Genomic DNA, 72,089 nt, shown 5'->3' with positions numbered 1-72,089 from the left:
TGTCAAAATTCTGGCGCCCTGCCATCCCAGGGCCACCTGGTGATCACATGAGCTCTCAAGGACAAGACAAGAAGAACATGTTTCCTGGCCACCCAGCCCCAGGACAAAAATAAAGACGTTTGATGATGGTCATGCTGGGACCAGAAGCTGTGGTGCCATGTGGAAGTAGGCTGCTCACCCCAGCTTCTCTAGTATTAAACAGCCAACAGCATAAACCCCACCTGTGGCTAATTAGAACTTCAGCAGTTGCATGCAGGCATGAGGTATTCATCTACTAATCTCTCCTTTAGAAAATGCTAACCAAATGTACTGTTTTTAATGTCTTGGTGCCTCTTTGAAGAAAAATAACAGCAAAAATGTAAGAAGGAAAGAAGAAGAAAAAGAAAGAAGGAAGAAAGGACACAACAGATCTATTGTATTACCAAAGAAACACAAAACTTGTCCGTTTATCCATTGCTGCATCTGTGTGGGTGTTTATGAGTATGTGTGTTTGAGGAAAGTGAAATTCCTGTGTGACTCTGTGTTCCTAGATACTACCTAGTATTAAATAAATTCAAGAAAATATTTTTGCTTCCACAATACCCTATTTGCCTCTCTACTCTCCTATAGTTTTACATGTGTTGGCATCGTTTTTCCTTACAGTTGTCAATGTCATATTGCAATAAGAGGAGATAGTAAGACAAAAGCGGGATATTTGGAAGTAGCATGTGGAATGCTAGCTCTTCTCTCACCAACAAGATAACCTCAGTTACATTAATTTCCCTAAGCATTGGAGAATAGAAAGATTATAGAAAAATAAACAAAACTAAAAAATTTTTTTTTAATTGACAAACCCTTAGTAATACTACCAAAGGAAAAGAAAGACAGGACTCAAATAAAATCAGAAATAAAAGAGACATTACAACAGATGCCTCAGAAACAAAAACGTGCATAAAGGACTATGATGAACAATTACATGTTAGCAAATTGGACAACCTAGAAAGAATTGATACACTTTTTGAAACAAACAACCTGCTAAGACTGAGTCAAAAAGAATTTAAAAAAAAAAAACCTGAACAGACCAATAAAAGAGAAATTGAAGTAGTAATAAAAAACCTTGTTACAAAGAAAGCCCAGGATTTGATGGCTTGCTGCTGAGTTCTACCAAACATTCAAAGAAAAATTAATATTAATATTTCTGAAACTTCTCCATGAAATAGAAATAGAGGGAATGCTTCCAAACTCATGTTATGAGGCTGACATCACCCTGATACAAAAGCCACACAAAGATGCCAGAATAAAAGAAAACTACAGGCTAATATCTCTAATGAACATAAATGAAAAAATGCTTAATAAAATGCTTGCAAAGTAAATTCAACAACACATGGTATAGATTATACACTATGACCAAGTGAGATTTATTCGTGGGATTCAAGATTGGCTTGACATACCCAATCAATCAGTATGATACACCGCATTCAAAGAATGAAATATAAGGATCACATGACCATAATACATGCAAAATAAAATTATTTGACAAAGTTCAACACCACTGATAATAAAAACATAGAAGAAAACTTTCTCCACACAATAAGGGCCATTTATGAAAGTCCCACAACTAACATTATAATCAATAGGGAACAACTGAAAGCTTTTTACTCTAAGATCTGGTACAAGACATGAATAGCCACTCTTGCTACTTCTTTTCAACATAGCACTGAAAGTAGTAGCCAGATAAATTAGGCAAGAAAAGAAATAAAAGTCATATTAAAAAAGCAAAATTATCTGTTTACAGTTGATACAATCTTATATGTAAAATACCCTAAAGGCACTACAAAAAACTTACAACTAATAAACAAATTCAGTAAAGTTGCAGGATAAAAAAAAAATCAACATACAAAAGTCAGTTGAATTTTGTGCACTAACAATAAACTACAATCAATCCTCAATATTGTCAATAGGTTACCGGAAACTGCAACTTTAAGCAAAATGATTCATGGTTAATCACATTTGTGGTTACCAGTGTTATACTTAATTGATGTTGAAGGAATCAGTGTTATTTAAGAACCTACTGTATATATTTTTGCTTAAAGTTATAGTTTCCAAAAACCTATCAACGGTGTTAAGTGGTCAGGATTTATTGTATCTGAAGAAATCAAGAAAAGAATTCCATTTATAATAGTATCAACAAGAATAAAATATTTAGGTATAAATTTAATCAAGGGGGCAAAAATCTCAACCCTGAAAACTATCAAGCATTGATGAAAACAATTGAAGAAGACACAAATAAGTGGAGAGATATTCATAGTTATGGATTGGAAAAATTAATATGATCAAAATGTCCATACTACCCATAATGTACAGATTCAACACAATCCCTATCAAAATTCCAATGGCATTGTTTACAAAAATAGAAAAAGCAATTCTACGATTTTTATGGAAACACAGAAGACCTCAAATAGCTGAAACAATGTTGAGAAAGAACAAAGTTGGTGACATTTTACTTCCTGATTTTGAATTATAAAACTGTAATCATCCTCTCCACATATGTAAAACCATGGTAGTGTTGTCTTCTTTGTCACAAACATCAAACATAAGTTAGGAAACTAAAGCAGATGGGAAAAAATGTAGTTATTCCTATTTTTTACTCTTTTTGTTGTTTTCCTTTCTTTTTTAGGGTTCTGAAATGATTTCATTTATAAATGCATCTCCATTTACAAAGCTTCCATTAGCTAAGAGCGAATACCTCTCAGTATTCTTCATCTGAAATGTCTTTATTTCTCCTATTTAACTGAAGAATATCTTTGCCAAATATAGAATTCTGTCCTGACCGTCTTTAATTTCAGCACTTGAAAAATAGTGTGCCTTTTCCTTCCAGCCTCCATAGTTCCTGATAAGAAATCTGCTGCCATTCACACTGATTTCTCCCTATAGGTAATATGTCATTTCTCTCTCACCTAATTCAATATCTTTTTATCCATCTCTGTTTTCAGGAGTTTGAAAATAATTTGTCTTGGTGTGTATTTCTCTTTGAGGTTCACTCAGCATCTTGCTTGCATTTATGAGTTTGCATCTTTAGTCAAATTTAAGGAAATTTTCAGCCATTATTTCTTCAAATATATTTTCAACCTTGCCATTTCTCCTGATCTCTGATAACATGAATATTATCTCTTCTGTTTACTTTTTAATTTTTTTCTTAGTTTATATTCCTTTTGTTGATTAGATTGGGTGATTTCTCTTGTTCTATCTTCAAGTTTGCCAATTCTTTTCTTGAACCATTCTGCTGGTTAGCCCACACACTGAAATATTTTTTACTATTATTATTGCATTTTTACTTTTAAATTTTTCTTTTTTTATATCTACTATTTCCTTTTTGAGATTTTCTAATTTTAAGTTTCTTCCAGACATGTTCATAATTACTCTTTGAAACAATTTTATTATGGTGGCTTTAAAATATTCACCAGACAATCCTAATTTCCCTGCCATCTCTATGTTGACATTTATTATTTTTCCTGTTTCATTAGATTTAAAATATTCTAGGTCCTGGTGTGATGAATTTTGTAAAATTGTTATCAAAATCTAGACATTTTGGATATATATAATGAGACTCTGGGTCTTGTTTAAAATTTTTCTTTTAGCTGGCTTACTCTGAGACCACTCTGGCCCAGAAGTAGGGAAAGGAACAATGGGATCATTATTGCCACTTGAGAGCCACATTCTGCCCCCATCAACACCCGAGGGGTGATGGGCTCATCATTACTACTGGGTTCAGATGGAAGTCATGGCTCCTCAGTGTACATTTGCTGATGCCTCCATGGCTACGAAGGCTAGGACTGCCCTGTTACTGCTTCACAACTGGCTTTGCTTATGTGAGTGGGAAGGGTATGACCTCATTAAGCTGGTGACTCACCACTAGGCTTCCGATGACACCAGCCCAATAGTTGGGGAGGGGGACCTCACTGCCGATGACTGGGCATGGAAATCTTCACTGACGCCATGATGAAGGAGGAGGACTTAGTTACATACTGGTGGCTGAAAATCCCCACTCCCTATTTGGCTTTTTCTGACACTATCCTGGAGACAGTGACTGGGGCTCACAGTTAGACCCTGGTGAATACAGAAGCCTAGGCTCCCCACTCAGCTTTTGCTGGTATGGCTGTATGTGTGGTCACAGCATTTCTGGTGTTTGCTAAAGTAGAACACTTATTGTTTAAAAGTTTTCCATGTTGCCATGTTGTCCTTGTTTTTTCCTTTGGCTTGAGGATGAGTTTTTGTTGCAGCATTTTCTATCTGTGCTTTGTGTTTCTAGCCTGCCGGCTTTTTCAACTCTAAATGTAGGACATATGAGACAAAAACAAAATAAAATAAATTAAAAAAAAAAACAGGGACCTCGCAACTGTGTCGTTTCTTGGGTCCTGAGGTCTCTATCTGGTATCCATTCTTTTCTCCACATTTCAGTTTTCTTATGTTTGTTTTACGTACAATGTCCACAGAGTTTAGTTCTACCAAGCAGGGGGAATAGGGAAAATAAATATGTCTATGCTCATCTTCAGAGAAGCCGAATCCTCTTTTATGTTTTTGCCCAAAAATGAAACAAATATAGTTTCAAAAAATAGAAAATGACAAATTATCCCTATTAGTTATTTAATGACATCCTATTATTAAATTTACTAGCAGGAGAAAAATATTTAATTGCTACAATTGGTTATTAAATCCGGAGGTTTTATGAAGTAACATACCTTAGAGACAAATTGGATAATGCTGCCAAAATTTCATGAGAAAATGTTATTTTGTTAATATATTGTTGTAAAATATTAAAAATTGTTAATGGAAAGGCACAGTAATATCCCATAGTTCTTAATAGTACACAATCACAGTGTATACCAAGTGTGTTTTTAAATGATTCAAAAACCTTTGTGTACTTCCCTTGGAAAACTAAACAAACATATAACCTGTCTGAGATCAAGAGAAAGCAATGATACACCACAGAAATCCACACAATTGTATAAGTCGGGATCAATGCTGATTGACTGGGGTTCCTTGTTTGTCTTTATTCATTTGTTTGTTCATCACTGAAAGAAATTTAAAATATTTTGCACAAAGAGACCAAAGGTAAATGTTCATAAAATACAATGATTAGCCACACTTCTACTTACCAACCATTGTATGCCCAAGTAAACTTGTTATGATGAAAACGTTATTGAAAACATAACTAATAATTCTGATACATATCATTGCTGCTTGATGTTCATCTAAGTGAGGAATAAATTTTAAAATATTTTAAAATAGGAAAATGCAATATTAACTCTTGCTGGATGTGATATATGGGCAAGTCTTTCCATTTGCTTTTGTTCTCCATTGTCTTATTAAAAAAAACTATAAATTTTTCTTTACACATGACTCCTATGACCTGCCATTGGGTGTAAAATAGCATAGGAGTTCAAGAAAGCAATATAGCAGTGTATTCCTCCTTGCACAGAAAATTGGTTTTCTAGGAATGGAGTCTAAGAAAATATTCAGAAGTACATGATGGGATTTATATACATTGAACTATTCATTAAGGTGTTGATCTATGCAACAGCAGAATAAATCGAAACTCTCTTTTTAGGTAGGGTTGCAGCCTCTAGAATAGGGAACAAAATAGTAGGTGCCATGTATGCCCCATTCTGACAGTGAGTTTGTTCAGCTCTCGGTCAGGCAAACTGACTCTTAATTTGGGCTAGTTCTTTTGTAAATATGCTACCTCAAAAAAGGTCTCCTCTTCCTTCAAACACCTAAGATGCATGTGACTGTTTGTTTATTGTTTGTGTTCATCTCAGACCATGAGCTCTGCAGCAGCAGTATACTTGGTTAAACGTTGTGTATTTATTGTCTGCAATTTTCACTACTTTACATGATTCGTATATTTTACCATTTTTACTGTTAAAGTAACTACACTTATAACTGGCTCATAAGATGTACAGCTGGGTCCAGCTAATTTCAAAATATATGGTGTGAAATACAGATCTGTTTTATCTCCTTTCCAAATAGCTACACAATTTGGGACATCAATTTCTCCATTATCTTTTTCTTAGTGTTTTTCTAGCTTTCTTTTTAACCTAGGGCTCATCCTTCCAGCTGTACCCAGCCTGAATGAGGACATCGTGTCATTTATTCCAATAGTTTTCTAGGCTCTACCTCCAACAGCATTATAAAAGGAGAACGTATCTCCAGAGAAGGAGGGCATCATTTCCTCCTGTCAATGCTGACTGCCAGGCTGTGTCTGTAGACCTGAATATGTGGAGGTATGGCCAGATATATTTTTTCTTTTACTTTTTATTACAGAAGATAATTTTCCTCTTTCTGCTGAATCTTTTAATCAATCTGCTGTAGGTTTCTATGCTCCAATAGCAATAAGTGTGTAGTTAAAACAGAACATGTTAGTTGACATTATTGAGTGGTTATTGTATGACACAAAGTCTGAAGTACTTTTTATGAAGATTAAATAGTACAAAAACCATAGATGACAGTTACTGTTTCCATTTTACAGATGAGAAAACTGTGGTATAAGTAAGATAAGCAATACATCCAAGGTCACACAGCCAAACTAGTACTAGGATAGGTCCAATCCCAGTATCCACAACACTAACCACTACCATCTTGTACCTCTCATGAATAATAAGACGTATCAGATCTTTCTGCCGCGGGATTGAGGCAAGTGCCTATGACTCAACGGGGGAAGTCACAGAGAATAAGATCAAACTGGGTGGTAGGGAATGCACAAAATGCAAACATTCAGCTTTAGGAGGCAATATCCATTTGTCCCCAGCATCCAGCCCAAGCCCTGAAGTGGAAGTGCACCCAGGAAGCAGTTGTCAAATAATGAGTTCAGCCTAGTCCCATCAGGCAGAGTTCGGTTTCATCCCTCCAGTCTAGTTTCTTGATGCTTCTGCTGCTGTGTACTCCCCAGGCTGCATGGGAAATTCTGTGTCCAGGTCCCAGAGGTCTGTGAATTAGTCCTGCACCTGCATGAACAATCTATATTTTCCTTATCCGTGTCATATTTGGCAGCACACATAGGAACAGGCCTTCAGATAGCAGCTCATAGCATTGTCATGTCAGACTGAAGATGCTTCTGGGGTCTTTTCTCTGAACACAACTCCTTTTGAGCAGCAACGACAAAAGCTCCATACCCTAAATCATAAAGGAAGCTCCAGGGAGTAGGAACAAAAATAATGCTTTAATACAAGCATCCTTTGCAAGAGCTTGCAGCTTGGGTATTCTCAGAACAGCAGGGGAAAGAATATATGAATATAAAGGAGTGCTACTGCAGCCTTCAGAAAGTGTAGCTCTAAGAGTTAATGAGCTGGTGTCTGACTGCCAGGGGCCCAGTGTGCTAATTACCCACAGAGCCCACCCCTACCCAAAGTCCTCATGAAGTCACTGATGCTACTGTTCAAGACAGGTGCCCAGCTTCACAGTCACCTTCTCAGTGTTGTCAGCCTTGTTCATGAAAAAAATCTCCCTACTTCCAAAACCAGGACAGCTTGAAAGTCCCCTTTGTTCCTACGGGCTGCCTTTCTGGGACAAAGTAGCTGGCTGGCCCTTTGGTATTCTCGATGGTGGCCCAGGCTTTCAAGCTTTTGCACGCCTAGGGAGAAATGTGGTGCGCTGCTGGGTGCTGGAGCAAATCACCTCATGAATATCTTTATACCAGGGCTTGTTTATGCCTGTTAGGTTCCTGCAGCTCAGCAGGATCTCTACTGCTCCTAGAAGTGGTGGATTAAAAATTCTGCTGAGTGAAAACACAGGCTGCAACTCCAGGTCCCAAGATACTCTCCAATGATATGATTCTTCTCCCTCTCATCAAATTGAATTGGCAAATGGAGGCCAAGTACAGAATAACAGAGAATGGGGACAGGTCTTCCAATGGATCTATTTTCCCTAAGTGTTTAATCAACTCAGGCTTCCCAATCTGGGTCAGTGCAAATCTATTGTAGGGCTGTAATCAAACTTGCATATTTCATCATAGGCTATAATCAAAAGTGGGTATTTCAGCTTCCTTTTGAACAAAGCTATAGTGATTTTGCCTCTTCATGAGATAGGGAGGGGATATGTTATTGCCCAAGTCTAGCCCATTCATTCACAAATGCATTCAATCAAAAAAAACGTATTGAGCGACTACTGTGTTCCAGACACTATTGCAGGATTTAGGGATATATCACTGAACCAGACAATCAAAGCAGTGCCCGACCTCCTGGAAATTGTACTCTGACAGTGGGAGGCAAGGGGGAGATGGACAATGAGTAAGATACATAATATTTAAAAGTCAATTATATGGTATAGTTAAAAAAATAAAAAATAGTAACTGTGGTGTTTTTGAAAAGACAGTAAGGGGCTCACACTTGTCACTTGTAATCCCAGCACTTTGGGAAGCCAAGGTGGGCAGATTTCTTGAGGCCAGGAGCTTGAGACCTGCCTGGCCAACATGGCAAAACTCCATTGTATTATTCCATTCTCATGCTGCTAATAGACACACCTAAGAGTGGGTAATTTATAAAAGAAAGAGGTTTAATTGACTCACAGTTCAGCATGGCTGGAGAGGCCTCAGGAAACTTACAATCATGGCAGAAGGGAAAATACATTTAACATTTCACCATTAAGTATAACGTTAGCTTTAGATTTGTGGTAGATGTCTTTTATCAGGTGGAGGAAATTCCTAGTCGACTGAAAGGTTTTATCATGAATAGTAGTAGAATTATTTTCACACCATATTCTGTACTTATTAAAATGATAATATTTTGACTTTCTCAAATGAAGTAGCAAATTACAATTATTGATTTTTGAATGTTTTACCTTCTTGCATTTGTGGAATAAACTCAACTTATCTGTTTGCTAATATTTAGTTAAGGATTTTTTATATATGTTTTCAGTAGATGTTGGTCATTAAATGTCTTCTCTTGAAAAGTCATTTTCAAAATGCTTGTGTCAGATTTACACTGGCTTCATAAAATGAACTGGAGTGAGATTTCTCTTCCGCTTTATTTCCTGAAAGACACTGTGTAAGACTGGAATTATTTCTACTTTAAATTGTTTCTTAATTTTTATGAGTACATAGTAGGTGTATATATTTATGGGGTTCCTGAAATATTTTGATACAGGCATATAATGCATAAATCACACCAGGGTAAATGAGGTATCCGTTCCCTCAAAAATTATTATTTATTTATGTTACAAACACTCCAAATATACTCTTTCAGTTACTTTTAAATGTACAATAAATTATCGTTGACTGATTTAATCAGATTATTAGATTTTTCTCTTATCGATTTAAGTTTTTATATATTCTGATTATTAATTCCTTGCCAGACGGATAGTTTCCAAATTCTTTCTCCCATTTTGTGGGTTGTCTCTTCACTTTTTTGATAGTTTCCTTTACAGTGCAGAAACTTTTTAACTTGATGTGATCCCCTTTGTCCATTTTTGCTTTGGTGGTGCTTGAGGGGTATTACTCAAGAAATTTTTACCCAGAACAATGTCCTGGAGAGATTCTCCAATGTTTTCAGTAGTCTTATAGTCTTAGAGTTAAGTCTTTAATTCATTTTGATTTGATTTTTGTACGTGGCAAGAGAAATGAGTCTAGTTTCGTTGTTCTGCATATGGATATCCAGTTTTCCTAACACCATTTATTAAAGAGAACTTCCTTTCCCCAAATTATGTTCTTGAAATCTTTGTCAAAAACGAGTTCACTGTGGATGTATGAATTTACTTCTGGATTCTCCATTCAGTTCCATTGGTCTATATGTCTATTTTATGCAGTATTATGCTGTTTTGATTACACATAACTCTGTAGCATAATTTGAAGTCAAGGATTGTGATTTCTCTAGTTTTTTTTTTTTTTTTCTTTTTGTTTGGGATAGGTTTGGCTTTTATGGGTCTTTTTTTTGTGGTTCCATGTAAAATTTTGAATTTTTTCTTATTCTTATGAAGAATTTCATTGATGTTTTGATAGACGTTGTGTTGAATCTGTAGAATGCATTGAATAGTATAGACATTTTAACAATTTTGTTTCTTTCGATCAAAGAGCATGAAATTCTATCCATTTTGTTGTATCCTGTTCAATTTCTTGCATCAATATTTTATACTTTTCATCATAGAGATCTTTCACTTCTAAGTTTATTCCTAGGTATCTTATTTTATTTGTAGCTTCTATAAATGAGATTACTTTCTTGATTTCTTTTTCAGATTGTTTGCTGTTGGCATCTAGAAATGCTGCTGATGTTTGTATATTCATTATCCTGCAACTTTACTGAATTTATCGATTTTAACAGTTTTTTGGTGGAGTCTTTATGGTTTTTTTTCAAATGTAAGATCATAACATTTCAACTTACATTTGAAAAAAAATAAAATAGAGACTCCACCAAAAAGAGAATTTGACTTCTTCTTTTTCAATGTGAATACCATTTATTTCTTTCTCTTCTCTGATTGCTTTATCTAGGACTTCCAGTACTACATTGAATAACAGTGGTGAAAGTGGGCATTCTTTTTCAATGTGGATACCATTTATTTCTTTCTCTTCTCTGATTGCTTTAGCTAGGACTTCCAGTACTACACCGAATAACAGTGGTGAAAGTGGGCATCCTTGTCCTGTTGCAGAGCTTAGAGAAAATGATTTTAGGTCCTCCTCTTTCATTATGATACCAGCTGTGGTTTGTCATATATGGCTTTTATTGTGCTGAGGTATGCTCCTTCTATGCCCAGTTTTTTGAGGATTTTTATCATGAAGGGATGTTAAGTTTATCAAGTGCTTTTTCAGCATCAATTGAAATGATCATATGTTTTTATTCCTTTATTCTGTTTATATGATGTATCACATTGATTGATATGCATATGTTAAACCAACCCTGCATCCCTGGGATAAATCCCACTTGGTCATGGTGCATAATCTTCTTAATGTGTTGTTGAATTCAATGTTTTAGTATTTTGTTTAGGATTTTTGCGTCAGTGTTCATCAGGGCTATTGAGCTGTAGTTTTCTATTTTTATTGTGACCTTCTCTGGTTTTAGTATCAGGGTAATACTAGCCTTGACCGGGAGTGGTGGCTCACACCTATAATCCCAGCACTTTGGGGGGACGAGGCGGGTGGATCACCCGAGGTCAGGAGTTCGAGACCAGCCTGACCAACATGGAGAAACTCCATCTCTACTAAAAATACAAAATTAGCCAGGTGTGGTGGTACATGCCTGTAATCCCAGCCACTCAGGTGGCTGAGTCAGGAGAATGGCTTGAACCCAGGAGGCAGAGGTTGTGGTGAGCCGAGATCGTGCCATTACACTCCAGCCTGTGCAACAAGAGTGAAACGCTGTCTCAAAAAAAAAAAAGGAAAAAAAAATCTAGCCTTCTAGAATGAGTTTAGAAGTACTGTCTCCAATTCTATTTTTCATACTAGTTTGAGTAGGATTGGTATTAGTCCTTCTTCATGTCTTTGGAAAAATTCAAAAATGAAGTCATTGGTTTCCAGGCTTTTCATTCCTAGAAAACTCTTGATTTTTTAACGTTTTACCTTCTTTATTACTCTTTATTACAGCTTTATTACAGCTTTGTTAATCTCATTAATTGTTATTTGTCTGTTCAAGTTCTGGATTTCTTCACATATTAATCTTGGTAGGTTGTATGTGTCTAGGAATGTATCCATTTCTTCTAGATTTTACAATTTTTTTTTTTTTTTAGACGGAGTCTCGCTCTGACACCAGGCTGGAGTGTAGTGGGTGATCTCGGCTCACTGAAACCTCCACCTCCCGGGTTCAAATGATTCTCCTGCCTCAGCCTCCCCAGTAACTGTAGATTTTACAATTTATTGGCATATAGTTGCCAATACTAGCTTCCAAGGGATGCTTTGAATTTTTGCAATATCAGTTGTAGTGTCACCTTTTACATCTCTGATTTTATTTATTTTGGTCTTCTCTCTGAGTTTCTTGGTCTGGCTAAAAGTTTGTTAATTTTGTTTATCTTTCAAAAAATATTTTTCATTTTGTTGATATTTTGTATATTTTTAGTTTCAATTTCATTTATTTATGTTCTGATTATTATTATTTCTTTTCTTCTAATTTTAGGTTTGGTTTGCTCTTGGTTTTCCTTTTTTTTTTTTTTCTTTTTTTTATTATACTTGAAGTTCTGGGGTACATGTGCAGAACATGCAGGTTTGTTACATAGGTATACACATGCCATGGTGGTTTGCTGCACCCATTAACCCGTCATCTACATTGGGTATTTCTCCTAATGCTATCCCTCCCCTAGCCCCCCCACCCCCCAACAGGCCCCAGTGTGTGATGTTCTGCTCCCTGTGTCCATGTGTTCTCATTGTTCAGCTCCCACTTATGAGTGAGAACATGCGATGTTTGGTTTTCTGTTCTTCTGTTAGTTTGCTGAGAATGATGGTTTCCAGCTTCATCCAAGTCCCTACAAAGGACATCAACTCATCCTTTTTTTATGGCTGCATAGTGTTGCATGATGTATATGTGCCACATTTTCTTTATCCTGTCTATCACTGATGTGCATTTGGGTTGGTTCCAAGTCTTTGCTATTATGAACAGTGCTGCAATAAACATACATGTGCATGTATCTTCATAGTAGAATGACTTATAATTCTTTTGGGTATATACCCAGTAATGGGATTCCTGGGTCAAATGGTATTTCTGGTTCTAGATCCTTGAGGAATTGCGACACTGTCTTCCATAATGGTTGAACTAATTTACACTCCCATCAACAGTGTAAGAGCATCCCTATTTCTCCACACCTTCTCCAGCATCTGTTGTTTCCTGACTTTTTAATGATCACCATTCTAACTGGCATGAGATGGTATCTCATTGTGGTTTTGATTTGCTTTTCTCTAATGACCAGCAATGACGAGCTTTTTTCTGCATGTTTGTTGGCCTCATAAATGTCTTCTTTTGAGAAGTGTCTGTTCGTATCCTTTGCTTGCTTTTTAATGGGGTTGTTTGTTTTTTTCTCGTAAATTTGTTTAAGTTCTTTGTAGATTTTGGATATTAGCCCTTTGTCAGATGGATAGATTGCAAAAATTTTCTCCCATTCTGTAGGTTGCCTGTTGACTCTGATGATACTTTCTTTTGCTGTGCAGAAGCTCCTTAGTTTAATTAGATCCCATTTGTCAATTTTGGCTTTTGTTGCCCTTGTTTTTGGTGTTTTAATCATGAAGTCTTTGCCTAACCTTATGTCCTGAGTGGTATTGCCTAGGTTTTCTTCTAGAGTTTTTTTTTTTTTTTTATGATTTTAGGTCTTACGTTTAAGTCTTTAATCCACCTTGAGTTAATTTTTGTATAAGGTGTAAGGAGGGGGTCCAGTTTCAGTTTTCTGCACATGGCTAGCCAGTTTTCCCAACATCATTCATTCTGTATGTACTTTAATGTTGATATCCTTCTGTAGATTTGAAATGTTCTCTATTATTATCTTTTTGAATAGACTTTCTACCCCCATCTCTCTTTCTGTACCTTCTCTTCAAAGCCAATTTTAGATTTTTCCTTTTGAGGCTATTTTCTAGATTTTGGAGGTGTGCTTTATTCTTTTTTATTATTTTATTTTCTGTTGTCTTCTGTTGAAAGACTCTGATGCATTCTTTACTATATCAAATCAATTTTTTAGCTCTAGAATTTTTTAAACTGATTTTTAAAAACTATTTCTGTTTGTTAAATTTATCTGATAGGATTCTGAATTCCTTCTCTGTGTCACCTTGAGTTTTGTTGAGCTTCCTCAAAGCAGCTATTTTAAACTCTGTCTGAAAGATAACGTGTCTCCATCACTCTGGGACTGGTCATTGCTGCCTTATTTAGTTTGTTTAGTGAGTTATGTTTTCTTAGATGGTCTTGATGCTTGTGGATGTTTGTTGATGTCTGCACATTGAAAAGTTAGGTATTTATTTTAGTCTTTGCAGTCTGGGTTTGTTTGTACCCATCTTTCTTGGAAAGACTTCCAAAGTACTCAAGGGGAATTTAATGTTTTGATCTAAATATTTGGTCACTGCAGCTGTATCTGCATTAGGGGACACCCCAAGCCCAGTAATGCTATGACTCTTGTAGACTTGTAGATATACTTCCTTGGTGGTCTTGGGTAAGACCCAGGAGAATTCCCTGGATTACCAGGAAAACTCTTGTTCTGTTCTCTTACATTCTCCCAAGAAAACATAGTCTCTCTCTGTCCATGCTGAGCTGCCTGGAGCTTGGGGAGGTGTGACATAGCACCCCTGTAACCACCAACACTGGGACTACATTGGGCCACATCTGAAGCCAACATAGCAGTAGGTTTTGCCTAAGGCCTGCAGTGAGTACGGTCTTGGTACTGTCAATTTTCACTCAAGGCCCAAGGGCTCTTCAGTTAGGAGGTGCCAAATTCAGTTTGCCTTATGTCCTTCCCTTCAGGATGGCGAGTTCCTGTCCCATTCCAGGGTTGGTCCAGAAATGTCATCTAGGAGCCCAGGTCTAGAGTCAGGAACCTTAGGAATTCACTTGGTGCTTTACTTTACTGTGGCTGAGCTGGCACCCAAGCTGCAAGACAAAATTCTCCCCCCTCTTTCATCTCCTCTTCTCATGCAGAAGATGTCTCTCCCCATGGCCACTCCCACTACAGGCCTATAGTAAGTGCCGTCTGGTTACTGCCAATGTTCACCCAAGGACCGAGAGTTCTTCATTCAGCTTATTGTGAAAGCTACCAGGCTTGGATTTCTTCCTTCAGGGCAGTGGGGTTCCTTCTGGCCCACGGTTGTTCCAGAAATCTCATCCAGAAGCCAAGACTTGGAATTCGGGACCCCAGGAGCCCACTTAGTACTCTCTCCACAATGGCCCAACCGCACACTATCTACAAGACAAAGTCCTCTTTGCTTTCCTCTCCTTTCCTAGAGCAGAAGTCTCTCCCCATAGTCACCACAGCAGGGGATGTTCTGAGTCACACGTGGAGCAAGCATGTCTCTGAGTCTCACTTAAGGCCCATGGTGAATACTGCCTTGGTATTGCTGCTAATTATTCAGGGTCCAAGGGCTCTTTAGTAAGCAGGTGATGGATTCTGCCAGGACTGGGTCCTTCCCTTCCAGGTAGCAGATTCCCTTCTGGCCCAGGCTGTGTCTATAAATGTTAGCCAGGGGCCAAGGCCTGGAATAGGATCCTCAGGACTCTGCCTGGTGCCTTATTCTACTGTTACTGAGCTGGGTATCCATGTTGCAAGACAAAGTCCTCTTTACCTCCCCTTCTCCTCTCCTCAAGTGAAAGGAAGGAATCTCTCTTAGATCTGTAGGCGGCACTTACTCGGGTTGGGGAGGGATGATGCAGGCACTCCTTTTGCCAGCCCAGTTGGTGTCTCAACAGGTCATGTGCTCCTCAAGTACACTGGCTCTGAGCCCTGCACAGCAGTAAGACTTATCCAGGAATTGTAGGTTTTGTGGCCTAGACTGCCTTTCAAGTTTATTTAAGACCCCAGAGTGCTTTAGCCCATGGGGGTGGGGCTAGCTGGAACTCAGGTTCTGGTCACTGGCATTGACAATTCCCCTCTGGCCAGAACTTGTCTAAACGCTCCCTCTGTGAGCACTGGTCGAATTCTGACCTATGTTGCTTTCCACTGTGATAGAGCAGCACTGAGTTCCAATGCAAAGTCCCACACTCACAGCACTCTCCGTCTCCCAAGTTCACAGACTTTCTTTGCACCACAAGGCTGCAGTCGAGGAAATGTGTGAAGGGTGGTGTTGGCAATTCAGGACTGTCTTTCCTGTCTTCTTCAGAGCTTCTTCTTTCCTTGCTATGATGTTAAAACCAGGTACTGTAATAGCTCACCTGCTTCTTGGTTTTTATGAAGTTGCTTTATTGAGTGGACAGTTGTTCGATTTGCTATTCCTGGGGTATGGTGGGGGGTAGAAATTGCTGGAGGGTTCTATTCAGCCATCTTGCTCTGCCTCCCTCTACTTTAAATTACTGGTAGAATCTATCATAATGGAGAGTTCTGCTTTTTCCTAATACATGTTTGATAGTTTAATAGTTAAGGAAACATTTGGATTTTATTTCTTCACGTGCCAGTTTTGGTAAATTGTTTTTTTTAATTTATTAAATCATTTGGCATAGGTTGTTAAATTTATTAATATAAAGTTATTTGTGATGCAATATAATTTTTTTAAGTTTCTATAGACTATGTTATAATATTTTCTTGTTTGCTCCAAATACTTGGTATATTGTGTTTTCTCTTGTTTTTCTTCATAATTTTTGTTTGATGAGTTTTCATGAAACAAACTTCTGGGTATGATCTAAATATAGATCAAATTTAGATCTAAATTTAGATCTAAAAATTAACAAATTTGATCTATTTTTATTCCTGTACTGTTTTCACTTTTGTTGATCTTTGTTCCCATATTTATTTTCCTCCTTCCACTGCTTTTCAGTTTGAGTTGCTCTTATTCTTCCACCATTTTTAGATGAAAACATGTCATTAATTTGAAAACTATTTTTTTCTAATGTAAACATGTAAGTCTATAAATTCCCACGTGAGCACTTCTTAAGCTTCATCCCACAAATGTTGATATGTTGTATAAGAACTGTACTCAAAGCAAGTGGTCTCAAATTCTCCACCTATTATGTGTTTATGGCAATGTCTCCAAATGAAATGCAGCCCCCTTCTGGAAGGAGATCTGTCTTCTTCATTACCCTTCTCATCACCTAAGAATTTATGGCTGCTTTTAACTCATCAGAGGACTCAATGGTCCAAAAGAGGTGTGAGTCAAATAGATTGAGGTGGGCAGGTGCTTGGTCCTGGGAATCGGGGCACGATGGGGATTTGCATGGGAAATCTGCAGAGTGGTTGGAGCCAGGGGACCATGATATGTATCCGAGGGGTAATATTGTGGCAAAAATGGGAGAAGCAAAATCTCATATCAGGTCCAAGTCATGAGCACATATGCAGGAAAATAAGATGAAATGAGAAAATGGATACACCTAGAAAGAGAAAAAGAGTTTTAGAAGAAAAAGTGGAGAGAGGGCAAGGATTTTCAGCAGACAGGATCAAAAACGTCAAATTTCCCTTTTTTGGATGCCAGATGTATGCATGCAGATGAGTATATATGGTTTAAATGGAAAGCGTGCCCAGCTCCTGAGATATTCTCCCCATCTTCATATTCCTTGCCTCCTTTCATCATAAGTTCCTGGTTACATGCCTAAAAGGTTTGAAATTTTTTAAGATTTTAAATAAACTAGTAAGCACTTAATTGAAAAGTCATTTACCCCAAAATATTATTACATTTATATTTATTAAAAACAAAATATTGTACTTTATTGTCACTTCAAATTCCAACATAGACCATAGGATTACAAAATTATTCTATTACATATCTTTGTAAGTTGTTTAGCATAAATTCTAGTGTTTTTGTGCTCTAAACAAGGAGACTGAGGTCCACGTAGATCAAATAGTTTCTCTAAAGTTCTAATTGCTGTGACTCTCCTGCGGTTAGGGAGAGTTTTCTACTTTGGACTGTATCTAGCAATACTCTCAGTGATGTAACTTAGTGTAATATTTTTTTAAGAATAAACTTCAATAATACAACTTCTTTGATACGAGAAACATTTAAATGCTTCTTATCAATCCATGAATCAAAGCTCTTATGACATTTTGAGGTTATCTCTGTTAACATGTACCCAGTACTCCCGGAGTATTATAGATGCTTAGTAAATTTTTTTTTCAAAAAAAAGCATCAATTCTTCCATGCTCAGATATCAATATGTTATAAATATTAGAAATAGAAAAGATTTCATCCATATTTATACAATTAGAGAATGCATGCTTGTTTGTTTCTAAGTGACTTTATATGTCAAAAAAAAAAAAAACCCTGTGATGAAACAAGGAGGTAGAGGTGACAAAAATGGGTTTCTCTTCTGTAATTATTTTGAGTTTTATTCAGCTAATTCAAAGGCTAGTTCATTCTAGAAAAATAAAATTGATACAAACTCATCAGAGTCTACTTGTGCCAATTTTTTTTTAACTACCACGTAGGCTTGTTGGTAAAAAATAGAATTGACTAAACTTGAAAAGCCATTGATGAAAACAGGCACTTAAATTCCCCGTGATGACATGTTTTTTTTTCTCTTTAAAAAACTTGGTTTTCACTACATAAAATAAATGGTCATACCACAAAGCAAACGCAGCTATCACAAACCTACGTCAATGACATTGACTCTATTTCCTTGCACATTTTTCCCATTTTCACAGCTGTGAAATCCGGAGGCCCCTTATAGTGCATGCCAATTTACAATTATGTTCCACAGTCATTGATTTGGCCTTACTAATTTATAAAATTGTAGCATTTCTAAAGAAATACTACAATGGCATGTTGTAGTATGGCTAATTTTTTATACCCAGTGCCTAGTATAGTGTGTGGCAGATTGTAGTGGGTCGGTGAATGTGAAAGAGAGTTTCAATATTGTTAAGTGCATATTCACCGCTAAATTTGGGTGTCTTATAAGTTTTAATTGCTCAAAGAAACTATGGTCCATGGGAAAGGGAAGGAGTGGAGCTGAGTTAATGAATGATTCAAACTAGTTTTCCAAGGGGCCCTGCAAGGGAAAGAAAGTTGACTAACATATGTGCTGGGTAGCCATGCCCAGAGAGAGCAAACCCTTTCATGGGTGAAACACTCTTCAGGTTTCAGGTCATTTTAGGGACTTGCTGGTGAATGGCTAGCCACAAAGGTAACATTTATCAAGTTACTCAGGTTAAGTTCATCATTAAATTTCCTATTTTCTTTCTCCCGGAATCTCGTGGGTTTTGTTTAATGTTGGAGACAGATGGTGCTGAGGCATTTCAGGTGTTAGTTGATGACATTTTGGTTTTCCTAGGTTTTTTCCAAGTAGATTAAATCCAACAGTACATCACGTGTTTCCCAGCATCATAGTCTTGCTGGCTCCCTGATGCCTGAACCAAATATTTGATCCTTCAACCATACTCACGCTTCCTGCTCTGCCCACAAGTTCTCCCTTCAAACACTAGGCACCATCTGTTAAATTGATGTGAGGAGGAACTGAGAAACAGTTATATGAATGCTGCCACTGATCAGTTATCAAGTGATATCTAATTAGCTCATCTCTGATTATCATATAATTAAAGATATCTATCATATCCCTAGCTCAACCCCAGCACCGAATAGTTCTCTTTGTCACAAGTCAGGAAGGACAATACATCATCCCCGCGCTGCCTGAGAAGCAAGTCAGCCTCACAGCTCAGCAGGTTTTGCTTCAGTTCTTCCTCACTGGTGACCGATTGTCTGAAGCATCCCCTCTCTAAAGCATTGCATGAAATCTTTTCTCACATTTGCTCTGAAGCGGGAAGGGAAATGAGTAAGGACCGTGTCTTCTTTGTTGCTTTTCTATCATCCTGGCTTCAGCTTTTTGTATCTTGTTGAATAGAAAGATGATGTGAAGCCAGCTGTTCCCCTCTCCTTGGCTCCTGGGAGAGGGTCTCAAACTCTTTCTCTGTGAAAGCAGGGTGTCAAGAGGACAATGGAGGGTAACGATGGGAAAGAGAGGCTCACTCTTCCTTTCTTCTTCGCATTCTTCTCAAAACTAAGAGAGGTGTTGGGGAGAGAGAGACCTGCAAGTAAGCTCACAAGAAATGACTGCAGTGATGATAGGAATAGCTAACTGCTGTTGAGCAACACTTTTGGCAAGCAGTGGCTATTTTAAACGTAATACACAACACTGTATGATATTATACATAACGTGCATCTTTTATATGGTAATATGACAATTATTTTAAAAATGAAGAAACTGAGGCTGGGAGAAGTCACATGCCTTGACCAATCTGTAACTAATATGCAGGGAAGCAACTAGCGGACCCTGGTCTCCGCCTCCAGAAGCTCAACTGTGCCCCTAACAATCTGTAATAGTAGTTTGCCAACGAATATATTACATATCTTTCTGAACCTCAGTGTTCCCATCTGCAAAACAAGGATGGAAATCCTCACTTCAAAGGGTTTTTGTGAGAATTATATCAGTAAATGTATCTAAAAATCCTGATTTTAATACATGACCCATGGATGTTCAGTTCCTTTTTTAATTTAACCTGAATTTCTGTAGCTATCATAGTCTGATTTATGTAGCATATCTTCAAATGCCAACAACATGTCAGACACCAAGACTGCCATGATAAATAAGATATCCAGGAGTCTTTCCTCAATAGCCCCTGGTCCAATGACGGAGTCAAATATATATATAAAATGAACATGGTACAGAAAGGTAGATATTATCAAGTACCTCTGAAATGTCTGGGAAACCTTAGAAAATCATGTAACAATTGATATTGGTTTTGAAGGGTGAATAAGAGTTAATGAGGGAAACACAGGTGAGTAGAAGGACATTTCTATGTAAAATGTGTCAAAGCATGAAGATATGAAACTACATATTTAATTTTTACCGATTTTTAATAATTTAATGGGTTTCTGCAGCCATCACCACTGGGCATTTTTAGAACATTTCCAATAGTATCCAAAATTGCCTCGTACTGTCAGCTCCCACCTACATTACCAAATCACTGATCTGCTTTCTGTTTTTAGAGTTGCTTTTTTAGAAATTTCATATAATGAAATCACATATTATGTAGTCTTTTAAATCTGACTTCATTCACTTAGTATAATATTTTGAGGTCAATTTATGTTGCAGTACACATGAGTAGTTCATTTATTTTTATTCCTGGACAGTATTCTGTATTTCATGTACACACAGGTCACATGTGTTCATCCATTCATCAGTTGATGGACAATTGCATTATTTCTAGTTTGGAGTTAGGAAGAATAATGCTGCTATGTCATTCTGTGCACCTGTATTTATTTCTCTTAGGCAGATACTTCGGACTGTAATTACTGAGTCATATATTATGTGTTTAACTTTTTAAGAAATATTAATATATAAATAATTTGTCAAAGTTGCTGGACTCTTTTACCTTCTGTCTAGCATTTTTTAGTATTCTACTGTTCTATACTCACTTCAACTCTTAGTATCCACAGTTTTTTAGTACAGCATTCTAGTAGGTCTCTCATGAAGACCATTGTGATTTTCATTAGCACTCCTTTAATGACAGTGCAGTTAAATGCATTTTCATGTGCTTATTAATCATGGGTATATATTTATATATACATGTTTATATACATAAGTATATATTAAATATGTATAAGTATGTATATAGAGGGGATATGAAATATGTATTAAAATCTTTCCCATTTTTTACTTCAGTTGCTTGACTTCTTACTGTTGAGTTGCATTCTGAATATAAGTCCTTTATCAGATATTTGATTTGCAAATATTTTCTCCTTGTCTGTGCCATGAATTTTTATTTTAAGGTCATGTTAGTTGCAGAACCTTTATTAAGTTCATTTACCAAGTTTTTGTTTGATGAATTCTGTTTTTAATATCATATCTAAAACATTTTTGTTTTATCCAAAATCGCAAAGATTTCATTCTATATTTTCTTCTAGACACTTTATATTTTTCATTTTAACAGTTAGATCTATGACACATTTTGAGATAATATTTGTATATGGTGTGAGTTAAGGATCTAAGATTATATTTCTTATGAAGACATCTCATTGTCCAGCATCATATATTGAAAACATGATTCTTTTCAAATTAGATTTCCTTGATACCTTAATTCCAGCCTCCCTATTGTATTCCTTGGATATATAGGTCTATCCCTAAACCAGTACCACAGTGTTTCTTGATGCTGTAGCTTGATATTAAATTTAAAAATTGGGGAGTGCAAGTTCCCTAATTTTTTTTCGTTTTTTTATTCATAGTAATTTGCATTTTTCCATAAATTATAACATTACTCTGTCAGTTTTTCCATAAAAATCCTGCTAGGCCAGATATACCTGTAGTCTCAGCTACTGGGAAAGTTGAAGCAGGAGGATCAGTTGAGCACGGAATTTCAAGGCTGTGGTGCACTATGATTGCACCTGTGAATAAACACTGCACTTTAGTGTGGGTGACATAAAAAGCCTGCTAGGATTGTGCCGGGGATTGCCTTGAATCTATAGATCAATTAAAGGAAATTTTCTATCCTAAAATTATTGAGTCCTTATTTACAACTTCTCGATTTTTCTTAGCAATATTTTGTAGTTTTCAATGCAAAAGTATTTATTTTGTTAAATAAATTCTTAGTATTTTATTATTTGTGTTATTAGCTTAAGTAGAATTGATTTCTTTCTTTTTTGTTAGTATGTAGAAATAAATTTTTTTATGTTGATTTTGCATCCTGTGAAATTTCTGAACTCATCTATTTGTTCTAGTAGGGTTTTCAAGATATTCTTTAGAATTTTCTACAAACATTATCATGTCATCCACAAAAAAATACAGTATATTGATTTTGTATTATATGAAATTAGTAAGTGATTTATTTGTTCTAGTAGCTTTTTAAAATACATATTCTTTAAGATTTTCTGCATGTATTATCATGTCTGTAAACCAATACAATTTTCTTCCTTTCCAGTTTGGATTCCTTTAATTTGAAACTTAGTAAAAACTTGAATAGGAGTAGTGAGAAAAGAAATATTCACTGCATTCCTTATATTGTGGGGAAAGCACTCAATTTTTCACTGTAAAGAATGATATTAGCTACAGGTTTTTCCCATATCCCTGTACCACTTGGAGAACATTAGCTTCTATTCCACATTTTAAAAAAAAATTTATCATGAATAGGTGCTACCTTTTGTCAAATGTTTTCTGAATCTATTGAGATAATCATGTATTGTGCCCCTCCTTTATTCTATCAATACTTGTATTACATTGATTAGCTTTAACTAAACTAATCAACTAGTTTAACATGTTAAACTAACTTTGTATTCCTGAGATAAATCTCACTTGGTCTTCAAATATAATCATTTTTACATATTGCTGAAATTACATTGCTAAATTTTTTGAGGATTTTTACATTTATGTTCAAGAGGGTTACCGATATATATTATTTCTTATTATTTTTAGTGTCTTTTTGGGGGTTTTGTATCAGAGTTATACTGATCTTATGAAGTGAGTTGGAAGTATTTTCTCCTTCTCTATTTTCTGGAATAGTTTGAGTACAATTAGTATTTATATTTACTCTTTAAATATTTGGTAGAATTCACCAGTAAAGCCATTTACACCTGGGCTTTTCTTTCCAAAGAGATTTTTACATTACAGAGTCAATGTCTTTATTTCCAGTAGGTCTATTCATATTTTCTATAAATCAGTTCTTGAGTCAGTTTCAGTAATGATATTTTTCTAGGAATTTTTTTCCATTTAATATATGTTGTCATATTTTTGTCAAAAAGGTGTCTCAATATTTTCTTAACATGTTTTAAATGTATATATAATGATGACCCCTCTTTCATCCCTGATAGTGTTAAGTTGATATCCTCTCTGTTATCGACTGAATGTTGGTGTTCCCCCAAAATTCCCTTGTTGAAACTTCATCCTCAGCACGATAGTATTTAGAATTGGGATCTTTGAAAGATAATTAGGCCACGAGGGTAAAGCCCTCATAAATGGAATAAGTGCCCTTATAAGAAAAGGGCAGAGAACTGTGTAGCTCTTATTTCGCCAGCGAATATAGGGAGAAGTTGGCCGTCTTCAACCCAGAAGAGAGTTCTCACGGCACCTGCTGGGACTCTAATCACAGCATCAGCTGGGACTCTGATAGTGGACTTTCAGCCTCCACAACTATGAGAAATATGCTCCTGTTTCAAAGCCAACCAGTCTATGGTACCATGTTGTAGGGCTCTACCCTCGTGGCCTAATTATCTTTCAAAGATCCCACTTCTAAATACCATCGCGCTGAGGATGAGATTTCAACAAGGGAATTTTGGGGAAACACCGACATTCAGTCGATAACAGAAAGGATATCAACTTACCACTATCGGGGATGAAAGAGGGGTCATCATTTAAACTGATTAAAATATTCCTTTTTTCTTAGTCAGTCTAGCTAAAGTTTTATCATTTAAAAAATATTTTTAAAAGTCAATGCTTGGTTTTATTAATTTTCTCTGTTTTGTGTTCTATTTTATTTTCACTCTGTTCCTCTATTAAATATTCTTGATACTCTTTGGATATAATTTGTTCTTCCATTTCTAGTTTCTTAATGTAGAGCTTAGATTATTTATTTGAGATCTTTCTTTGTGTGTGTGTATATATATGTGTGTGTGTGTGTGTAAAGCTATAAATATCCTTCTGAACATTGCTTCAGCTACAAACCATAATTTTATGTTTTTTTATTTTCATTCAATTAAAATTCCTTTCTAATTTTCTCTTTGATATCTTCATTTATCTTTTTCTTACTTAGAAGTGAGTTGTGTTATTTCCAAAAATTTGGAAATTCCCAAATTTCTTTCTCTTGTTGATTTCAAATGCATTCCATTTTGTTTAGAGAACATACTTTGCATGACTCCAATTCCTTCAAACTTATTTATAATTTTTTGTGGAACATCATATGGTTTATTTTACCCAAAGTTATAGAGTTTTTCATAAATAAACATTTCTGAATGTGTTGCTTTGATTTAGAAAATTTCCAGAGCTCTGAAATGATTGTTTTTGACAATTTGTTTAGTTTCAACTTGCTTTTGGGGGAGAGGGTTTGCCTATCTTATTACTCTGCAATAGCCAGAAGTCCAACCTCAATTAAATTATGTAATTTAAAATTTTATAGGGCCTTGATGTTTGACTGGCATTTGTTTGATTTTCCCGGTAGGGGGTAAGCTCTTTAGATTCATATTCATCTTTGTGTCTTACATGGCACCTATCACAGTGCTCCCAAATTCCTTAACTTCAGTGATTGGCTTTCAAATGCACTTTTCCATTAGAAAACTCACTGAATGACTGAACAGACTCATACAAAATGGCAATTTTAAAAAGATCTCATATTGTCATTCTTTCTTTCATTGATCAAAAAAGGAATCTCCACCATTTTAACATGCATCGATTAGAAAGTAATAACTTAAGAGGTTTATCAAAACACTTGCTTTAATGCTAGAAAACTGTTGAGTGAAGATCAGCATAGCAATCTCAGTATGCACTATATCAAGTTTAAAGGGATATTACCAATTTCTGCTGGGAGCATTTTAACAACAGGCAACAGCTTTAATAGTAGCGAATTTAAATCTGATACTACTTTTTACAGTATATCTTTTAGGATAATGGTTCATAAAATACAGAGCCTAGAGGACCAATTTCCAAGCCAAAGTGGGACGTGGGGCTCACTAGGGATGTATTATTGTTTACTTTTATATTTGAGTCTGGGTTATTACTTTCAGATGTTTGTAAGATCCACCTTGGCTTCTCTCAAGCAGGCTATTTATAAAAGTTTCCCTGTACAGTTTTATCTCATCTCCAGTAACATATATGCTGAATTATTTAATTTTTTTGACTTTTTCATGATAAAAAGTCACACACTTTAATTCCATTTTCGGCGAAGAAATAATTCAATTAAAGTTGTGTACAAAAATTATTCAGAGAAAACTATTCAGAGAAAACTATTCAGAGAAAAATTGCCTTTAATCTCAACCTCATTTTCCCTAATGACATTGGTTAAAATAAAATAGAAGAAAATAAAATAGGGTGAAATCAAGCTAATTAAGTACATACATAAATAAAATCATGACTGTTCTTGAGACTGTTGGTCAGATAGCAGATTTATTGGTCTCACAGTTAGTAACCATCCTCCTTAGGGTGACAGAATGGAAACAGTCCCTCATTTAGTCTAGCCAAAATTTCCGTAGTAAATTAATTTGCAGACTGTATTTGTAAAATAGTGTGGGAGAATGTATGAGTAACCTTATATAAGCCCGTTATGTTTTATTATGTTTACAGAAACAATAAAGATGTAATACTAAACAAAGATAAAAGCAGAGGAGTTGTATTTCGTTTAAAATAATATTGGCTGGGCGTGGTAGCTCGCACACCTGTTAGCTCAACACTTTGGGAGGCCAGGAGTTTGACATTAGCCTGAGCAACATAGCAAGATCCTGTATCTATTGAAAAAAAAAAAATAGCTTTGCCTAGTAGTGCATGCCTGTTGTCCTAACTACTGGAAAGGCTGAGGCAGATGGGATTGCTTGAGCCCAGAAGGTGGAGACTGGAGAGAACTATGATTGCACCACTGCACTGCAGCTTGGATGAAGGGGCAAGACCCTAAATATCCTAAATAAATAGGCCTGGCACTGTGGCTCACATCTGTAATCCCAGCACTTCGGGAGGCCAAGGCAGGTGAATCAACTGAGGTCAGGAGTTCTAGAGCAGTCTGGCCAAAATGACTAAACCCCGTCCCTACTAAAAATACAAAAATTAGCCAGGTGTGGCAACACGCACCTGTAATCCCAGCTACTCGAGAGTCTGAAGCAGAAGAATCACTTGAATCCGGGAGGCGGAGGCTGCAGTGAGCTGAGATTGCTCCACTGCACTCCAGGCCTGGGTGACAGAGCAAGACTGTCTCAAAAAAAAAAAATATATATATATATATATATATTTAATTACCTAATTAATTAAATAAAATATTGATAAGCATTATGCTATTAATTTCCATTTATAGTCTTTTGCTTATTAAAATTATTTAGAATTGTTTTCTTCACCATTCCCATTTCGCCCTTTGTTCTGAGGTGATGTAAACAATATCCCTACTTAGACAGTTTTTAAGTCATATGTTGTTATCTGACTGGTCCTCCAGCTAATACCAATAGTTTTAAAACTATTTCTCTAATTTATTCATCACACATGCCAGTTATTACCATAATCCAGAGACTCAGTACATCAGCTGTATATTGTAAGAATGGTCTTACAAAGTGACGATTTAAACTTTTCATAGCTTGAGGGGTTATTTCTCAAACCTCCACCCTATTCCTGGGATACGGCCTTCTTCTGCCTGTGATATCTTTGTGCCAAATCACATTACTTCCATGGGCACATTTTTCAAAAACCAGAGAGAAGTTCGCAGATTCCGTTCTTCTTTTTCACCTTATTTCTTCCAAAACTATTGGTTCAAAATCTCTTCTCTGATTGTAGTTCTCAGGAGAAAATTTTCATCTTCCTTTACTAAATTCAACCCTTAGTTTTTTTGTTTTGTTTTGTTTTTCCTTTTCAAAATAATGAAAACATCTACAAACATTTTCAAGTCACCATTTGTACCATTTGTGCATATGATAAAAATCCCCAGGTTTTTTAAAAGTTATATAAAAATAAACTCAAGTACACTAAAATTTGGTAATTTGGGGTTTTATTATTGGATTGGATAGGGATTATTTTAGACATGGATGATGAATACAAGCACACCAAAATTCCAAGGACTGCTATTAGTAATATAGTTCATATTTTTGAAAAAGCTGAATTTTCTATACATTTAAATGCTTTCTTTCTCTTCATGTACTCCCTCCATGACACTAATAAATAAAGCATTAAAATGAAAAATGTCTTTTATTTAGATTACCATTCAAATTTATATCTAGTTCTGTCTTCTGTTCACATTTTTCTGTAAAACTTCTCATGAAACTTTCTTAGCCAGAATCTCACAGCAGTTTTAGCAACTTTTCTAAAAAACAAAACAAATAAATAGACAATAAAACTTCACAAATTTTAATGGGGCCATACAAACTCTAAAAGTTGAAAAGACATTTACACTATCTAGTCTATTATCTAGTTTTTAAAATCCGCCAGAGGTTATATGATTTGCTCTAAGTCACACTGCTGGCTAAATTAGAAACCCAGCTAGAATTCTGGCGTTCTGACCATGAATGCAGGGCTGCTTCTGACTGAATTTGCAGTTCTGGCTTTGAGTCCAAAAATACTAAGTGATATCCTGGAAATATACCAGATCTGCAGAAATGTGCGTGACTTCAATGAAAATATTTGTTCAGGCTGTGTAGGGTGGCTCACGACTGTAATCCCAGCACTTAAGGAGGCAGATGCGGGAGGATAGCTTGAGCCCAGGAGTTAGAGACTAGCCTGGGCAACATAGCAAGAACCCAGTCTCCACACAAAGGAAAGCAAAAACAAAACAATAAAATATTTGTTCAGAGGTCAAGGAGCAAAAGATATTGGTGAACTCCTTTCCTTTGGAAATAACATATTGAGTATCTTGTATATTTTCACCCAGCATTGGTATGTCATGATTCATCTGCTGCTAAACAAGTTAGATTTGTGCTAAGATACACATAGTGAAGCTTCAAGAAAAAATGAAAAGGACATCAGGTCTTTCCAGGCAAGGAAGGTCCATTTCGTCCATGAATGGCGCTTTGAGCCTCTAGATACATTCATCTCTCTCATTGCTTTAGCTACAGAAGGTCTGTTATTGGAGGATTGTCCCAACAAGTGTAAGGCACTGTTTAATGAAGGAGAACATGGAAAACTTGATCACATTCCTCTGTCACTAACACTTTGCTCTGGTTATTTCTCTGTGGAATTTTTTCCCAAGAAATCCTTTGGCTGAATGTGGAGGAAAAGAGCGGAAGGACTTGGGGCTGTTGCAGCAAAGGAGCCCCACCTCTGCAGGTTTTGCCCACACTATGAAGATGCTGTGCAGCCCGGGGTGAGGGTGTCCTGGCTTCCATGCCCACTACCATATTCCCCTGTCCCTTGCAACCCAGTCTTCCTGCTGTGGCTACTAAAGTCTTTGCCTCCCTGCTCATCACCGCTCCTCACACACTTGAGGTTTTGGAAGTTGTCATGCTGGATCTGGATATTGTTAAGTTGTTGATCATTCCAAGACCAGCTGCTGCTCTACCATTTATAAAAGGCCAAGAAGCCTCCATCTCCCTTTGTCCAGCACATTCTGATTGTGGTCAATCTCAACAGAAACACATGTAGTGAAAGAAGGCCGGGTATGTGGGTCTTTTCCTACGCTGCAAAATGGATTCATTGTTCTGCGGAATTTGAGCCTGACCAGAACAGCAGGACTTACGAGCCCCAGGACTGAAAATAAACTCCACAGTCTTTCAGATTCACAGGGGTCAGGAAAGGAGGAGACCTAGAAGAATCTCATGTTCCAAAGACAAACTCTCCTGCTACCAAATACCCACATTCTCGGAAGCCGAGAATATTTGGACATCTCCCAGTGCCAGACTTGCTTGCATTTCACATCTGGGCGTGGTGTTGCCCTAGAGCCAAGATAAACTCACGGTGGGGAAGTCCAGGGACACCGAAGTGTTCAAGAAATGGCTTTTCTCTTTCAGGAATCCTTCCCCTGTCAAATCCCGGGAATTATCTTGGGGGTCAGACAGAAATTTAAGTTCCATCATCACAACTGCCTTCACAACCACCACTGCCATAACCGGTCATCAGAATGACTTGCCCAGGGCCACACAGGTGAGACATTTGGGCCAGGACAACCATGCAGGCCCCTGACTCTGGGACCCGTGCTTCCTCTTCTTCACATCATAAATTAAAGGGACATTCATTATTTTTAGATGATCCAAGGGCGGATCTATAGGAAGAGAGTTGAGAAAATATGCATTCGGCCAAATTTTATAAGGATAAATTGATTAAATAATGTAATAAAAATTTACGTATATATTCAGAGATAAACATGAGAAAGAGAAACAGAGATGATAGAAATGATGAAGACAGAGACAAGGTAGTGTGACTCCAGGAGACCAGGGAAGGTCACAGATCTCAAAACATGACCTCTCAAACTGCTGACTACAGGCTGTAATTCAACTATTCATTCAGCAAGAATTTATTTATCAAGTCCTTAAGATTAAATTGATAAACATGATTCAGTTCCAGCCCTGGAGAAGTTCAGCATTTGGAAGGAGCAGAGGCTAATATTAAGTATCGTGGATGCCTAGAGGAGAAAGAGATGTCTTCTATTTCAGGCATAGACATTGGTGAAAATCCAAACTTCGTCAGTAAAATGTAGCATTTTTAAATGTTGTCAATCATTCATATCTACATATAGCAATGAAGGACAAAGACTCTGGATGAAGTGCAGTGGGAAAAACTATTATAATAGAGCCTTCAAGGAGGAATAAAGCTTGGGATATGGGAAAAGATAACCTGAGCATAGGAGAGAAAGTACTGGTTCTCAAAGCAAATTTTATTCATTTGTATGAAGGTCTGACAGGGACTATGAAGATAAGTCATAAAGACAAGGGCGATTCACCAAGTTTTCAAAGACAAGTTTGAAACACATCTCAAGTTTTATAGAAAAATGATACTCTAGTGCAATAATGGAGTCAATAGATCCCTGGTTTGACACGGCAGGTCTAAGAGCATACTTAATGTATTCATTAGGTAAACATTTATTGAATAGATCTGATATATCAAGAACATGGCCAGCATAAATGTAAAGGGATGAACAAGACATAATAACTGTACTTATGAGACCCAATGTGTAGTGGCCAAGCCAGTAGTCTAGGGGCTAAAACTAACCTTTGTTCAATCTGGGACTCCAGGACCAGATGCCCATCATGGAAAGCAGTTGTGTTTGCCTTCCCACAGTGAAATGTGGTCATACCTACAGGACATGGTTCATGCCCCCTGAAGTGGTGATAGATGAAGACTAAGGTTTCTCTGTCTCCATGTTAATGCATCTTCCTGTTAGGCATCTATCATTGTCAGCATCGATTGAATTTTTTCTGAACTTGTCATGTATCCATCAATACTTCTGAGCATTGCCTACCACTGGCTACTCTTCTTTCACTATTATGTTTCATTATTATGCCCCACATCTTGCTACCTAAAATCCCCTGAGACCTGCTTTCTCTATTTACTGCAACAATGTCACTGCTACTGCCCAAGTCCAGGCCCTAGTCATATGGCTCACACATTATCAGCAACAGCCTTCTGCCTTGCCCCCTCCCTCTGAGTCCCATATCGCCAAAAACATCCGAGAAACTGTTGCATAAATGATCTTTCTAAGCAACATACCTAATCATATTTCAGCCCTGATGTAAATTCACCAGAGGCCTCCTCTTCTCTTGTCTCGTCTCATACACCCTAGCTTGAGTGTCCCATGCATACTCTCCATCCTAGCGCATGGCTTTGTGGACAAACTCTATTCTGGTCTCATCACCTCCATGCACCATTCTCTCCAGTTTTGCTTCAATATTTGCTGTTTCTTACTCATTGGCCTTTGTACAGGCTATTTACACAACTAGAATGCCCTTTCTTCTCCTTCATCCAGCAGCTGACACCTACTCCAACATCAAATCTAAGAACAGCTCACCTCTTTCATAAGTTTTTCTCCCACTGGCTAATTTAAATGATTACAGGCTTACATGATATCCAAGTGGATAAGGTTATTATAAGTTTTCCTCACTGCTTTGTATTTACTACTTTATTTCTCTGGCTTACCACTAAATAGTCAAAAAGTAGTTGGTAGAGGGAGTAAAGGGTAAACAAATGAATGAGAATCTTGTCATCTCTCCTCCCTTGTTTTGCTTTAATTTATTTTCAAATTGGAAAAGGGAAAAAAATGATTCCTTAAAAACAAACCAAAAAATGCCCTTAAAAATGAGCAGAGAAATTCTACCCCTCGAATCCCACCCTACTCTAGAAAGCTGAGAAAATGTAAGTGTTCATTGTTTGGAGGAATACGCTCTTCCTTTTCCTGTCTCCAGTGGCTCCTTTTCCTGAAGAAGGTCAATGGACCGCATGGGGCCATTCAAAGCCAGCCAAGGTCACATGGACGGGGTTTGTTGGCTTCATCTCAGAGGATCTCTGGTTGAGTTGAATAAAGTTGCAACTTTATACATTTGGCTCATACAAAGCCTTTTTAAAATAAGACTCTTCCATCTGAATTTCAAAACTTGTGCATATAGGACTTCCCCATTCCCTAAAGGCTCTTATTTCTAGCGGAGCTACGACATCACTTGTGCTCACAGGAGGCATAAAACAAATTATCTTTCTGGTCCACACCCTGAATTTCACAGAATTAGACATTTTTCCTGTCTCCTAGGAAGATGCAAAATGTGTTACATCCAGCTCTCAGAAATACATCCAGTTAAGCAAGTCATTTTCTACTTTGTATCATTCTAATCCCTACTGGTACTTCTTGAAGCTTCCAATGAGGCAGATTTTCATAATAACTTTAATAAAATCTTACTACCCCTTATTTTGCCATGTTACTGAGCCATGATAAACTGCAATGTAACTGAGTGAAATGGAGAGTCAGTTGAGTTGGGCATGGTAGGGAGGCATTGATGTGCTTTCTGCACTCTCTTGTTCAGTTATCCTGCAGGGGAATTCTCCAATCACAGCATATTCAGCTTAAATAACAGAAAAATGGAAAACTTTACCTAGAAAGGGTGAATGAATCATCTTATACAATAATTTTGCTTTATAAATGAAAAAAACAAAACGGAGAAAGTCATTTGTCTGTGACTGCAGTTGCTGGTAGAGCTAGATGCAGGATCTTGACTATGAGTATTAGTATCACTAATTTGAGAGGTCCAGGAAGATCCTAACATCCTGAAAAAAATGTTCTAGGAGATATGTATTCATAGTAAGGATTTTGGCTTCATCAATTTCAAAAAGCTCATGACAGTGAAAAATATTGAGAGTTATATTCAAAGATCCTTTAAGCTCAAGGAGTCTCTTATTCTACAAAACATTCTTTGGACCTGTGTTGTCTCTAGCATAAGTTCAGAAGAAGCAGAAAAATAAAACTTTCCTTTTTTCCCCCAAATGGAAGTCTTATTTAAATTGAATTTCTTTCTTCCTTAGAACTTATAGATAAGCTTTTGCACAACAAAATAGTTCAAGGAACTTTAATAAGTTTTCAATAGATTCACAAGTAGGTTTTTATTTCTACCTTCCTTTAAGAAAATACATAGCAGTACTCAAATCTTTGTGACCATCAAATTTTACCATATTAGGAAATTTTTGTCTAATAGTAACTCTATTAAGTGCATTGCCCAGAAGGCCACAAAATTCCTAATATGCCAGTCCAGATAGACTCATAGCATAGATAAAGCTGAGAGGACCTCAATCCCCATCTGGTGAAAGTCTCCGTCTACTGTTAGAAATAACAAGGACTTCCAAAGGGGAGTGACTTGGAGAAGGGTATATTGCAGCTAGTGGCCAAGGAGCCCAGGACTAAAAAAAAAAAAAAAAAAAAAAAAGGCAGGGGGGTTATATGAGTTTTGGGACTCATGATGTTCATGCTTCTTGGTACTCCTTCAACACTGGTAAAACATATAGTAGGCATTAGGTGAGGTTCAGGCATGGAGCATGATATCATGGATGGAGAGATGAACAAAGAACTGTTCCTCTCCTTGGACTCATAAATGAATAAGAGAAAATAGACAGGCTTCTTCTAGAACATCTGTTGACATATAAAGTGTTTCAATTTTCAATATGTGTCTCTACAATGACCCAGATGTTCAGAATAACTTTTATTAAACCCTGCTAACTCAGATTCAGTTTGCCCCAGGAGACCATGATAAAGATGAAGACGATGGTTGAGTATATATTATTGGTAACAAGAAACAGTATTTTTATGCACTGAAGTCACCTAACATCTCACTTTTTTATTTTTATAGGTCAAAAGTGCTTTCATCCAGTGGAAATAATGACTTCATATTGCAGAAAAAAGGAAAGATGACATTTGGTTTGCTTTATTAAAGACTTTCTCTATTAATTATAAATGAACCTTTGTACATGGTCACTGAGAGGGAAAGTGTAGTGTGACTTTTATATCCAAGAAAGCATGAAAACATCAACATGACCGTTGGCCCTCTGAGATAGAGGTCTCAAATCTGTAGTCTGGTTAACCCTCTTCCTTCAATGTTGCTTTAATGTTTTCTCTTTATTTAACTATTACTTACAAAGCCTCTGGTACACCAGGTAGTCTGCCAGAGGCTAGAAAATCAGAGATGAATAAAACCTGATGCATATCTTAAAAGTGCACAGAGAAGGCTGGAACCAGTGGTGAATCTTTGCACAATGAAGAGGGAAGTGGTCCTACCTGGGAGTGTGCTGGGGAAGTTCTGTGCATGAATGTGTGAGGGATTCTGTAAGAATCACCACCTGCTCACCAAATCTTACCACATCCTGTAGCTCAGGTGAATTCTCCAAATGTATCTAGGATACCTGGATGATATTGAGGAAAATTATAAAAGAATGATGGAAAACAATTATATATGCAATTTTGTGCTACTCAGATACCTTTTTACATTAGACTCTGGACTAAATTAACCAGGGGCATTTTGCAGAACCCCTGATTTGACATAAAATGTTGTATCCACTAGCACTGCCCCTCATGCCCCAATTGTGAAAAGTTATCTCATGTTGCAGAAGATGGGAGAGCAGTGTCTGATGGCAGCATGCTATGGGAAGTCATGCAGGCTGGTATGGTTATAACCAGAAGCCAGGTCACATGTAGCCAGGTGGTGAATACTCATCAAAACAGGGACAACCATGGCTTGACACTAACGAGCCTCTGAGTGGAAGAAGAGTAATCATTGCAATCTTACAAAGTTCAGAGGTCAGCATACTGTGATCTTGATTCCAGCTGGAGCTATACATCATTCAACCAGCCACTGGTCATGCCACATTTTATCAATGCTAAGAGCAAAGAAATCCTGCCCATCATAAAAGACAAGGCTGTATCTCAAGATTTTAAAATCTAGTTTGGATACCAGTCTAGGGGAAAACTAGTATCTCCCAAACATCCTTACCCCTTCCTTGAAATCTCTCTTGTTCCTATTCTGATTCTTGTTTCTTTCTTCCTTTCTATTCTAATGATTTTCCCTAATTTTACACCCAGGAATAATTATTATATTAATAGTTTCTATTATAATAAAAGCTAACATTTTTTTAAGTGCTTACTTTGCGCCAGACTCTGTCTGAAAAGCTTCGAGTATATTGGTCCATTTAATCCCCATAATAAATTTAGAAACTATTTTAACCAATCATGTATTTTACTTCCAATATGAATCATTCAGAAGTTAAATGACTTGCCTAAAGTCATACAGTGAGCAAGCAGGGGAGCTGGCCTTCAGATCCTGCAACCTCACCTTAGAGCTTGATCTCATAAGGACTGCTGTCCTCTCTGCTCACTGCCTTGTCCTCACAGGCCAATTTCATCACACGTGTGTTACAGCTGACTCCAATAGGAAATCCAGCTTCTCTTTGGCCCATACGACGTTTAAAACACCTCTTAAAAGTTTTGCCTTTTGTGTGACCTCTGCCATTTTTGATGGTCCCAGGAATGGCATGTATGACTCTCCACTCTGCATGGCTCAAGGTTGACTTTTTGTGGCTCAAGGTTGACTTTTCATGACTCAAGAGTGAATCACCAATAACGTCTGTGTGAACTGTCCATAATAAAAATTAGGAGGGTCTTTAGGAAGATGTGGCTTTTATTAGGTTTAAGAATGACAAAATATTAAAATCAGACCTAAATTACTGTTCATGTTATAATTTAAATTTTGGGAGATGTGGTAGGGGCTCCACCATCTAATCTAAACTATTTCTCTCCAATGGAAAGAGGAAACTTTTTGCAATCCCAAATGGCTAACTTCGTGATACTACAGAGAGTCTTATGCCTTCTTTTTATGGATAGACATACAGTAGTGACAATGATGCTGAAAGACTTAGGTCCATCTGGGTTTCAAACACATGGCCAACGAAAATGGGAGAAAACATTTTCTGGGTCCACCTATCCCAGGAATGGGGCTCATGAATGTGAGGAATATTTCAGAGGAAATTTGCTAATCAACAAAGCAACTAAATAGTAGGTAGCCAGGCTCTCTGGCAACAAACCAAATCCCTAGAAAGAATCATTCACACTTAATGTTGGAGAGGTCATCAAGTCCAACCTTCCAAAATTGCACCCTCTTACTCAGTATGATAATTTCCTCCTAGATCTTAGGAATCTTCTTCTCTAGCTTCACCTTGAAAAACAATAGCAGTGAGATGTTTACTAACTCCTATGCCCACCTGCTCTCTTTCTGCCTTTAGCTGTTGAAGTATTTATCCATCAATAACTACATATAATAGGTGATATGTAGATGAGATCCGACTCTATAGGCATTCCATCTGCTTGTGATAATGGGTACATCACACCTCCCTGTATTTTCTGAAAGACAGGCATTCACTTTGTCAAACAGTCCTTCCTACCATGTTATGTCTAAAAGGATCTCACCAGTGCTGCTATGCTGTCATCTTTAACTTCATAAGCTCTTCTGTTATGCATCTTCTACCAGTTTGTAAGGCCTCTGGAGACAAATAGCAGACCGTCAGTTTCTTTCTGTTGCCTACAGTGCCCAGCAAAAAGTTTGCCTCAACAGATTTGTCTTAAAACCAACACAGTGGAGTAAGAAGTTACCTGTCTCAAGATGTAGATGCTAATTCTAACTCTAGCTCTGGACAGATAGCTATGAGTAAGTCTCTTGTATTTCTTGTCTTTGTATAATATTTCTAAGACTAGAAAAGCAATGAAGACCAGAAAAGCAAGAGACTTACCCATAATTTTTAATGTAGAGGAGATGATGAAGACAGTTATGTTAAATGCTCTCTGTGAACAAATTTCAGGGTCACTGAAGTCGGTAGATGTGAAGTCTGGTTTTGAATCTTACATCTGCAATTTACTGACTGCAAATAAAATGACAATCTCCCTGAATCTCATTTTCCTCAGTTTTAAAATCAAAGTATTTGTAGCATTTATGACACAAGATTGTTTTGAAGATTAATTACATGAGATCACATATATAATGGGCTTAGCTCATAATACCTGGCGTATAGTAAAATGTTCAATAAATGTTAGCTATTTTAAGACCTTTAAGATGGGAGAGCCAAGAAGCATTCTCTTGAGCAGTTCTTGCCAGATGGTTTCCTTACTCTGGGTTTGGCTGTTTCTTGGGAATGTGTTCAGTGAAAAACAATTCAACAAATCAATTAACAAACATCCACCAGTACTTTCTACATGCAACAGAATGCTTCAGGCACTGTGCATGATCCAATAAGAGTAAGATGTCCTCTCCCTAGAAGAGATAATTTAATTAAGAAGATAAAGCAACACATGAAAACAAAACTAAAAATTCAAAGTAATAATGGATTCTCAATGGGTAATACATGCTCTGTTTCCTAAAGGAACACACTCTTTCCAGCCCGGATTGTTAGGGAGAGCTCCCTAGGGGAGGGAAGGTTTAAGTTGACATTATTTCCACCTCCTCCACAGTAATAATACATTGTATTCTCAATTCCACCAAAACAAAATCAAAATAAAGACAATGCAAGCTCCTTCTTCTGGATGTCTTCTCTTAGTAAATAGCATCATCACTTACCTAGAATTCCAAGGAGAAGGGCTCCCCAAAACCCTCTTTCCCTCAACTACCATGTCTATTTGATCATGAACATCTTCAGCACCTAGAGCTGAAAATACTCAAATCTGGGTCCTTCTTCCCAAATCCTCTGTGCCAATTGAGGTTTCATTGCTCCTGGGTCTCTGATACTGTCTTCTTCAGCGTTCCCTTTCTTTCACTTCCACATCTCCCCACTCCATTTGTTCAGGTGATGACCATTGTGGTGTTTTCCCCAAGGAATGAAGGCCACAGGACAGTGACTGTTGTGCCTGCCTCCTGGCATCTGGAGCATGGATGGTTTTATTCCAGTCATACCACAGCTGTGAACTGTCCTCTGATTATCATGCTGTTTCTAATCTCCATGGTTTCTCACACCAGGAAAACCCTTTTCTCCTACTTCTCCATTAAGAACACCCACCATCCTGTATCTTAAAGAACATGTAGAAGGTATCACATCCTTTAGAATTCCATTCAGTGTCTCCACTTCCAGGAAGCCTGTGCCAATGCCTTCCTAGTGTGAATCAGGTACTCCTCCTCTGAGCTAGTCTAGCTCCCTGGGCTGAGCTCAGTGATTCCTCCTAATTATACTGAAATCATCTGTGTCTATCTGACTTGTTCACAGATACAGAGCTTCTTCTTCTTTTTTTTTTTTTTAAATAAAAAGAAGACAAATCATGGGTCATCTATTTCTGTGTCTCCTGTGCACAGCATAACACAGTCTTAAGAAATATTGGTTGAAAGTGAGTGAATGTACCTATGTGACCTCTGAAAGATAAATAAAATTTGATTAAATTTGCCAAATACAAGAAGTCTCTACAAGGAAAAGGCGTAGTAAAGAAAACATACTGCGAAGATGGCTAGATGTCTCTGGTGATATTAAGCAGTATCTGCCCCAAAATAGAGAACCTCATCAGCCAAGTGATTTACCTTCAAAACTGTAAATATCAAGAAACATTGAACCTAGATCTCCCTACTTTGCTGAACTGAGAGGAAAGTTGCTTATTTTTTTTATTATTAATCCATGTTGAATGTTCTCCTCTTCCACCTCAGCCCTTCACAGGTCCTCTAAAAGCCTAGATCTTGGTGTGGAATCCCAGAAATATACAGTGGCCCCTTGTACTGTTGATATTTTAACGGAGTTGTCAGGGAGTGGGAGGGTGTGCAACAGAACGCAGCAATGGCTTGAACATCCCTTTATCCTTTTCCATCCCATAAAGAACATTTTTCTGTATATAAATATGATAATGCTATCTACTGAGCAAAGCAGAAGCATTTTCAATGCTGCACAAATTAATAAAGAGAATCCTTTGAAAGAAGTCTGTTTTTCAGGGTAAAAGTAAGACCACCAGCTACTGCCCAGGAAAAAAAAATATATCCGTAGTAGTTTTTAATATTGGTTTGATGAGATCTAGGTTATAAACAGGTCTGGTGCCATGTAATTTGCAACATAATTTCACTGTCTGTTTATCTATCCATCCGTCCACCCATTCATATGTATATAACATAGGCAGGAAATCTGGTGTCTGTTGCTAGTTCATAAATCAGTGTCTGCTCTCAACAACATCTGAATACAAATGTGATTAAATTTGATACCATGCCCATTTTTCATTTATCAGATTTTAGAATGTGATGCCGTGGCAGCTGTCCTATGGTAATGTGTTTTGCAGTTAACCCCCTGAGTCCCAACTTCCTTCAACATATGAAGCCCTTGCAGAGACATTAGAAATTCACAGAACAAGACACCTACTCTGCTTATCACAGAGAAAGTTTTCCTCAGCATATCAAGGAAAGAAGAGAGGGGAAAGAGCTGGAAATAACATTAGAAAATTGAAGAAAACCTCAGAATTGCTGCGTTTCTGATCTGCAGAAGACTTTAGAGACTGTCTAACCCTGTGCTTCGCAAAGTTTTCTGTCCTACACATCACATGGGGCTCTTGTTAAAGAGCAGATGCTGGTTCAGTAGGTCTGGGCTGGGGCCTGGGATTCTGCATTTTAATCCAGTTAATCCAGTTGATCTACTATTTCCTAAATTTAATAATCATCTGATTGACTGATGTACTTAAGTGTCCTCCCCAGCACCATGACTCAGATTTTCCTGGAAAATGGACCTTGAGAACAAGGAAGGTTACCTGGAACTTTTATCAGCCAGCTCACACAACGGACCAAGTTTGGGAAACGTTGAAAACGGAGGCCTAAAGGAAAAGTGAGTTGCTAAAGTTAAAACTTGAACACAGAATCTCAAGCAAGTGCTTTTGCTGCCAAACTAGTCTCAGTGGAAATGAGATAACTAGAATAGAGGTTGGAGAACAATTCACAATACTCACAACAGGTTCCAGAAAGTGGACTCTAGCAGAAGGGATTATTTAGAGTTAGTGCTGGAGAACAGTCCTGGATTAGCAAAACAGGTCCTAGAAAACAACATACCCCGATGTTTTGTGAGGCAAACAAACCAGGTCAGACCAAATCACTGGCCATAAGGTATCTTTTCTGACAACCTAGCTGCTACTGAGGAAGCCCGTTTTCCTTGCCTCTCCCTTCATTTGCCTTCTGAGACCCTATTTACAAAAAAATCAACTCCTTCTTCTGGAAGCTGTATTCTACAGAAAGGAGCCCCTTCATGGCTTCCCAAGATCCGCTACGGCTTCCCAAAAGCTTCCTGACGTATTTTCACTCCACCCGTGATTTCTAGATCACTCCAGACCTGCAGAATCATCGTGTTCCTGTGTGGATTGTTCAACAAGGAAGATAATTTTGGAAATGTACCTGTTATTGTTCTTTTCTTGGTGAGTGATGGTCATCCAGGGGAGCTTGGATCGCTGAGGTTTGCGGGTGAACTGCAAACTCCTAAGCATTGGTACATACATTTAGGATGATACTGAGTAAACCAAATAAGCATTCCGTATACCTCAATTTCCTTTTGGGGAAATAGCAAACACATTTACTGCTCACCTTAAAGGACATTTTTAAAAAAAAAAAAATTACAATACTTAAAAAATGTGAAATTAAAGAAACAACATACCCAACTTGCGGAACACTTGCTAGGAAATAATAACCAGTTAGACATCAATTTTTTTTTCAGATTGGCTAATGGTGTTTGTGTACCTTTAGTGGGCTGCAGAAGGCAAAATGCATGCCACGCAATAGGCTTGGACATGTAGCTATCACCTTAGCAAAAGGCTTCTGTTGAAGGGTGGTGAGAGAGCCTGGGTCTTCCTTTCACACAATGATGCCTGCAGAGGTAAGCTGCTGTGTCTTTCTCCATAACTACTTGGCATATGCATCAAGAGCCTCAGAAATGCTCAATGACTGGGGAACTTCTGGAAACCTGGTTTAAAGGAATAATTAGCAATGTGCAAAAGAGATCCAAAATGCCATCTCATTTACAAAAGAAAACTTTTGCATTACGTAAATATCTAAACACATAGAAATGGCTACATATATCATGAGCTTCATCTCAGGTAGGGTGTCATTTAGATTAAATGACCATATAACACATAGGGTTATGCAGTCATTTAAAAATGTGGTGTGAGAAAATATGGAGCTTCTCACTTTTTTAAGTGGGATAAAAATAAGATCACATAAGCATAACCTAAGTACTTAAGTAGTCACAAAAAAGGGAAATTAGAATTACATATAAAAAATATTTTTTCATCAGTCAAATGGAGAAAAGAATGCCTATATTCTAGGGCAATTTTAGGAAGTGTAGGCTAACTATGTAAAGCACCTAGCACAGTGTTCACTATGTTATATTATCAAAAATAATCCATGATAATTACATTAACAACCGTAATTAACACTTGCCATTGACACTGGAATTGTTTTTCTTTTCTGTTATATAATTTGTCTCTGTTTTCTCCTCTGAGTTTTATATAGTCATAAAATATTGCCTTTAGAAACAGAAATGCCACTATTTATACTTTTAAAAATTACTATGGACAGAACATGTGGGTTCTCTTCACAGCTCTCTCTCTACTTTAGCTCTGTCCTAAAGAAAGAATCCCTTTCTTGAGCTTAAGCCTCAGTTGTCTGGCATTCACAGGGTTAACAGCCAGTCTCCAGCACCCCCTCCCTACCCCAAGACAAGCTGTGATCTTCTCACTGCAAGTCTATCCCCAACCAATCCCCAAACACAAAAGCCCAGAATGAAAGGAGTGGGGGTGGGGCGCTCGCTGTGTGGCTTTTCTCTGTTTTTCAACATAAAAAAAAATGAGAAGAGAAAGCAAAATCTCCTTTTGAAAAAATAAATGCTAAATGCTAGGCTTTTTCTCCTCTCCCCAAGTAGCTGGCCTTATTAAATAGGGATTCATCAGTGTTTTTTGTTGTCTCAAGTAGGATACTATTTATTGGGTGCACAAAAGCAGATAAAGCCACAAATGAGTTGCCTGGTCACCCTTGCCAACAGGAAGATGCACATAACATGCAAGAGGCATCCTCCTCTCCTGTTCACTGAATGCATTTCAAAGGGCCTTAAATCTTTGTGTCCCAGGGATCAGCTTATGGTTAAGCAGAGCACAGTATGCAAGGTGCTGGGAGAAGGTTGGCTGGCAGATGGTGGCTGGTTTCTCTCTCTTTTCTCTTCCTCCCTTCTCACTTTCTCCCTTCCCTTCTCCCACTTTCTTTCACACAAGTCCCTGTATCAGTGGCCTGTGGCCCTCTCTGTGACACATCAGACTCTGGCATGCACAGATGAATCTCCTTGAGTTCATCTATATTTTCAGCCTTGTGAAAAAAAGAATCTGTGAGAGCTACCTCACCTTCAAGCTTCTATAGAAAGGAGGATTTAAATTTCTATTCAAAACAGAGCTTGTTATAATTGAGAACAAGATTCTCCTCCCTGAGGCACTTTGAGTCAATTAATTGGCTTTTTTGAAGTGTTAATAGGGAAAAAAAATTTTGACCTTTTCCAGGGCTTTTTCATGGAGCTATTGAAGAAAATTGCTGGGCTATTAACCGAACCAATTCTGGGGCCACAGAGCCCCCAAGAGCTGAGTACTCTTGGGGATGATTGAAATACAAAACATGGTTAATTCATTCATCATATCAGAAAAAGCACCCATTTGATTAAGAGACTATTTTTACACTACCCCGTGTGTGTGTGTGTATGTTTGTGTGTGTGTGTGTGTGTGAGAGAGAGAGAGAGAGAAAGAAAGCAACCAAGGCAACATGTTGCAAACGTTAATGCAGCAAGAAGATATCCTTAGAAATAGACTCTCTCCATATTATAAATTAAAACAAAAAGAAGGCAGGGTGCGGTGGCTCACACCTGTAATTCCATTTGTTTGGGAGGCTGAGGCAGGTGAATCATCTGAGGTCAGGAGTTCAAGACCAGCCTGGCCAATATGGTGAAACCCCGTGTCTACCAAAAATACAGAAAAAACTAGCCGGATGTGGTGGTGCTTGCCTGTAGTCCCAGCTACTCTGGAGACTGAGGTAGGAGAATTGCTTAAACCCAGGAGGCGGAGATTGTAGTGAGCCGAGGTTGTGCCACTTGCCCTCCAGCCTGAGTGACAGAGCAAGACTCTGCCCACCCCCCCAAAAAATAAATAAATAAATAAAACAAAAAGGAAAAGAAAACTATTGAGAAACTAAACTCAAGAGAAGAGTGCTCAAGAACTGGGATCCAGTAGATACAACTCTGGTTTAAGGTTTTTCCAGACACCCAAGAGTTCCCAACATCTTTAAAGTCAAGGTGGGTATAGTTGGTCAATTTATGTCAGTAGATACAATCTGTGTAATTTTAGCCTCATCTGTGAGAAAGCTGAAAAAATTATTTTGAACTTTTTTATAATTTCTATTCTGTAGGTACCCATGCAAATCCTGAGAATAATTTTTATTTTCTGTGATTAACACACACAAAAACCAAAGAGAACAGAAGGGTTTTACCACTTATTGTTTCCTCCCGTAGGCTTCTGCTCATGGTACTTTGAAAAAAACAAGCAGCAACATCAAAGTTGTACAGGCTTCACAGGGCACTCTATTACAGGAACAGATGGTCATATAAATGAGAACTTGATTTCACTGCAAGAAAACCTTCCATTCATCTCCCATAGTTTGGGAATGGGGTGATTGGATTAATTAAATATTCTGGTAAGCAGTGAGGATCCATTTATCCACAATGGATTACCATTTTTTAAAAATGTACATCACCAGTAAGTACACTGTGCATGGGCTCGATGGAACACAGTCTCATCCTTCACACTGTGGCTCAGAACAGAACTCAACTCACCAATTCAGTGACAGCAGGGCCAGCAAGGCTTGAGTGCTAAATAGCTCCATTTGGTGAACACTGAAGCCTCATTGTACTAATGACATAGGGAAAACCTAGAAGCCAGCCCAGGCTGATGAAATGCGAGAGGAAGGACTAGGATAGCAGGAAAACTTAGACACATTTCCAAAAAGGAACAAGATTGATAAGAGGGAGCTAGCATGGAAGAGGTGAAAACTGAATTCTAACATCTACAAAAAAAACCTACAACAAACATCATACTTAATGGTGAAAAACAAGAAGCTTCTCCACTAAAATCAGGAACAAGGCAAGGATATTTCTTCTCAACTGCTTTCCAACACTGTATTGAAAGTCCTAACTAATTCAATAAGGTAAGAAAAGAAAGAAAATGATATACGTATTTGGAAGGAAGAAATGAAATGGTCTTTGTTTGCAGATTACGTGATTGTCTATGTAGAAAATCTGAAAGATTAAACAAAGAAATTCCTGGAACTAATAAGCAATTATAGCAAGGTTGCAGGATGCAAGGTTAATATACAAAAGTCAATAACTCTCCTATGCACCAATGATGAGTAAGTGAAACCTAAAATGCTTAGGTATAAACCTAACAAATTATGTACAATATCTGTATCTTAGGCAGTTTAGGCTGCTATAATGGGATGCCATAAAATAGGTGGCTTATAAACAACAACAAATTCTTTCTCATAATTTTGGAGGCTGTAAAGTCCAAGATCAAAATGCTGGCAGATTTGCCATCTCATGAGTGCCTGCTTCTTTCTATATTCTCACCTGATGGAAGGGGGAAGAGAGCTCTTAAGAGTTTCTTTTATGAAGGCCGTAGTCCTATCTTTGAGGGCTTTGCCCTCATCACCTAATCACCTGCTGAAGGATTCACCCCCCAATACCATCATAGTGGGGGTCTTTCAACATATAAATTTTGAGGGGAGGAGTAGCACAAACATTCAGTCTATAACAATTTATATGAAAAAAACTAAAACTCAAACCAAATAAAGAATTAAATTAACAAAGAGATATTCCAAGTTCAGGAATAGAAAGGTGTGATATTTTCAAGCTTTAATTTCTTTCCAACTTGATCTATAGATTCAATGAAATCCCAGTCAAATTCCCAGTGAGTTATTTTTTGATATCGACAAAATGATTCTAAAGTTTATATGGAGAGAAAAAAGACCCAGAATAGCCAACTCAACATTGAAAGAGAATACCAATGTCTGAGAGCTGCCACTATCAACTTCAAGACTAAAGCTACAATCAACAATCAAAATAGTGTAGCACTGGTGAACAAAAGACAAATAGATCAGTTGGATGGAATACAGAGCCAAGAAATAGACTCATATAAATATAGTCAACTAATCTTTGACAAAGGTGCAAAGACAAAACAATGGTGCAAAGACAGTATTTTCAACAAACAGTACTGGAACAACTGGATATCATACAGCCAAAACTGAATCTAGACACGGACCTGATACCCTTTTAGAAAACTGACTCAAAATGGACCATAAACCTAGATGTAAAGCATAAAAATATTAAAGTCCTAAAAGATAACATAGGAGAAAACTTAGCTAACTTTAGGTATAGCAATAAATTTTTTAATACACCACCAAAGGCATTATTCATGAAAGAAATAATTTGTAAGCTGAACTTTTTTTTTTTTTTTTTTGAGACAGAGTTTTACTCTGCCGCCCAGGCTGAAGTGCAGTGGCACGATCTCGGCTCACTGCAGCCTCCACCTCCTGGGTTCAAGTGATTCTCCTGCCTCAGCCTCCAGAGTAGCTGAAACTACAGGTGCCCACCACCATGCCTGGCTAATTTTTGTATTTTTAATACAGACGGGGTTTCACCATATTTACCTGATCACCTGATCTCAGGTGATCTGTCCGCTTCAGCCTCCCAAAGTGCTAGGATTACAGGCGTGAGCCACTGGGCCTGGCCAATAAGCTGAATTTTATTAAAATTAAAAATGTTTATAAAAGGCACTGTCAAGAGTGTGAGAAGACAAATCAAAGACTGAGAAAAAACATTTGCACAAGTCATGTCTTTCACGTCTTACAAAGAACTGTTATCCAAAACATACAAAAAAACTCTTAAAACTAAACAATAAAACATGAACAAGCTGAAAAGACCTTAAGAGTCATCTTACCAAGGAAAATATAACAGACGGAAAGTGTGTATACAAAAAGTTGCTCAACATCATATGTCATCAGGAAGATGCAAATTAAAACCACAGTGGGATACCACTATACACTACACTATGAGTACACAAAACACTAACACCACCAGATTCTGGAGAGGATGTGGAGCAACAGGAACTTTCATTTATTGCTGGTGGAAATGCAAAATAGTACAGCCATTTTGAAAGCCAGTTCAGCACTTCCTTACAAAACTAAATGTACTCTTCCCATGTGATCCAGCAAAGCAATCACGTTCCTGGCTATCTATACATAAGAGTTGAAAATTTATGTCCACATAATAACCTGCACACAGATGTTTATAGCAGATTTATTCATGACAACCAAAACTTAGAAGCAACCAAAATGTATTTTACTACATAAATAAACAAATAATTTAGGGCATATCCAGAAGAAGGAATATTGTTCAGCACTAAAGAAAAAAAAAGATTGAGCTATTAAGCCACAAAAAGACATAAGGGAAACTTAAATGCGTATTACTCAGTAAAGAAGCCATTCTGAAAAGGCTACATACTGACTGATCCCAATTATATGATATTCTAGAAAAGGCAAAACTATGGAGATAATAAAAATGTCAGTGGTTGCCCAGGGTTTGGGGGAGAAAAAATAAATAGGCAGAGCAAAAGCATTTTCAGGGCAGTGAAACTACTCTGTATGACACTATAATAATGGATATACATCACTATACATTTGTCCAAATTCACAGAATATAGAACACTAAGAATGAATCTTAATGTAAACTAGGGACTTTTGGTGATGTGTCAATGTAGGCTCATCAATTGCAACAAATGTACCGCTGTGGTGGGGGACTTTGATAATAACGGAGGCTGTGCATGTTTGGGAACAGTGGGCCTATGGGGACTCCCTGTACTTTCCACTCAATTACACTGTGAACCTAAGACTTCTTTAAAAATAAAGTATGTTCAAAGACAACAAGAACAACTGAACTCTCACCTGATCCAATAGGATGCAGGGAAAAAAGACAGACCTGTCAAAGTCAAGGGGGACTGTGGTAGGATGTGTCTGACTCACTCTCAGCCCCTACATTAACATCCCTGGAGGGGTTTTTATTGAAGAATGAGGAACAAGAAGATATAGGAACCATCATTCCAGGTAATGGGGGTGGGAGGGTGACGCCCTCTCCAGCACATTTCCTCTAGAACCCAGAATGAGGATGCTTCCTGAGTTAGCTGCAGGGACATCAGTGAGGGTTTGTGCCATGGAATGGTCCCCAGGATGGGTGTGTGGATCTGACATTCACGGAGCCTGAGTAATTTATGTAGCCTCTCTGAACCTTAGTTTTTTTCATCTACAAAATGAGGCAGTGATGTAATGGTTACCCTGGATTGTTAAGTCAGGAAAACAGAAACACAGGCAGAATGCTCAGCCTCCTGTCTGGCTAGACCAAGTTCTCAATAAATGACTGCTGATATGGTTTGGCTGTGTTCCCACCCAGATCTCATCTTGAATTGTAGTTCCTATAATCCCCACATGTGGTGGGAGGGACCAGGTGGAGATAATTGAATCATGGGGGAGGTTTCCACTATCCTGTTCTCATGATAGTGAGTAAGTTCTCATGAGATATGATGGTTTTATAACAGGCTTCCCCCTTTACTCAGCTCTCATTCTTCTTCTCCCTGCTGCCATGTCCACCATGTCCACCAGTCCACCATGACTGTAAGTTTTCTGAGACCTCCCCAGCCATGCTGAACTGTGGGTCAATTAAACCTTTTTCATTTATAAATTACCCAGTCTCCAGTATGTCTTTATTAGCAGAGTGAGAATGAACTAATACAGCTGCTTTCATTGTTATCCACCTGCAAGGACAGCAAAAGGAATTTCCCCAACAATGAGAGAGAATCTACAGTCTTTGGGATAGGCCACGTGCCTAGGTGTTGAGAGAGTTTTCTATACAGCTGTCTGCACAGCTCCAGCCTATTCCATGACTAAACCCCTCATCTTATCAGGACTCTTGTTGTTGAAAAAGCTGATCCCCTTTTGCTTCATCTCAGGCTCCTACTCCTAGATGGCCATCCCATCTCTGGGACTCCATCTCTTCCAGCCAGGCTTCCCAAATGCTGGCTGCTAACACATGGACTCCTGTTCCCCTTTTCCTGCCTTTCACCTGCCCACTGCTGGCTGACCAAAACATGCTCTGGGGATTACTGTGCTCCCTCTCACTGTGTAAAGCAAGGGCTTGCTACACCCCCATTTCAATCACTTTGAGCAGCAGACACCACGGTTTCTTTCTTTGATTTCTGCCTTGCAGAAACCATGCTATCTGGTTTAATCTTCTCAACAAAATTTTTGAGATTAGTAGTGTTTTTTCCATTGTAGAGATGTGAAACTGAGAATTTAGAAAAGTAGGAGACTTGTCTAGAACCACAAATTCTGTAAAGAGCAGGCGCAGAATTTGAAGCAACTGTATCTGTTAAGCCCGTGTTGTGCCTGCAGTGGCGAGATGCAGTACACATGATCTACCCTCCAGTGTCTAGCATCCTCCAGTTGTCACTGCTGACTCCTGACCCTTAGAGGGAGACTCCAGAGAAAGCACTTTGTACACAACAGACCCCCCAAGCATGCTGGCCTAAGGAGCTCTCTTAGGTGGCCTATGTCAAGTTCAAAAAAGGAGAAAAGCAAAGACAAGAAACAGTTGCTATGAAATATCTCCCTTTGGTTTCTAACGACATGTCTATTAGCAATCATCCTGGTAGTAATTGATCATAAAATCCAATTGTTGGCTGGCCCCATGCACCTCATAATGACAACACTGGGAAAATGACCAACAGCGTACTTCTGCCAGCCCTGTAAATCCATTCTGTATTTCCAGAGTAAGAACATCCCATAAAAGGCGGGAACTGTAAAAGCTCATGAGGAAGAAATAAACATGTAACAATAGAACACAGATGGACAGTTGTGCTGGGAAGCAGCTGCACAGGGAAAGAAGAGAATTGAGCTCTCCGGTTGTTTTTGGAAGAGCCGAGTACACATCTTGAACTTCCACACCTGTCTCCAACCCAGGTCTGAGATGGTGTCTTATGTTTTCCAGGGGTTTAAAAATGCAGTGAGAAAAGACTTGGCATATATCTTAGCAACCATGTGGGCTTGGGAGCCAGGCAAAGTTGCAGCTCTGCACTTACCAGCTGATGCACCTTGCTCAAGTCACCACTCCTTCCTGTGTCTCAGTTTTCTGGTCTGTAAACTGGTTGTAATACTTCATTATGGTGAAACCTCATTAGGCAGTACTGTCGATGCTGCACAGATCTTTGTCCCTGAAAAGTTGCATGTATCCTTTGGCTGTCATTTTACTTATGCCATGCAACAACCTAAAGAAAAGAAGAAAACATCTAGCAGCAGAACCGCGACTTTCTAGTACCCAGAGCTGGCGCAGGGGAGGTCAGAGCCAGATGGGGGGCATGGCTCATCCTGGCCCCAGAATCCAGTCTTGGGGAAGCATGTAAACAGGGAGGCTGCAGAAAGACACTATCTGTGCAAGCGGGCAGTGTACCTGTGTCCACAGCACAGGCAGCACGTGAGAGCAGAGCCCCCCAAAAAGAGCGCTGCCCACGGAGGGCTGTGGGCAGATGGACTCTAATGACACCATCCCGTTTCCAAGGTTGAACCCTATGGGAGGACAGACTCATGCAGCCCATAAAGATCAAGTCATCTGACCAATAAATAAATAAATAAATAAAAGGAAAAAAAAAAAAAAACCAAGATGGAAACCTAGATCCACAATGGGAAAGTGACTTGTGCAGGGAACCTGTGGTGCCCAGTGTGGGTGGCAACTCTTCCCTCATCCATGAAGCTTGGCCCTACCTTGATCATCGTCCTTTTTAGCATGAATTTATCAATTGCCCAGTATTTTCAATGGACTATAGAGGGTACAGAGAAAAGAAAAGTGAGAAATGGCATCTATATTCAAAAGATGCTGCAGAGACAGCTCCCCACGCCCAGCCTGCCTTGAGAAAAAGAAGCCACAAGAAAACTCATGCTTACAGCACAGACTAGGTGTTGAAGGAAGGTGGTGCAGAAACTTAGGAGAAGTGGCACTGAAGACTAAGGAGGTCCAGAGACCATGGAAAAGTTATTGGGAGAAGGAAGGACTTGAGCCGGTATTTGAGGAACATTGTTAAGGTCTAGACTGACAGATTAAGAGAGGAAGATCACCTCGGACAAACAGCCGACAGGACTCTCTGCCCCTTGGAAGCAGCTCTAGCAGGCTGTTGTGTAATGGAAATGCTGACTTTCACTTATACAGTACATTTCTATAAAATTATCAATACGAGAAGCTGTCTAAAAAGGAGTGAGGTTTTTTTTTCACCAGGGAAGAGACTGGTTGCTATTTCTTCCTAGAAAGCAGGAACTGGGTCCAGAATTGGTCTGGCTTCAGAAAACAAAAAAGCCTTTGCCAAGTCTAGGGTTTGTACAGCTCTCCAGTGGAGTTATGAAAAGCCCGGTTAGAACATAAAGAACGGTCTGTTCTGTGGGAGGCAATACAGCTTCACCAAGGGGAGAGGGAAAGTAAGCCTGTATCAGTCATATTTCCATCCCTGGGAGACCATTAGGAGAAATTCAATTAAAACCCATGACTTCTACCAAATCTCTATGGCCAGTTTGAAGAGACTAATTCTTAGAAAAAGCTGACTCCAGCATTATCTGTCTTTAGCTGAGCTGTTATGAAAAGAATATAAGAGTAACAAAAAAAATGGTATGTGCTTTTATTAAAACAAAACATAACAACAACATAATGCTGTTGCAGAAACTTGGAGATGCTGCAAATGTAGGTCTGTTCTGTTTGTTGTCTTTACCTCTCTCTCTTGTTCCTCCCTTCTTCCTCCTCATTCTTCATCTTTCTTCCTCATTCTAAGCAGAACTTTTACAAAATTCAGGCTTTCTGTAGGGTGAATAGCTGAGCTTCAGTTCTTCTCTGGGGCAGAATATTAGCAAGGACAGTGAGCTTAGTTTTGACTGATTCTGGCATCTTCCCAAAGCAAAAACCAAAGTATTGCCGTAAGAAAACGGGATTGGGAGTTGGGAAAGGTTATGACTTAATGATAAAGGAATTAAAGAGACACATTGGCATTATTTTTTTCTCCTGACACCTGCACAATGCCAAAAGATAAATCAGAACAGAAAACATTAAAATTGGAAAGGAACTTAGAGACCACCTAGTCAAGGGATGACAGATTCCACAGCCAGTACTATCTCTAAGGTATTGGCATTGATAATCGCTTCTCCCTGGAACTTTGTGTTGAGTAGGATTCTGAGGCTCAAGTTAAACTCACCAGGATTGACTCTTCTGATCAGAGAGCAATGCCTAGTCTTAGAGAACAGAAGAGGCAGGGTCCGCATCTGGTATTAGCATTCTTTATTTAGTTCAACAAAGTCACATGGAGACAATATGTTACATCCTGACTTTAAACATTAGTTCAGAGAAGAAAAGATGCTGAGATCCCTGCTGCAGTTATCCACGACTACATAACAAACCACTACCAAACTTTGCGTCCTAACAACAGTGATTTATTATTTTGCACAGCCTTGTGGATAATGAGCTTAGGGTGCAGGTTGGGGAGACTGGTGGTTCTCACATGATAACTCAGAGCTCCCAAGAAAGCAAATGTGGAAGCATCTAGACCTCTTAAGGCCCTGTCTAGAATTGTCTGGGCAGCATTTTCATCACATTCCACTGTTAAAGGTGTTCTTACCTTGTATGTGCCTGCAGGGATGAGAGAATTTTGGCCATCTTTGCAGATAATCCACCACAGTCCCTCCATGCTGCCTTCATGCAGCAGGTAGGTGAGTACTCCACAGGCTTTGCCACCCAGAACAGGGAAGCCAAACTGTCAATCTCAAGTCCCTAATCTGTGACCTGCTTATAATTCTTACTCCACAGTTATCATGGTGAAGACCAACGAGATGATGAACGTGTAGCACATATCTGTATCACAAGAATTCCACGAGAAGAGCTCAAACTTTTATCATCATTTCATTTATGCCTGTTAGCATGAAAAAAGAGGCTGAGAAGGGAAGATGGTGACAAGGAATTGCTAAGCAGCAGGTCACATGGGTCACCCAGCGTGGACCGGCCTGAACACAGCTTCCATGTCCCCACTCTTGCCAATGTTCTCATGTGGACACAGCTGGCTTTGTTACATCAGAATGAAGGCCTCCCTTATGATGGCTCAGTGTTTCCATAGAAATGTCCAAGGAGCATGATTATAGAGTCAGTCCATTCATTAACACAGAGGGTTAGGGGTTGGGAAAATCATCTAATCCAACAGCCTTATTTTGAAAATGAAGTTTGCAAGCCCTAGACGTTCATGGAAGCTCATGAAAGGCTCCTAATCACAGTGCCCTTTCTGCGGTAACATGGGCTCCTTATTTAGTTCCATTCAGAAAACCTGAAGAGAGGCCTCCCTGGCCAACGGTAGTGGGGATTAGAAGCAGTCCGTTTCTGTTAATATTTATATTCTATTTTAATAAAGCCTGGCTTCTTACAATCAAGTGCAACCTAACTTGTCCAGAGCCGACACTCCTGAGTGTACAGAATCCCCATTTGATTTTGCTGTTTGGAATGTTATCCACTCAATGGTTTCTCTAAACAACAGTGAAAGTCCCCATCCACCATGAACCTGCAGAGCATAACTGGATATTTTCTGGCCAATTGGCTCATTGCCTACAGCAGAAATCTTCAAGCAGAAGCTACTGAAACAAGGACACTAATTTGCTAAGCCAGGAAGTTTTTCAAAGTCCATGATCCAGAAACACCAAAAATAGAAAAACTAACACAAAAATAAACAAATAGAAAAGTGGCCCATGCCTGTAATCCTAGCACTTTGTGAAGCCAAGGTGGGTAGATCACCTGAGGTCAGGAGTTTGAGACTAGCTTGGTCAACATGGTGAAACCCTGTCTCTACTAAAAATATTTTAAAAATTAGCCAGGCGTGGTGGCAGGTGCCTGTAATCCCAGATACTCAGGAGACTGAGGCAGAAGAATTTCTCAAACCCGGGAGGCAGAGGTTGCAATGAGCCCAGATGGTGCCACTGCACGCCAGCCTGGGCATCAAGAGCGAGACTCCATTTCAAAAAAAAAAAAAGAGCCAGAGATTTTCTTAGATAAGTATGTGGAAGGATCCCAACATCTAAATGTTTCTACATCATGAGATGAAAGGAAACTAATGATGATCTCTTTTTTTTTTTTCCAGATGAAGTCTTGCTCTTGTTCCCCAGGCTGGAGTGCAATGCCGCCATCTCGGCTCACCGCAACCTCCGCCTCCTGGGTTCAAGTGATTTTCCTACCTCAGCCTCCCGAGTAGCTGGGATTACAGGTGTCCGCCACCACGCCCAGCTAATTTTTGTATTTTTAGTAGAGACAGGGTTTCATCTTGTTGGCCAGGCTGGTCTCGAACTCCTGACCTCAGGTGATCTGCCCGCCTCGGCCTCCCAAAGTGCTAGAATTACAGGTGTGAGCCACCATGCCCAGCCAATGATCTCTTTATAGTAATTTCTGACATACGTATATCTTCAGGGTTGACATACAGATTATGCTTTTCATTCACACAACTTTCAGGTAAGTCCGACTGGTGTTACTACCCACACACCATAGAGGAGGAAAGGTAGGCTCAAAAAAACTGACTTGCCCAAAACAAGTTAGATGGTGGGACACAAGATAGAAAGTGGGGAAGTCAAGACTGAAGCACCCACCTCCTGGCTCCGTCACAGCCATGTGTGCTGATATCTGGGCAGCTAAACGTAGAGTGCTGGAGCCCACCTGGGGTGTATGGCTGGGGAATTTTAGCTTTACTCTCATTTCTACCACCTATGTTGGAAAAGCATTTTGTGTTTTATGCTTTTATTGTATACTCAGCCAGTCAAGAGTCATAGTCTATTTCATTCAGGCTTATGCCACTCACTAATGTCAGTAGAAGCCTATTCGTTTCTTAGAAATTGTAGTGGAAGATGTAGAAAGTACACTTGTCAAATTTGGGCATGATTCATCTGTGAGAGGAACCTTGTGCATGGAAACTCAGTAACAGCGTTCACAAAAATCTGGACAGACTTGAAAGACAGGCTGAAAATAACATTGCAGCAGGAGGAAATGTAATGGTATGAACCTGAATTCAGAAGGCAACTGCCTAAATGTGGACTAAATAGGTTTAATAGAAATTGCTTTAAAAACAACCAGGAAGGATGGTTAGCATTAGTTAGCTTTGCAGTCTGCATGAGCTTATGGTATGAAGGGTGAGTCAGAAGGTTATAGCCCCTTAAGCCACAAGAAGAGAGTTTGGGTGTTCTGAATGAGGGGGACACATCTGCTTTCTCACTGTTGGATGCAGCAGCGCTTTTGACTCATTTGTGCAGAAGAAAGCCCTGGGAACTGAGCTGTATTTGAAGAATGAACGAAGGATCTGTTAACATTTAGCCCAAAGAAGAAAGGATATATTAGATAAGACTGAATGGATGTTTTCAGATCATGGAAACATTTCCAACCTAGACAGTCAACTGATGAAGGACTCGGGAGCCAGGTACTCAAGCAAGTGGAGGAGGCCCCCACGCTGGGCATATAAGTCGAGTAATTCAGGGTCCTGAGCTCACGGACAAGCTATAACGCTGCTCCCAACTCCTGTCTCCAAAATCAGAACCCATGACTCTCTGAAAGAGATATCATGGAAGCAATTGAGAAGGTAATTGGTTTCAGAAAGTTTCAAAAAGCAAAGCACAACAACTACACGGTGCTGATTGAAATTAGCTGAGCACATACACATGTTTCAACCCAGAGCAGCAATTCCACTTTAAGTACTTCATGTCAGTAAAGCACTACCTCTGATCTGGTAAAATAACACTCCTGATATCCCATGACTCCATGCGTGACTACATTTTGCATTCCTTGCACAGACAGATTTTCATACTGACTAGACAGGGATTATGAGCTGTGTGTCAACTCCTTGCCGTTGAATTGGTTTCTGCATTTCTGTGGAGCATACTCTAAAATTCATGAGATTGGAGATGCTCTCTGTACAGGCTCATGTAGGCAGTGACAGACACCCTTAATTTGTAAGCATTAGCAGAATGAGATGCAGTTGCAGAAAGTGTAATTGGATCATCTTTGTATCTTATGTCAGCGTGTCTAAGTACTGCTAAAGAATGCACCACGTGCTCAGCGCCTCCGACAACACAGAGGGGTTGTTGTAGGCATGACAAATAATAGCAGAATCAGCTTCTTACTGTTATATTTGGAGTGTGGTGTGTGTGTATGTGTGTGTGTGAGAGAGAGAGGTAGAGCATGCACACTGGCTTTTCCAAGGCACTAGTCATTAAGTAGGAGAGCTTTAAGATCTGCGGAGAAGCATAATGGCTTTCAAACCTTTCTGACATTAAAATGTTCTATAATCACCTTCCATTAGTAAAACCAGAAAAAGCCTGGCTTTGGTATAAAGCACAAAATTCATTTGCCTTCCTCCCCCAGCCCTTCATGTCCTTGTGCCTAAAATATTCCAGGCTGTTGAGCTTTCAAGAAAAGAAATCAGTGTACTTTTTCTGTCCTAGAAAAAAAGGCCCAGGTTTCATGACTGACCATGTTTAGAAGACAGATACATTTTTTACAATTAAGTTACATAATTAAGACTAAAGGAAAAGGAAACCAACCCCACCTGCCCAGCTCACTTTATATGTAAGAAAATTGGGTCCATTCTTTCTTGCTTATGCCAAAATGCACCTAGAATTCAAATTCAGTTCTGACCACCAGATGGTAAGGGAAAATTAAACAGGCTAGCATTTGAGAGACAGCTTATAGATCTGGAGACATTTAGAATGGATGAAAAAAACAGAAGCTAGAAACAATAGCAGTCTTCATGGACCTAGGAGATCACCCAATAGAGAAGAGGATGGGCTAGTTCTCTGTGGTTTTAAAGAACAGACGGAGAGCCAATAGATATTGTTTTCAGGAAAGCATATCCTCGCTAAACATCCTCTTGCTCAAAGTTCTTGAAAGTCTTTCCATTAAATAACACTGGTTCCCTGTTGCCAGCCCCAGGATATTCTCTCTGGAAAAAAAAAAACAGTGATCCAATTGGTTTGGTATGGTTGCAAAACATATCTCCTTGCTTTAGAGATTACAACATGCATATTTAAAGATGTAGGAAGATGCTAAGCAACTATATAGTAAAGCAAACAATTAGACTTTATTTAACCCGGTGTTTTTTAACTGCTCCTATAACCTTGTTGACACCTTTCTATCAATATTTCTTTGATCTTGTGTTATAATAAACACACTTTTGGACACTTTGAATTACAGGAAAAGAGCCAGAATTCTTTATTCTGGTATTTGAAATTCCAGAAGCTCCAGTCCTGACCTTCTGAACATGATTTCTTGCAATGTTCTGTGATTCCCAACTTTCATAGCTTGTTGTTCACCTGCCCTCCACCTGGAATCATGGCACATTAGGCTGCACCCTGATAGCTCCACGGGCACCAACCCAATGCCATTTCCTCACTCAACCAACAAGTATTGTGCATTTAATTCTTAGGCTCAGAGAGGCTAGGTAATTTCCCCAGGTTCACATAATTAGCTTGGGGTTTGTCTAACCCCAACATCCAAGAAGTTTCCAGTGTGCCTGTCTCCCCACGAAGGAGGGGTGGGCTTCAAAGGTCCACATCATCACCAGTTGCCTCCCACGCAGGGCCATGTAGAAGGTACTCACTGTGGGCTTTCTTAAATAGTCGAGCCTCCTGAAGTTTCCAGAGTACAGTCCAGAGTCGAGTACAGGCCCGGCAGCATGTAATGGAAGCTGAATGTGTTCATCCACCTGCTACAGAGATGTAGTCCTTATAGTAGAACACCACAAGTCCTGCGGACCTTGAAGAAGTCAACTGCCATGCTACAAGTGGCCTAGGACATGAGCCACCTGGAAGGGGGCTGTAAGAAACCCTAGCATCTCAGCCCCTGCACCTCAGAACTGCAGCCTCAGTTTCTCCTTTTACAGGTGAGGAAATGATACCCAGAATGCTTCAGTCATTTGAGTAGCATTGCCATACTTATAGGTAACTGAGTGAGAGAACCAGACTCCTGAGCTCCGATAACTCCAACATCACGCAGAGATAGGAAGGCATAATGTCTAGTCTCCAGGCACATAATAACACAGCGAGGAAAAAGACAGCCTGCCTCGGATCAGGATAGTATAGACAACTGAGGCCCAGAGAGAGGTTGGAGAAAGATTACAAAACTATACTATTAGAAGAAAATATAAAGGACCTTAGCTTTTGAATATTTGGGGAACACAAGATGTCTCTGCAAATAATTGCTGGCATGTCTAACAGAAGAAATCAGTTTTGCATTCTCCTAAGCAGCAACAACTGTGGCCTTTTAGGAAGCACTTTTGGTCTCATGTCAACACAAGAAAACACTTCTGATTTCTAATCCAAGGACACACAGCTACCAAATAGCAGAGCAGGAATTCCAGCCAATCACTGTGACTCCGGAGGTTATGCCGTTAACTACAAAGCTACCTGCCTGGATACTCATAAACATTAAGTAAAATAATATCAGTCAAGTGTTAAAGCAGAGTGTACCACATTCGTTTGCTTTATAAATAAAAGCTCTCATTAGTTTTAAACAGGCAAGATTCTAGAATTTTGAAGAAGAAAGCTCAACATACCAGGAGTACTTCATTCATTTATTCATTTTGGGTCACCCTTGAGGTTCCAGGCAAGCACAGCCCCAGGTATTGCAGAGAGTGGTATACAAACCTCCTGAAGCTTATATGATTTCTGAGAAGATAACTCTCACTTGAATTCTGACATACTAAGAAATATACAATGCTGAAAAAGTTTAAGGAAGCTTAAATAAATAGTTATTAGGGAGCATGATCAGCCTAAAGGGATTGAGTTAATCTGGATGTGATGGCTAGGTAATCAAATGTGGATCAGAAAACCCAGAGACCCCAGGGCAGCTCTGGAACTGCTTGGCATGTGACAGATAGTAAATGCCTTTGGTGACATTGGATTGCAAAGGCGAAAAATGACTCTGCTAGTCGTGTGTTGGATGGGTTGTCTGACCTAGTAACTCTCAAGGTAAAAAACTTTAAATTCTAAAATTAAATACATATTTTTACTAGTCTTCAGGAATAGTAGCTAATTCTTCAATCTTCCTGCATAGAGCACTTTCTGATTTACAAAGAAAAGCCCTTCGAGGGAAGATGGGGAGTCCAGAGATCATTCTGGCACAAATCTCCGTCTTTCTGGAAGCCAAATTGCCTAACTACTCTGGTCATAGGTCCTGGTTGTCCCCAAGAAAAGATGAGATTTTATGGCTGCGGGTAGGTAAATAATGAGCCACTGAGCTTGAAGACATTTTGTTTTATTTTCTCTGTCAGGACTGTAAAAGCTTTGTAAACTTCTCCTTTGCTGTCTTGTATATACTCTATCCATATGGAGCTCATTGTGGTTCTCTAAACACAGCACCCTCTGTGCTCACTCCTCAAAGGCTTTATAGCTTATTCCTTCTGCTTACAATGCCCTCTGGGCACCCTTTTCCTGCTTAACTGTTACTTTTCTCCGACTCTCAATTCCAAGGTTCTCTCCCAGGAACTCCTCTCTGACATTCCCCGTCTCCTACTTAGGCACGATGCTCCTCCATGGACTGTAGTTCTCAGGGTGGCCCTCACGCTGGGTTACACTCACTTGTCTGTCTGTCTCCCCCTCCAGACTGTGAGCAAGGCAGGAGAACAGCATGCCTTTGATGTCTGTGACTTCTGCACCTTGTTCACGGTGCATATGTGGATATGCTCATCAACTGAGGGAACATTGGACACTTTTCATTCTCCACCCTAGAGCTGACATAAAGTCACAGCACAGAATCAATCAGGAGATGTGGGGATTTGTGTGTGCCACCCAGGAATGTCTGTTGCAGCATCCAAATAACATGATCTCAAGGAAAAGGATTGCTTTGAGAATCCACAGAAATGAGCAGACATTCGAGAATGTGGACACTTCACATCTGTTGCTGAACTGATGGAGAAGCCTCAGCCCCAGCTCCAGAACTGCTTTGAATTGTGCAAAACCATGTTGATGATTCCATTTATAATTCACTAAGCACCTGATACACATCGAGCATAGCCCTGAAATCTCTTTCAGCAGTTATTTCCATCTTGGAAGAAGCAGCACTTTTGGCCGAGACATCCTACATTGGACAGGGCTGTCGCCTATGGGCCGGAACGTGTCACTGGTCCTTGGGCTCAGTCCCCATTTCTAGGAGATATCAGAGCATAACAATATCCTAATGAATTGTTTAACTTGAAAAATTTTAGAAAACAATCTTAATGGTGCATTGAGTCCCTTTCATTGTCTTGGTTGGCTAGTTATAAGTGGATTTCAATATGCATTTAATCAAAATACCCAGCTGCATTCATTTAAAAATGCAGCCCACAAAAAGCATCTAAGTGGGCCCCTTACCTCCCTGCTAAGAAAATGTAGGAGAGATTTCACCAGAATTGAATTTGGCAGAAAACTGAAAGCCCCTGAAATCAGCTATCTGGGATACACATTTTAGCTTTGTCTTTATTGGAGCAAAGACAGCTAATAAATGAGTGTGTTCACATGAATGAGAGACAAGCCCGAGGGAGAAGGGCTGGCAACAGACATCAGAAGTTACTCACCTCAAGCTCCTGTGAGCCTGTGTCCACAGCAAACCCTCAAAGCTGACTCGAACATAGTCAGGGAGCGTGGTTCCTCTCTGTTCAGAAGTAGCAAGGTTTACCAGACAAAGTTTCGGTTTTGAAGTCAGACTTCTGAGCTAGGTGGCCATAGTAAATTATTAATTTTCTCAGGACATTGTAATCCTCTTTAAAGTATAGATAGCAAAGTCTGCTGCATAAAGTTTGCTGAGGTTGAATTCTTTTCCCTCAAATTCATATGTTGAAATCCTATTCATATGTTGAAGTCCCCCAGGACCTCAGACTGAATTATTTGGAAACAAGTGCATTGCAGATGTAATTAGTTAAAATGAGGTTATAGTGAAAAAGAGTAGGTCTCTAATTCAATATAGACGGTGACCTTCTGAAAATGGGGACTGTGGGCACAGACACCCATACAGGGAGAACACGATGTGAAGATGAAGGGAGAGATTAAGGAGATGAGTCCACAAGTCGAGAAATGACAAAAGATTTCCAGAAAACCATGAGAAGCCAGGAGAAAGCCCTGGAGCCGATTTTCACTCGTAGCCCTCAGGGGGAACCAACCCTGCTGACACCTTGATCTTGGAATTCCAGCCCCCAGAACTGTGAGACAGTAGCTTTCTGTTGTTTCAGGCACACCTCTTGTGATGTTTCGCTATTGAAGCCCCAGGAAATCAATCCAGGGTCATTCTAATGATGAATGAGATGCTGCCTGCAGGAGCTCCGGGCACTGGGCCCAGGGCAGAAGAGGTGTGGACAGAGGTCAGGTCCCTGCCTTGTTGTTCTGGCCAACACAGGCTCATGTATGGAAAACAGGGAAGGTGAGGAGACTGCAGCTGGAGCAAGTCTAGTATTCATGCATGCGAAGTAAATGACGAAGCACTCCACAAACATTCATTGAACACTTGTATCGGCTTATGTAGCTGGTTGACTGAAAAATCAGTCCTTCTTTTTTGGTAAGAAACTCTCTGATGACAGCATGTAATCTTCATCAGGTCTTCCTAATTCCAGAAAATGTCTTGAAAATTGCTTTTATTTGAGCTGATGGGCCTTGTCCTGGGTTGGGGCGCTAGGAATCCTCCAGCACACAGGAAGGCTGCCTGCACAGTGCTTCTTGTATCTGCACAGCTGGCCGCCCAGGAGCCGATGCAATTCCAGGTGAGTGAAGGAGCCTGTGGATATAAAGGAGGGAGACAGACTCCGATCCTTTCCATTTTCCGGTTGGATGTTATTAGAAGCGTTTGATAGAAGAGGAGGCCCTGACAAAGGCCTCCAGCAGGAAAGAACATGGAGACCCCAAAGCATAAAACACCATGAGTGAAGGGAGCCTGGGGCAGTGACCAGGGCTTGCCACTCTATTGGCAGGAGCTCTGGATCCTGCACGCAAGCAGCAGAGGAGACCGAAGCCCTCCCCTGCCCAGCGTGATGGGTGTGTCTGAGGATGACCGCTGGGGCTTCGCCTTCATGGAGCAGTCACATGAGCAAGGCCCCGTGAATGATTTCCCTTATGATTCTACTGTAACCCGATGGGACAGACATAAGCTGAAGACCAAGGCCTGGCAAAAAACTGATTCCCCTTCTAGAAATTCTGCTATTTTTGCCAAAGAATGAGAATGAGGACACAGAGTTGTGCTTCCTCCTCTATCCTGGCAGCTTGTGCGTCTGCCCCTTTACCAGCCTTTTCCTGGCAGCGTCAGGGACCTGCTGATTAACACGCCCTCTGTTTATGGCCCCCTATTCCTGTGTGTGTGTCACCCCCTCATCTCCAATGAGTTGTAGGCATGTGGGAAGTTGCCTTTTAGGCATTCTGAAAATACAAAGCAAAATCATTGGGAATGGGAATACATTTTAATCCAGCAATTGTACACAGAGACATTCATTATGGTAGACTTTAAAAGAGCAAAAAGTAAAAAGGAAGTAAGCTACCTGTTCAGCACTGGGAAATTGCCTACATTAAGAATGTACAATGCACTAAAATACAGTGCTGTCATTTGAGGGGATGTTGTGGGACAAAGGTCAGCTGACAACAGCTGACCAGCCAGCTGAGGCTGGCTGCCATTGCGTGTGGCTTGCAAGCTGTGGGTTTTATACTTTCCAATGGTTGAAAAAAAATTACAAGAAGAATAATACATGACATTATATGAAAATTGTACAAAATTCAAATTACAGTGCCCATAAATAAAGTTTTATCGGAACACAGCCATGCTTGATCTTTTATGTGGCATCTATGGCCATTTTTATCCTACAACAGCAGCATTTGAGTAGTTGAAACACAGCCTGAAATATTTCCTATTTGGCCCGTTACAGAAAAGGTTAGCTGACCTGTATGGCAGAAGAATCATCGCATGAAAAATAACATGTTCAATGAAAAAGTACGTAGAAAAACGGTATGTGTCGTAAGATGCATGTTTGAAAATGTAGTCCATGCAGGGTCCAGGGCGAAGTATTTGGAAAGAAACTTTGCTGTGTAATCACTGTGTAGTCACTAGACTGTGGGAGTACTGGTTACTTAGTTGTTATTAGTATTACTGTTTGTGTTATTCTGCTTACCTGTATTTTCTAAATTTTCTATAATTAATATATATTTTTAAAATAAGATGAAAACTGACTATAAAAAAAGTCACTTCCTTACACGAAGGTTAGAGAGCTCTGTCTTTCACTCTTTCATACCTGTTTTGAGACTCTTCTTGGGCATGGTAGGAAGAGTTTGTCATGAGAAACAGTGACGGCCGTGTACATTTATTCCATCTCCGTCATTCCTTAAATGATCTGGCCATGGGGTGCCATATAGACATGGGCTGATATTCTTGGCAACATATAAAAGTTATTTAAGTTTTTGTAACATTTTAGGCAGTACAAAATGTAAAGTAGCCAGTTGAAAAATATTTAGTGATATAGTTTTATAAAAGTTTTGTATAAAAACAAACTGGGTCAGTCAAGTGAACAAGCACCGAGAGGCTGCGTGTGGACACCACACATCTCAGAGCCCATGTGAGGGCGCCTCACAGAGAACTCCAGCCCCTTTCAGTCTCTCAGAGGCCCTGGCGCCACTCCAGACCCCTAGCTTCATCTGGCACCAGGTTGTTAATTAATTGTTTTAAGAAAATATCTAAAGTGAGTTTCTCTGCTAATTCGAGAAAATATAGTCAAGAACACATTTTTTAAATTTTGAACTTCATAATGAGAGACCCTTTTAAGTCACAGTTCATGCTAAGACCACTGGAGATTTTAACCTACACCCTTTCAAGCTGATTTCAGAAAACTTAAGTAAAACGTTACATAACTTTACACGCCAAATTTCTCCTTATTGTAAGGTAAAGAGTAATGACTACCCCGTCTCAGAACGCTGCCCACAGCGGACAGGCTCAGCTTCACTCTGCGCTGGACTGCTTAAGAGGGTGAGCTGCTTAATAAGCTGGGCTGTGCCTCCATCTCCCCCACGGCAGGTGGATCAGCTTCGGATTGTGGGAATCAGTGCGATGGCATTATGGAATACCATAAGCCCCCCGACGGCTAGATGTGCAACTCAAGTTTCCCATGCTACATGGGCCCTATACATCTGTTGTGTCACTGAGAGCCTTTAGTGCAATTTGTTCACTGAAGGACTTGAAAACTCCAAATGCATGTGTATCTTAGACATTTTTTCTTATTTCCAGGTGGACTATTTTCTACCCTTGATAACATGGTGAAACCCCATCTGCACTAAAAATACAAAAAATTAGCTGGGCATGGTGGCACGTGCCTGTCGTCCCAGCTATTCTGGAGGCTGAGGCAGGAAAATCGCTTGAACCAAGGAGGTGGAGCTTGCAGTGAGCCGAAATGGCGCCACTGCACTCCAGCCTGGGTGACAGAGCGAGACTCTGTCTCGAAGAAAAAAAAAAAATTAAGCCTCAACTGCAGAACCAGTTTGAGAGAGCACAGAGAAACATACGTGAATTAAAACAAGGTGCTCTGTGTAGGAGGGTTATCCCCAGGGCAGGACACACGTCATCCCATAGCAGCCATCACATTTCAATGTCAAAATCAATCTCCAGTCCTCAGCCCCCTCCTCTATTCCTCTTGCATCCGTTACGAGCACACTAGATGAAGCAGGCAGGCATTGTTCATCTTTGTCAGCTGCTGGTGGCCATGGTGCAGAGGACTTCACAGACACAGGGAGAAGGACTTGGGGAGATGAGCTCCCTTTGGAAATCAAGATTAAACTGTGAGGTCACATCTCATTTCATTATGTTCTGTTTTCTTTTTCTTTTTTCTTTTTTTTCTTTTTTTTTTTAAGATGGAGTCTCGCTCTGTCGCCCAGGCTGGAGTGCAGTGAGTGGCGCGATTTCAGCTCACTGCAAGCTCCGCCTCCTGGGTTCACGCCTTTCTCCTGCCTCGGCCTCCCGAGTAGCTGGGACTACATGCGCCCGACACCATGCCTGGCTAATTTCTTTTTGTATTTTTGTAGAGACAGGGTTTCACCGTGTTAGCCAGGATGGTCTCGATCTCCTGACCTCGTGATCCGCCTGCCTCGGCCTCCCAAAGTGCTGGGATTACAGGCGTGAGCCACCGCACCTGGCCTCATTATGTTCTTTTTATAGGAATCTAGTGAGGCCTCTTTCTGATCTTGCAGCAGAGTTCCTGTTCTTTTGAAAGCCTCCTCTGCCTGCTCCTAATTCATCAATGGCTCCATGCAGACCCAAAGAATTCCCATACCTGTAACACACTCAGCACATCCTTAGCAGAACATCTGTCTGGGTCACTTTTATTCCTTAAAAAGAGACTATGAGATGATGCTATTCATGACTCCTGGCAAGGATTTATAACCTGATTAATCCTAATGATTCTTAAAGCATCCTAGGTCTAGAAACATTGACAAAACTCCTTGTAATACAATTACAAACAAAACCAAGTTAGTATCCTCTGAGCAGGATCCCTCTTGGATGATGCTGAGAGGAATGGTCATGATGCTCTCTCACGAGCTTCTTAAACGGGGCCAAGTGGGCCAGAGTGAGATGTAATGTGGCCAAGGAGAAGTCTCCATTTAGGATTCCCTTGAGACAGTCTTTTTCAGACACAGCCCTAAAAAAGAAAAAGACGTCTTGCCACCTTACAGACACCTGGATGGGGAAAGGAGTAGCCCTGGCTTTAGCCAGGTTTGGAAGGGGTCAGATCTCAGAGGAGCAAAGTTAGTTCCCTTCCAATTGCCCTGAAGGAGAGGAGGGAGGAAATTTTATCAGGGGAAGAACCACACCCTTGGAGGTTACTATCAGATGTTCCACTGATTTGATTTCTGACAGCCATATTGCTCACAACCCAATGGGCTTTGAGAAAGCATGTTTCACTCATTACAGAGGATATTGCTTTATAGACACTAAATAATGACATTCTATACATTGCATAACACCAGGTGAATGAAACAAGGAATGTGAAATAATTTGAATGGTGTTGGAAAGACACATGGAAATTAAAGAAATAAAAAAGTGAATACCAAGACATCTCTCCATTCTGGATGGAATTATTATAATAATCATCCGCTCCACTCTTTGGGGAACCAAAGCTCTGACAAGTGCTGATTTCATCAATTACCGACTTGCAACCCTGGGCATGGCACTTCCTGCTCGTAAATTAAACTTTTTCACTTGCATCAAGAGATATAGTCAGCATAAACTTAATAGTTTTATTGTGAGGTTGAAATGAGAAAGAATATAGATGTTAAACATTTCACACTCTACCAGGTACAGAAGATTAACTGTAGTTAACTTTATTATCACCAATTCTTAAAACAATTTACAAGATATTATGAAGTTCAATTTATAGATTAGAAAACAATGTCAGAAAGGTTATGCAATTTTTCCAAGGCAACACAGATAACAAATGGAGAAGCTGGGATTCAAGTCTATTTCTTTCAGATGCCAAAGTTCATATTCCTTCTAGCCCATCGCTTTTCCGACTTCAATGTGCATGCAAATTACCTAGAGATCTTGTTAAAATGCAGGTTCTGATTTGGAGAACTGGGGTGGGGCCTAAGATTCCATGTTTCTGATAAGTTACCGGGGAAGCCAACACTACCAGCCTGTGGAGCTACACTTTTGAGTAGTGACTTTCCAGAACATTTTGCATTCTTATTAAGCATGCTGCCTGAAAAAGGTAAATGGTAGAGCAGACATTGAAGTGGATTTAAAAGAAGAGAGAAAAGAATAAGAAGGAGGAGGAGGAGAAGGAGAGGAAGGAAAAGGAGGAAGGACAGAAGAAACAGTCATGTCAGAATGAATGCTGGTGCTGGAGAAGGGGAGAAAACATCTTTCTCACCTCCATATCCAGGGCCAGGATGTTCATTTAGCAGCTTACGCATTCTGGGCATTTTACACATTTGTCAAAATACTATACGAAATCAGAAAATTCTGCCTTAGTCTCTCTGCTGTCAAAGATTGCAAAGGTAGTTCTTTTCCTCTCTCAGTCTCCAGCACCCCAGCTTCTGGAAGAACAGCCAAGCTTCCATTATGAGGTCACTGGCCCAGGGCAGAATGACAAGCAGTAGCTACTCTTAAAGCTGTGATCTTAGGCATTCGCTTTGTAGTAAGATAAACGTGGTGCTCATGTCCAGACTCTGCTAGTCCTCAGATTCCTCTTCTATGAAATAAAAACATGTTTTTAATTTATTAAATTTTTCTGATGATTAAAATGAGTTAATATGGGTAGAGCACTGTATTAATCAGGATTCTCCACAGAGACAGAAGCAATAGGAAATATGAGAGAGGATTTATTAGGAGAATTGGCTCACACAATTTTGAAGGCTGAGAAGTCCCAGGGCAGGCTGTCTGCAACCTGGAGACGTTGGGGTGTTGTGACTCAGTCTAAGAACCAAGGCCTCAGACCCAGAGAAGCTCATGGTGTAACTCTCAGTGTGAGACCACTCTCAGTGTGTGCCACTGATGTAAGTCCTGGAGTCCCGAGACTGGGAGCCTGAATTTGTTGCCCAAGGAAATATGTATCACAGCCCCAGCTGTTAGATAGACACATTCACCTTTTCTATGTTTTTGTTCTCTCCAGGGCCCTAGCCGATTCCATGATCCCGACCTAGTCCACTCAAACTCACAGGTTAATCTCCTCTGGAAACACCTCACAGACATACCTACAAACAATGCATTACCAGGGTTCTAGGAATTCCTTAACCCAGCCAAGTTGACACCTAAAATTAACTTTCACAAGCACTTAGAGGAAATCCTGGCATGACATAAGCTCTCAGTACTTCTTAGCTCCCATGTTAGCGCTAACCTCTGTAGAGAAATGATCTCTGTGCCTGGCACAAGGGAGTGAATGTGACTCCTCACCTTCACTGAATGCTTACCATGTGCCAGGTGCTGGACGAGTGCCTCACACATATTCTCATGTAAGTGCTTCCCCACCCTGAGCTGTGTTCTATTATCCTTTCTCTGATGCTGTTTTAGAGATAAAGAAACTGAGGCAAAGAGGAGTTAATTCATTTGCCCAAGTCACATGCCTAGGAGGTGGTGTCACTGGTGTTTGAACCCGGAAATCTGACTCTAGCACCTGCTGAGTTCCTCTGCTGTTGACTGCACTATTTGGTGGTGTTGGTGGTTGCTGCTGCTGTTAAAGTTTAGAGGAAGTCTTCTGGGCTCCTAAAAATTCTAAATACCAATTCTGCTTAACTTGCTGGTAGAGGTGATAGAGTGGTTTGTTGAGAGGTGAAATTTCTCAGCACAGTCACCCTGATAATGCAAAGAGATCCATCCTGAGCCAAGCCCACTGGCAGCTTCTTTGCAGGGCACGCAGATTCTCAATCTGTCCCCATCACTGTCAGAACTGATTAAGCCAAACACATTTTCAGTAACATTCAAAGACTTCTGTAATTGACTGTATGACAAGAGTTATAAACAAGCAACTGAGTTAGCAAATCTACCAAACCCTCTTAAACAAAGAGTCTTAGAAGAAAATGAGCTAATTATGCATATGCTATCCAGACAAGGGACAGGGTTGAACCAAGATGCCTCTTCATTACTGGGAGAAGCAGCACTTCCCTTGAAAAATCACAGAGCTGAGAATGTGGCCAGGATCAGAGATATCCTGTAGTCAACCCCTTCTGCTCCCATTTACCAATATAAGGAGATGAACCACTAAAAGACATGCTTCCTATATTAGTCTTTTTCCACACTGCCATAAAGAAATACCCAAGACTGAGTAATTTATAAAGGAAAGAAGTTTAATTGATTCACAGTTCCACATGGCTGGGGAGGCCTCAAGAAACTTACAATCATGGCGGAAGGCAGAGGGGAAGCAGGCACCTTCCTCACATGGCAGCAGGAGAGAGAAGAGTGAAGGAGGAACTTCCACTTATAAAAGCATCAGATCTCATGAGAACTCACTATCATGAGAACAGCATGGGGAAACTGCCCCCATGATCCAATCACCTCCCTCCCTCAGCATGTGAGGATTATAAATCCAGATGAGATGTGGGTGGGGACACAGAGTCAAACCATATCACTTCCTGAAAATAAAATAACAGTTTTGTTTCTTTGTAGTTTCTGAACCAAGCACAGTGGTGAGCACTTGTACATGTGCAAGACATGCAAAATGAACAGAAGAACACAGTCATGTCCTACGGACTAAATGTTTGTGCCCCACCTCAAAATTCGTATGTTAAAACCCTAATCCCCAAGGTGTTGGTATGAAGAGGTGGGGCCTTTGGGAGGTGATTCGGTCATGAGGGTGGGCCCTCATGAATGGGATTCACATCCTCATAAAAGAAGTTCCAGGGAGTTTGGTTACCCCCTCCACCATGGGAGGACACAGCAAGAAGGTACCATCTATGAGGAAGCAAGTCCTTACCAGACACCAAATCTGCATTCATCTTGGATTTCCCAGTCTCTAGGACTGTGAAAAATAAATGTCTTTGTTTAAGCCACCCAGTTTCTGGGTTTGTTTTTTTTTTTAATTACAGCAGCCACATGAACTGAGACATAATGACAGCTGTCCTTTAAAAAACAGCAGTGACAGGTTGGTCATAGGTTAGGGCTTTTCTCATTATTTCTTATTTCTACTTCTCACAAAATCCTGCAAGGCTATTGATCGGTTTTTCAGATAGAACCAACAAGGTTCAGAGGATTATCTCAGTGGAACCAGATGATGGGCCAGTGAGAGCCAGAGTGCCTTGTGTGAAGCCTCGTGTTCTCTTCCCACTCTTCAGTTGCTCTCTCTGGCACCCAACCTGGAGTTGCCATGACCCAGGAGATCTCCCACTACATGAGGAGGTGATACTCACAGATGAATCTCCAGGGTCTGGGCATGGGTAAGGCTGCTGGATATACGGCAAAAGGGAGGAGAAAAACTATACAGGGCACAGAAGAGTGTATGCTCCTCCTAAAGACGTATGTACTCAGCAGTTTATGATTAGTTTTGACCCTAATCAGGCCAAACAAGTCTGCAGTCCAGATCCTCATTGGATGTGGTTCACAAGCCATCAGAGAGCCTCACATTATTTTACTCTGCCAACTCACCATAATGGCATGTGGATATATGCAATGATTTGCTTAAAACTCTTCTGCTAGTTAGCTGCATTTTCCCTAGTTGGTCTTATCAGCATTTCAAAGTTATACCGAAGACAAAAATACTTCTACTTCACTTACATATTAGGAGGTCTGTGATTCCCACCTTTCAAATTTCTTTTCTCAGTCCCTAGAGACCATCCTTTAAGATAAAAAAATAAAAGCCTTCAATTTTTCTTTCTTGACGGGGTGAGATCTGTCCTCAACTTATTTTCAAAAGGTTAATCTCATGGAAAGTGTGATGCCATTATGTTTTAGCCTGCCAATGATATATTATATAATAGAAAGAGAACAGGACAATTTATGTACAACTACAGTTTCTGAGAATCCAGGTGTTAAAAAGATAACCAGCTGACCTAGCTATTCCATGAGGTTGCTGCATGGAACTTTTTAAAATGTGTCATAGAATTCTAGAGAAAGGAAGGTCATCAGCAGCACTCCAATCCAATCATCATATTTTTACAAGTGAGGAAAACTTAAGGCTTTGCCTCTGAGACATGAATATATACATAAATCTCTAGACTACCATATTCCTGTGTGACTTGGGGCAAGGTACCCTGTCATGCCTCAGTCTTCCTAATTGTCTGATGGAGGTAAAAACCACCACTCCCAGGGGGATTTAATGAGTATTAAGGACTCAATTTCTGTTTTACTGACCTCTGTGTGGCTACTACTTAGCTCAGTATCTGACGTACAGTGGCGGTTAATTAATACATGCGGGGTGAGGAATGAATGTAAAAGCCTGGCCAACACATAGTATGTGCTCAAAAGTATTAGTTTCCCTTCCTGTAAATGACACATCTAAGGTCACAAAATGAGCCACTGAATTGAGGCTGGAACCCAAAGCTGATTCCCAAGCCACTGCTCCTTGCCCATGAGTTAGAAATGAAGGAGAGCAGCCTCGGGAACAGTCAGGGGCTGCACAGATGGAAGAGATTATATGTTCCTTTGCCTGGGGTAAAATTGAGTTATGCCTTTCTGTTATTCTGAGATGAGAGAAATGCCCAAGTCAAATGTTTCTTTGCCCCAACTCCATCCATCACAGAAGGAAACCACCCTGGGGCAGAGGTGACCATCTTGTTGGACTAATTTGCTCCAGGTGCCACCACCACAGGTGACTGCATTCCTGTTCATACTCAAAACCCAGTGCATTTGCCAGAATGGGCTTCTCAAAGGGAAGGATGAAAATGGGTTCTTGTTGAGAAGTCCTGGAGCGCATGTCTACCCTTTCATAATTCACTTTTCAATCTTTCAGTGACAAACAGTGCTGTACATTTTATGCTCGCACTCGGTACCTGTCGAGCCCTATCCTTGGCTGGACTTTCAAGGCCTCACATGCTCTGACTCTAGGCAAGCGTACTGAAGTGCCTGCCACGTTGCCCCTCCCATCCACCAGGCTGAGCTGCTGCTGTGCTCGGGCCCTGCAAGTGGTGATTCCTCCGGTTCCTTCGGCTTCTCCTTCCTTGGTGCTCACACAAGACTGGGTTTGCTCCTAGGCCCTGGCACGTACCTCAATCTATACTGAAGCCGAATTGTCCAGGTTTGCACCTTAGCATCCCCCTACCCTTTTCCCTAAGCACAGCTGTGGTAACTTGCTGTGGCCTGCACAGTGCCCTTGTCCCGGGAGAAGCTTCATGGAGCTTTATGCTAAATGCTCACCCATTCCCACAGTCATCACACTCTAATTTTTTTGAGATCCCAAGCCTTAGCCTATCAATAAACATTTTTCTTTAGACTTCCCCCTTCACTTTTCCACTTTACCTGATTAATTTGTCTTCAGGCAGAACCATGAAAACAATTATGGGGGTAGAGCTTTCTGACCCTGTTCCTAGACACAAGCACTCACCCTGGGAGTGGTCCTAAGTTTCACCCTCCTATCCAGTTGGTCTGAAATTTCTGGGGGAACTAAAATGTAAAAGGGTGTATGGTTACATTACTCCCTGTAGATAGGTTGGCTAAATAATAAACATGTCAACATGTCATCTAAGCAGGAACATTTTTGTGAGTGAAACAAGGCATTATTAATATTAGTAGGACAATAGGCATAAACTGTTTCTTTCCTAGGAAACCAGAATCCAGAGTCAGGTGAACTCCAATCTAGGGCAAATCTGAGGCATGGTTTTCAGAAACCTGTGAGTACGAACCACTGAAGAGACTTATGGGAAACAAGAATCTAAGTGCATAAGCTTGATCCAAAGGTTGCCAGTAATTGTTGGGATGAGAGGTATGGACCCCTTAGATCATCCTCTGAATCCCAGCCTTTTTCCTGACCTTCTGTGCTCACGCTCCAGGAAGAAGGGGCACAGAAGCAGAATAGCTGAATGATAAAAATCTTTGTAAGCTATCAAGAGTATGTATCTGATGCAATTTACCCATGTTGCAAACATCCACATGTACCCTCTGAACCTAAAAAAAAAAAAGTTGTTAAAAAATAAGGTGGGAGAAGGGGTGACACCAGCATTTACACCACAGCGGTGTGAAATGGCTTATTTCATGCTCAGGTAATAAGGGAGGCACAAGTGGACATCACATCACACTGTGGCCCCCATCTTAAGCAGATGGATGGCACTTGGAGCACAGAACAAGCCCATCAATATGAGCAAGGACTCAGATTCGCCTCAATTTCAGCATTAGAGAACATGGTGGGTATGAGGAACCCCACTGCTCCATGTGCTATAGGCAGGGCCAGCCTCATACGAAGCCAACAAGGGGATGCCTGAATACTGAGCTAGAGACCCTCAAAGGATTTCAGGTGTGTGTGTGTGTGTGTGTGTGTGCACATGTGTTTATTTGAATATTTGTTTATTTTTACTTTTGCGATGATGCAGTTGGTGGCTATGGCAGAGAAATACTGCTCTGTTATGTACCCAATTTGTACTCTCAGGTTGGTGAGTCCTGAGAAGGCACTGGCTATCATAGGGAAAGCAAAGGCAGCCCAGGGCTGTTTTGTTTGAGAAACCACTGGGAGCCAAGGATTCATTCCCCAGTTTGCTGTGGCACATGTGTACAGCTTTCATAAACTTATCATTTTAAAATAATTTTAGACATAGAAAACTATCAAGACTCATATTAAGCATCTGTTTTTACACTGCTATAAAGGCCTGCCTGAGACTAGGTAATTTATAAAGGAAAGAAGTTTAATTGACTCACAGTTCAGCATGGCTGGAGAAGCCTCAGAAAACTTACAATCAT

General features: G+C 39.6%; 1 long non-coding RNA gene across 2 annotated transcripts; it reads right to left on the bottom strand.

Moving 5' to 3' along the window:
• Nucleotides 1-27,397: 27,397 nt before the first annotated feature.
• LOC104004864 (uncharacterized) lies at nucleotides 27,398-52,047 on the bottom strand. 2 transcript variants are annotated; one of them, XR_010149216.1, is made up of 13 exons: nucleotides 51,388-52,047; nucleotides 50,491-50,663; nucleotides 48,820-49,005; nucleotides 40,349-40,571; nucleotides 40,010-40,090; nucleotides 39,571-39,654; nucleotides 39,376-39,438; nucleotides 36,721-36,925; nucleotides 36,408-36,536; nucleotides 35,883-36,160; nucleotides 34,958-35,257; nucleotides 33,987-34,031; nucleotides 27,398-27,531 (listed from the first exon to the last, which is right to left on the bottom strand). It is a non-coding gene; the product is annotated as an uncharacterized LOC104004864 (long non-coding RNA). The 2 variants fall into 2 exon arrangements; XR_010149217.1 differs by lacking the exons at nucleotides 27,398-27,531; nucleotides 33,987-34,031; nucleotides 34,958-35,257; nucleotides 36,721-36,925 and having other exon boundaries at nucleotides 35,283-36,160.
• Between the last annotated feature and the right edge of the window lie 20,042 nt (nucleotides 52,048-72,089).

This window comes from Pan troglodytes, chromosome 12 (genome assembly GCF_028858775.2).
Source record: "Pan troglodytes isolate AG18354 chromosome 12, NHGRI_mPanTro3-v2.0_pri, whole genome shotgun sequence".
In the NCBI taxonomy this organism is placed as follows: domain Eukaryota; kingdom Metazoa; phylum Chordata; class Mammalia; order Primates; family Hominidae; genus Pan; species Pan troglodytes.
This window is presented reverse-complemented; position numbering and strand designations above follow the sequence as displayed.